We start from the raw sequence: 72,089 nt of genomic DNA, 5'->3' as shown, positions 1-72,089 counted from the left end.
AGCCAAACAAATCTAATTCCAGGCTATATATGTTTGAAGTTTTCTTCAATCATAGGCTTCATGTGTCCTGAAGGAGATGTACTTGTTTTGTACATAAGATTGAGGCTACTCTAATTGAATTAGTGATGATGGTAGATAAAGGACTAAAGCCTAGGCTATGTATGCATAATTTATAGTCTATGCGCCATAGCCAACACGAAAATGGAGCTATGACGACTTTTTAAGGTCTATGATAATAATCCATGAAAAATGATTGTAAAATTACAAAGCCATGAACTTCTTACTTACCGTGTAAGAAAAGTATTTTGCCAGTATATGATTCCACAGATCCTTTTTTTCGAATTGTAAGATACACTAACGGATTTCCCGCACTGCAGATCATCCTTACCAACCATTTGTTTTTTCTATCACATCTACAGACAAGTCGAAATAAAATTCGACAACTGCGAATGACAATTATTGTACGAGGCTTCGGTGCCCAAAGTTCTGGGTTCAAACCCCCCCCCAATCACCAATAGATTTTATCAATGTGATAATGCTGCAACCCACTAGGACTAGCCTGAAGTAATGTGTAAAACAGTTCTAGCGTTCTAGCGTTCTCAAAAAATATACATTATAAAATTACATCTAATAAAATATTTAGGTATATTTTGGTATTTTGTTACAACACCTGTTATTGCAATTTTTGGGTCCTACCTGTAGGGGGGGGGGGGGGCTGAACAAATAATAAAAAATGTATCATCCATGTTGTTGGTGAGATTTTCTTTCCTAACCTTAAATTTGATCAAGTAAAGTGAAAGTGCAAAAAATATTATTACAAGACCATATTTCAACCACCGACAACAATTTGTACACAAGAAGCACAAATTTAAATTACTATTCAGAGATGTTACGTCGCAAAAAAGATATAGAGCATATTTAAACCCCTCAAATGAACCATCCTTTCCAAGAATAAAACAACAACAAAAAAAGCCAATGTAAACAAAACTCGGTCTTAACTGCAGTCTACTCCTAATGGAAATGTGCCTAATTTTAATGAACTTCCTTCCACGTTTGCAGGTGCAGCAAGATTCAGTTGGCCAGATAGTGCAAGCAGTGATAATTCGGTAACTTTAAGTTATCCAGTGAGTATGATAGCTGTAGTTTTGGTTCAATACTGTCTTCAAGTGAAACCTAAAAATTCAAAGAGTGGTGATCTTGAAAGTGGCTCATATAAATCAAATTTGGAGGACACTGATGATGAGATTGAGGACATTTCAGACTCAGGCACGTTTAATGCAAACAGTGATCACAGCGATTTGGAAGATAAAGGCGAAGCTAACACGGGGGACAGTATGCTTTACAAATTTCAGAAATACAATAAAATCCAAACCACTTTCAGCAGTTAAATGCGCCCGTACCTACCCCAGCGGAATCGCCATCAATGTTTGAAGTTTTATTTATAATTTTCCACTTTAGTATGCGGCACAACCTAACAAAATTAGGCATACAATACTTAGTTTAAATGATCAACTGCATATTAGTATGACATGACATTCCGCACAGTAAGTATTTTTTTGCAGACTTTTTTAGTGGAATAAAATATGAACTTCACATGTTTTGTTACAATTTTTCTTCATACTTAGGCCCGAAGTTGGAACAAAACTTACCTACTTGTGATACTTGTTCAAATGAAAAATATTGCTGAAACTGATGAAAATGACGTTTTTTTGTCTCAATAATTATTTTGCATGTAGTCAATTGCCAGTGACAATACGTTACTGTTTATTTCATTCTTTGCGTCAGCAACATCTTCTTGAATTCGGTTTAAGAAAGTTTTGACATCTTGTGTACAATTTTTTTCAGCCACAGCTCCTCGCTTAGCTACGTCATTTAAGTGGGGTGACTTTATTTTAACGCCTAACTCCTCACATGAACACCATGTATCAACCTGAGGTTGACCAAAAGGTTAGAATTTGTATTTAAATAGTTCCAGTATGCTTGATATGAAACCTTTACTTCGAAATTTTCTAACATTCAATTGTTCGCCAAGAAACTTTTTTTCGCTCCCGGAATAATGCGTTATTTTAGTTGGATGTGATCTTGTGTGCTTTTCAATTGCTTGATACACTGATGGATGCGAAGTATTGCTGTGGGCATACTCGGCATTTACATTTGAAACCGGAAATGGAACTTACTCAAACTTTTTAGTGGAGCCCGAGGAGTAACCTCACAATTTGTTGATAAGTTAAGTTACAAATCAGTTCAGTTGTGGTTGAAAGTTCACATATCTCCATAAATGTCTTGGATTTCTGTTCACAGTTAGTGACATTTCCACTAGACAAAACTGATGTTTTCATCTGGAGATACAGTACTATGAAGAAACCCAGTAACGAAAAAATTGAATGATTTAACACAATTAGCTATCATAGTAAAGGATATGACCCATTACATTTTAAATATTTCTATGAGAGGATGATCCACAAAAGGACACGCTATACTTGCTCTCTCTACAACCGACAGAAAAATACTTGTGATAGATGTGTTCTTTTAACAAGTGGAAGTTGTTCTATGGTCCAGACACTTCTATTAACTAAGGGCGAAGTTTATATATGTATTAGTAAAAACATTGTAGTTTCGGATAGGAAAGTCTTTAAAGGTGGTGTCATTTCAGGAGCTGTAGTAAAACACCTATTTTCATGTGATTTTTGTCCCTCTGGTACACAGGATATAAGTTTGCATCATGTAAATAGCATTGAAAAAAATGTATTTACATAAACATTGCTGATAAAAACTACATGTTCCCAAGTATATTTGAAAAAGATTAAGTACAGATCTGTATCCCGCCTCGTTATGTCTAATCAAATGTCAAATAAAGGCTGTTGGTTTTTTATTTAGCATGTTCTGATTTCGTCTGGTGTGTTATGGTGCAAGGTGCAATGCTATCTCCCAGTACGATAATTTTGTGTCCCTAAGTGTATGAAAGCTTATTGTTGGGTAATTAACTGAAAATGTTTTTCATAATATGTTGGTGCAGACAAGCCTTGTATGGTTTTTGCACCTATTATATAATATGCATGTATTCATCATAGTTCAATAAATAAATTGATTGATTGATTGATTGATGTACAGTAATAGTGTCATCAAGAAAAACAAATTTACCTTTTTTGTTTTGGTTTTTATCTGAAAATTGTGATGTATAACTACTTAAATTTAAGTAAAACTTATATAGCTTATATTACTTTATTTTCGAAAATTGTAAACGTTAAAAGTTGCTGCATTTTTTTTATTGTATTCATTTTTTAAATTATAGCTTTTATACTTAGCTATTTAAGTAAATGGGTAACTTTTTGGAGGTATATGTGACATATAATTAAGTTGTTGGACAAATAATTGATGATTTAAGACATTGTAAAATAAGCATCAACAATAATGTGTTATTAGCATTAAAAATGTGTTACTTACTTATAATAAATAAACTTGTTTTTACCAAGAACTTTGTCTGACAGATTTTTTTCTTAGATTAACCTAAAAACCAATTATACATTTTTGGTGCTCTGAGCATTATTACAGAATTTTAATTAGGACAGAGGCCAATTTATATTAAGAGGTCCTAAGTAAACTTACATTTCTTTTTTCTAGCTTATAATAAAAATTAACTGTTCTTACAATACTTGGTAAAAGAATCTTTAATTTTAAATTGACTAACTAAGCATTTTTACTAACAATATACAGTTAGGCAAAATAAAGAACTTTCTGAGTCATATGATCACTAGACACTGATTTGTACTTAAATCATTGCACTCTTAATTGTATCAGTATCTGGGGACCAAGCTTTGCTCGGGGAACTTTATTAGTATTATCAGAGAGTATTCTTTGGTCAATGTCATCCGCCTAAAAATGTTGTTTTACAGTCTAACTTCTATTAAAATAGTAATACTATAAAAGTGCATTTTAAATCCGACAATTTTACAATAAAACAATTGTGTTTATTTTAAAAACCTTGAAATGAGATTGGCGGTCGATTCACACTGTGACGCATAGCGGCACGCTATATTACTTATAGTATCAGCGCTTCGCATGGCAGGGCTGCATGACGAACTCGTCCGCCCACCGCGAGCGAGCGAAGGCTTTCCCCCACCTACATTTCTAATTCTCTTCCTACTTCTTCCCGGCTTGTCAACGGACTGCCACTGAAAATTGGATCATATGCAACCCTTCATATAATGGATAAGTCCTTTGGCTAATTATCTGTGTAGAAATCAAATTGAAATGACATGCTAGTTAGCAAACTAAAGGGGGACACCTGCAAGGGTCGGCCCGTCATTGTTTGTGTACGAATTAATTAATTGCCGGACGAGGCCCTCAGCCTCGACCATTTTCAACATTTAATCCATAACGTAGCAGAAAAAATTCCAGTTAGAAAAAGAACAACTACTTTGCAAAAAAGAACATAAAAGTAGATGGACATAGATAAATAATTTTTAGAAAATTTTCTACGTTTTCCCACGGTACTGTCGTCACGGAACCTACGACAATTCCGGGACAGGATTAAAACGAAATCGTGACGCAGACAAACGTCATTGAGGGTCTTTGGAATAGTACAATGGCGAAACACCTACTATACAAAAAACAATTTGACCATTGAATATGAGTCGTTCGCCGGTGGAAAGTAGTCACGGCTCATAGTAAAAAAAAACGCCATGGTTGGTGCAGCAGTAGGTTGAGGTCTGTCTGTAGTCTCTTAAACTAACACGAGGTTGGTTGAGCTGGTAAAGCAATAGGTTAAGGTATGTCTATATTATCTTAAACTAACACGAGGTTGGTTGAGCTGGTACAGCAATAGGTTGAGGTCTGTCTTGTGTCTATATTATCTTAAACTAACACGAGGTTGGTTGAGCTGGTACAGCAATAGGGTGAGGTCTGTCTGTAGTCTCTTAAACTAACACAAGGTTGGTTGAGCTGGTACAGCAATAGGGTGAGGTCTGTCTGTAGTCTCTTAAACTAACACGAGGTTGGTTGAGCTGGTACAGCAATAGGGTGAGGTCTGTCTGTAGTCTCTTAAACTAACACGAGGTTGGTTGAGCTGGTACAGCAATAGGTTGAGGTCTGTCTTGTGTCTATATTATCTTAAACTAACACGAGGTTGGTTGAGCTGGTACAGCAATAGGGTGAGGTCTGTCTGTAGTCTCTTAAACTAACACAAGGTTGGTTGAGCTGGTACAGCAATAGGGTGAGGTCTGTCTTGTGTCTATATTATCTTAAACTAACACGAGGTTGGTTGAGCTGGTAAAGCAATAGGTTAAGGTATGTCTATATTATCTTAAACTAACACGAGGTTGGTTGAGCTGGTACAGCAATAGGTTGAGGTCTGTCTGTAGTCTCTTAAACTAACACAAGGTTGGTTGAGCTGGTACAGCAATAGGGTGAGGTCTGTCTGTAGTCTCTTAAACTAACACAAGGTTGGTTGAGCTGGTACAGCAATAGGGTGAGGTCTGTCTGTAGTCTCTTAAACTAACACGAGGTTGGTTGAGCTGGTACAGCAATAGGTTGAGGTCTGTCTGTAGTCTCTTAAACTAACACGAGGTTGGTTGAGCTGGTACAGCAATAGGTTGAGGTCTGTCTTGTGTCTATATTATCTTAAACTAACACGGGGTGCGTTGAGCTAGTACAGCAATATATTCAGGTCTGTCTGTAGTCTCATCAACAAAAAATGGCGTGGATTGAGCTGGTGCAGTAATAGGTTGACGTCTGTCTGATGGAGTGAACAAATTATCTTGAAAATCGTTTCTCTCAATAGGATAAATTCTTTCTTACAAAAGTATTTTACTGAAGTTTGAACAGACGCTTCTCCACCAAAAGCAATACCAAAGAGTTAAGCGATTCGTTTGATTGTTACAACATGGCCAAGATGGTTTAATTATCATTTCCTCACATCCTGTTAGTAGAAGGTACTGATCGGTGCCATAAAACTTACATACAGTACATACATAGGCGTTTGTGTCACTGCTTGTGGGCAGTGTTCGGTCGGAATCGAAGTAAGTGGACAGGATTTTTTGCGAATTTCCCCTATAGGGAATAAGCTATTATCGTAGTACTCATGGTAAGACCTGGACCCGGGATCGATGTACTTTTTTTCATTGTGAGGTCCCCAGAGCCCAAAAACACCATCCGTTCAAATTCATATATATATATACTAGCAGAGTACCCGTCCTTCGTACGGGGTTGGCATATAAGTATAAAATGCTTATTGCACAGTTATACTCGAGCTTTGCGTTTGCAATGGGAGAGGACACAGTTTGATAAAATTTGCTTCTTTAAATTTACGGTATACCATAGTCATGGCTAGAGATATACATTAGCCCTGTATATATGTAGCCCTGTACCATAGTATTACACATCTACCTTAGCCATAATGTTCTTCACCACTTTACCTAAACAATCGGGAGAAATAAATTATTAAAAGTTTGCAAAATATCACAAATTATTCATGAAATTAAAAACATAAACTTATCTGTAAATAATCCTATATTGACAGTTCTCATTGAAAATCACAAGTTTTTTGTTGCTGCTTATAGTTAAAATAAGCTGTTGTCATAAATGCAAAAAAAATAATAGTGCTGCACCCTGTTGGTAAATCTTATAACTTTTTAATTCTTTTGCATATCAAAGAACCAACTTTTTTAGTTGAAACAGCTGACTATGTTCTTTCATTTCCTTTAAATATGAATACTCATAAGGTTAACATTGGGAACTGCAGAGCCACTGGGACAGAGCCCGAAAGGATTTTTGAGAAATGAATACGCCTATATGTTAATCGGAAATGTGAGCTATCATCATGCCAAATTTCAGCCCAATCCGTCCAGTCGTTAATGCGTGATTGAACTTCAAACAAACAAACAAACACACACACTTTCACATTTATAATATTAGTAAGATGTGTGTATGCGTCCGTTAGCGCGATAACTCGAGGAAAAATGATCGGATTTTGATGAAATTTAGTATAAGCGTGTAAACCTACATTTATTCGAACGAGTTCGCGAACCAGCATAATCAAACTACGTGAACGGTATTATGGGGTAAAAATTGGTTTTTCCCATTTTTGACCCAAAAAACATAAAATTTTGCAATTTCTTTCCAAACCTTTATGTAGAGCTTAATAAAACAAATAATTTAGTATATTGACGTGTTATTATGCGCCTAATGGTCACAGAGAAAAAAATGTAAATTTAAAATTCCCATGTTATTCTTATGGAGAATAAATAGAGTTATGTATTTTGCTTGTTTTTATACATGCGTTAGGAAAAAGGTTGTATATACCCCCGCCGCAGCAAACCTGCCGACTAAGCGAATTTCCATTTGTCTGAATTGATTTTCAGTTAAATATATTTTATAACATTAGGTTTAACGAGTACCTAGGTTTGCTGCTACAAGGAAACTAATAAAGTGTGTTTTTGAGTAAAATATTGATAGCTTAGTACAAAATAAATAAATTTGCCAAGTTTGATCAAAATATATCCATAAACAAGCAAACTACAACATTTGACAATATTCTCCATAAGAATAACATGGGAATTTTAAATTTACAATTTTTCAAATTTTCTCCGTTACTAATAATCGAACAAAAATACTTTTATATACTAAATTATTTGTTTTTTTAAGCTCTTTAAAAAGGTCTAAAGAGAAATCGGGAAATTTTGTGTTTTGAGGGTCAAAAGTGAGAAAAACCAATTTTTACCCCATAAAACCCCCCGTAAGGCCCCGTTCCCATGGTCCGATCGTGCTGGTTCGCGAACTCATTCAAGTTTATCCCGCTTTACACCTTTAAACCAAATTTCATCAAAATCGGACAAAAATTACTCAAGTTATCGCGTTCACGGACGTATATATATATATATAAGTCTATATATATATATATATATATATATATATATATATACATATATAAAAATTTGAACGAATTGTGTTTTTGGCCTCTGGGGACATCAAAATGAAAAAGTAAATCGGTCCCGGGTCTAGGTCTTACCGTGCCACCTACGGTAATAGCTACTTCCCTATAGGGAAATTCGCTAAAAATGATAAGAAAGAGTTTTAAATACCTGTTTCTCTTATTTACCAGATCAGCAAATTAACAACTTTAAATCATAAAAGCGCTGAAGATTGAATTTATATTTTAAAATACTCAAAAGCAAAATAAACTGACATTTAATAAAATTTTAGTGAACACATGTTTTATTATCAGCTGATCCAATGAATATAGTTGATCGTGCTAGCATGGGTAGTCTTATTCAACTCCTTAAAGTTAAATCTTGTTAAATGAAAAATATCAGTTATTTACAATATTAACAATGGTAAAATGATTGTGAAAAGTATGATTTTTTAAATGTAAAACAAAAGTCAATTACAAAACTAGGTACCGGTAAGCATAGTTCTCTTATTAATATCTAGACAGATAAATAACTAAAATACTTCTTTTTTTATCCTTACGGGAAAAATAATAGCAAACTTGTCAAAATAGCTCAATTTACAATCAATGGCTAGTTGGAATCCTAGGGTCTGCCACTACGCTAAAAGCCTGGTACAGTTTAAAGGGAAGACGGACTTCCCTATCTCCGCAATGTTAATTTTATCTTAACGATTGTCCCATTTTCTCAGGAACTATAACAGATAGGTTAATGAAATTTTTACCAGTTGTTAAATGATATATTTGAACCATACCCAACCATTTGTAAGATTAAGAACTAAAAATTTAATTTTTTACAAACATTTTAGTTTTACGAATTTTTTAAACAAATGTTTAAATGGTTTACCAATGATAAAACTTGTATTTTGTAAAATAAAACAATAAATTTTCTACAGAATGGTTGTTATATATACATGCATAAGTGGTAAAAATTTCAGCAACTTATGTTGTATGGTTCCTGAGATAATGGGACTTTAGTTAAAAAAAATGTATAAGTTCGGTACAGAGCGCTAATGTATCAGATATGCTTTTACAGACAAGAAGTAGGCTATCACAGATTAAATAGAGGTTTTATTTATACAGACCTTTTGAGATAAAACATGAATGTACTCATATGTGAATTGTAGCTAAATTACTTTCAATATTTATTAATTACTGTATTTTCAAAAAGAATATTTAAATTTAATGAAATATAAATTAGTGAAGAAGAAAAACTATATTCAAAAATAATATTCTAAAATTAAATGGTGTCTAGGTAGGAAATATTTCTTTTGTACTGTCCAGTGTCCAGGTGTGAAGTAGCATTGTTGGAAGGAAAGCTAAAGAAAAGGGAGAAAATATGCTTGTGGTGGAAGATATAGAGAGAGATGGATGTGGGAGCCAAGTCTCCAGTGATTTAAATATTCAAAAGTAAAAATTAACATTAACAGAATACATATAAATATTGAATATAAAGAGGCATATTAAGAAAGAAGATAATCACTATTCAACAAAAATTGGTAATATCAACTTTAATTAATACGTCAAAAACTCATCATCAATTTCCAACCACCATCGCACCATTGTGAATTGACTAAATTCAAGTGACTTTCAAATTAAGAACTTATAGCCCAAATTTTTTTTATTCTCATTATTAGCCTATCTCATATTATTTAGCCTACTTTAGTGCTGTATAAATTAAGTTAATTAGCCTATCAGAATTTCATACCCGGCACGAACCAACCCCTAGATTAAGATAATTTTCTCTCCAAATTGTTATGTAGCCTAGCCCATCAAAAACCTAGACCAAAATATAATTTCACTGTCATAGCCCAATTCGATTGTTGTAATAGCTATAGAACCTAAATATATTTTATTGTAACTTTATTGGAATTTTATTATCTATTTTAAGTAAATTCATATTTTGAAATCCATTAATAAAGAGGAGTAGGTTGCAAAATGGCGTCCCAACGAGTGGGCTATTGAAAATTCTGATCTAGGCCTAACCTACGATTAACCTACACAATTTAAGATAGGCCCTAGTAACCAAATTAACACACAACTAACAAACCTTCAAATACACAAATAAAAAATATATACAACAACACAGGGAATAATCATTTATTTAATCAATATGGGTGACGATGACAAAAGGTACAATTTACGACCAAAGCCGAAGTTATCGTGGAAGGCAGCCGAAAATAATTTCCGTTACAATACCGACAGTGAATCAGACCCAGACGATAATTGTGGCGAATTAGCAAATGCTAATAAGCAAGATAATTTTGTGAACACCGTAAACAACATACAATCAAACGACATGAATACACAGCACAACGAAGGACACAATCTACAAGAAAACATTCATACACAAAGCATCACTAGAACAGCAACAGACAACACAGCAGCAGACGCACAAGACAACGCCGCCATGACATCCGCATCGAATTCACACCAGCCAATGGGAACACAGGGAATGGTGGAACGAGAACTGGACACAGCAGAAGGACTTGACATAGAGGAGAAGAAGAACGGCGGAGATGAATCGTCACAACAACAGACAGACAAATCAGCTGATGAGTGACGTCACTATGAAAGCCACCACACTGACATCGAATGAACATACGACTGGAGTCACAGACATCGCATCACTGCCTCTAACAGCTGCGAGTGAAATAAATATGAATGATTCTATTCTTCAATTAATGCGAATGGTTCAACAGAATAATGCATTAATAATTTCACAACACGACACATTAAAATTTGAAATACAATCTGAAATGTCAGAAATAAAATTACAAAATGATAATTTAAAATCAGAAATTCAGCGTGAAATTAAACAGTGCCAGATTTCCCTTGAAGAAAAAATCACCTCTGTTAAAACTAACCAAGAAAACATGCGTAAGGAAATGGATCAGATACAAATAACTCAGATTCAACATTCCAAAGAGATCCTTACAATGAAAGAAACGTTTAAAGCAGAAATATATGAATGTGATACCAAAATACGTGAAAATTTTTTTGAACAAAAATCCGAAATGAAGTCCATGATAATCCAAAATAATTCTCAAACTCTTGAAAAAGTGAATTTGGAAATACAAAAACAAAAATATGATATTCATTCACAGATAAACCAATTCAGGTTGGAACATGAACAACTTATAACAGCAAAATCAAAACAAAATGACCATGAAATACAAAATTCACTGATCGTTATTAAAAATCAAGGTCAAGAAATTTCAGCTATCGAACAGAATCTACATAAACAAAGGGAGGAGATTATTAAAATAAAACAAAATATCACTAAACATGGACAAGTAACATCGTCCCCTCGACATATCTATGTTACATGTAACGGAAACTCCGGAATCGTGTCAGATATGACATTACCAAAATTCAATGGTAGAGGACATAATCCGAAAGAATTCATTGCTAAGCTGCAAAAGTACTATAAAAAGAGTATACTAAGGAAAGATCCAAATATTGACAACATAGAGTTTCTCATCGACCTGATTGAAACCAGCCTTGAAAATCACGCTGCACGTTGGTTCAACCTCGTAAAAGGCGACATTAGAAATTGGGAACAATTCCAACACCTGTTTGAGAACAAATACTGGAGTCGAGACACACAGCGAGGGATAAAACAACGTTTAGAAACTGAAAAATACCGAAACAATGGAAATTTGTCTCGATCAGAGTACTTCGTAGAACGTGTCCTCACACTACAATCATTGACACCACCTCTTGATGAAGAAGAAATAGTGGATTGCTTGTGCGAACATTTTGAAGAACTCATCCAAAATGCAAGACGCGTCCAAAATGTAAAGACCATACAAGAATTCGAAGCTCTATTACTAAGAGAAGACATCAAAGAACAACAGAACCGAAACCAACCAAAACCGACAATTCAAAATAACAATCCACAAAATAGGACCAATGACCATCCGAGGAGAAACGAAAACCACCGAGATTCATACCAAAAGGATTGGAGGGGATCATACCCAAATAGAAATAATTATGACAACAGAGCATATACTCCAAACAACCATTATCCACGTCAAATACCTCAATCCAACGATCGATCCTACGAAAGACATCAAGATCGCAGAGTTAATTATCCACCACCACCAGAAAACCAACACAGATTTAATCCACGTCAACGACAAAGTAATCAAAACGATGGAAAACGATACCCTACACGGGAACAAAATCAAGTTTATCATATGATAGTTGAACAAAACCCGAGTCGACCAAATAATACTGTCACACCACCCAACGATCCTAAAGAACCTTTAAACTGTTAGGCACTGTCGATAATAGTTGCCTACACTCAACATCAGAATCTAAATTAAATGAACAAAGATCTTCAGTGCCAAATATTAACAAAATCGGATTAAGTAGGCAAATTAATAATTATAAACCAAATGACCAAGACGCTCAAACTATATGTAATATCTATTGTGACCGAGAATTCCTACTTACAGAAGAACCAAGTCCTAATGAACAATGCTCATTAAAACAAATTCCAATTCATTATCCAGAAATCAAAATTAAAATTAATAATATTTCTGTAAATGCTTTTATTGATACAGGTTCAAACGTAACGTGTATGTCTGAAAATTGGTATTCTGAGAACCAAATAAACATTGGCCGTCATGAACAATTACCAGTTGTTGGTACAAGTATTAAAACCGCTGTAAATGATAAATCAAAGAAAATATAAAAAAAAAATAATGTTGCCAATCACCATAGATGATCAAATCACGAACATTCAAATGTTGATTGTACCCAACTTAGTCAGATCTATTATATTCGGAATGGACGTGTTAAGCTTATGGAAAACTGTTATGGATTTCAATCAAGAACAAATAATAATAAATATAAATGATTCACAGAAAATATTAAAGTTTGACAAAGTTAGTACAGAAGGGATATTATGTCATATAATAAAAGAAAAGCGTAATAAAATAGCCAACAATCATAACAAATCACATACAACTTATTTTCATCCAGGCGATTTAGTACTCATAAGAAATCATCCTCTTTCAAATTTAGCGCAAGGCGAGACTGCCAAACTATTTGAAGTGTATGAAGGACCATTCAAGATTAGCAGAGTGTTAGGATCATCGACATACTTCATTAGTAGTTTAGAAAACCCAGAAGAATTCGGTCCATACCACATTTCTTCAATCAAGAAGTATTTTCCCCCCATGAACAACGAAAATGTTTAATTCCCTTTCCTGTTCTCTGAAAATCAAGTGCATTAACATTCTTTCAGTGAAAATGACCGTATTGTTTAAAAGACAATTATAGTGCTCAAGATAAACTTTTATAAAAGATGAGAGGACTGTGTGTTCAGTGGTGATAGACTGATAGACAATAGGAAATGGTTATTTCCCACACACTCACACATCACAAATATACAGACACAAAACCACTTAATGTTTTCCACTGTTTCTGTTCTTTACTACTGTTTGTTTGTAATAATAATATAATTAATCATGTTTTGTTGTGTTAACGTTCCATGTTATGTTTTTATCAAGTTATATTTATGTTTTCAATGTTTGTGTTTATTCTAGATAAAAAAAGGTTCTGTTTATGTAAATTAGTTAAGTTGTCATACATTCATTCATTATCTTATCGAAATAATGTTCTGTTGATTCATCACCATACACCATCATTTCTGAGGGGATATTGAGATAAAACATGAATGTACTCATATGTGAATTGTAGCTAAATTACTTTCAATATTTATTTGTTACTGTATTTTCAAAAAGAATATTTAAATTTAATGAAATATAAATTAGTGAAGAAGAAAAACTATATTCAAAAATAATATTCTAAAATTAAATGGTGTCTAGGTAGGAAATATTTCTTTTGTACTGTCCAGTGTCCAGGTGTGAAGTAGCATTGTTGGAAGGAAAGCTAAAGAAAAGGGAGAAAATATGCTTGTGGTGGAAGATATAGAGAGAGATGGATGTGGGAGCCAAGTCTCCAGTGATTTAAATATTCAAAAGTAAAAATTAACATTAACAGAATACATATAAATATTGAATATAAAGAGGCATATTAAGAAAGAAGATAATCACTATTCAACAAAAATTGGTAATATCAACTTTAATTAATACGTCAAAAACTCATCATCAATTTCCAACCACCATCGCACCATTGTGAATTGACTAAATTCAAGTGACTTTCAAATTAAGAACTTATAGCCCAAATTTTTTTTATTCTCATTATTAGCCTATCTCATATTATTTAGCCTACTTTAGTGCTGTATAAATTAAGTTAATTAGCCTATCAGAATTTCATACCCGGCACGAACCAACCCCTAGATTAAGATAATTTTCTCTCCAAATTGTTATGTAGCCTAGCCCATCAAAAACCTAGACCAAAATATAATTTCACTGTCATAGCCCAATTCGATTGTTGTAATAGCTATAGAACCTAAATATATTTTATTGTAACTTTATTGGAATTTTATTATCTATTTTAAGTAAATTCATATTTTGAAATCCATTAATAAAGAGGAGTAGGTTGCAAAATGGCGTCCCAACGAGTGGGCTATTGAAAATTCTGATCTAGGCCTAACCTACGATTAACCTACACAATTTAAGATAGGCCCTAGTAACCAAATTAACACACAACTAACAAACCTTCAAATACACAAATAAAAAATATATACAACAACACAGGGAATAATCATTTATTTAATCAATATGGGTGACGATGACAAAAGGTACAATTTACGACCAAAGCCGAAGTTATCGTGGAAGGCAGCCGAAAATAATTTCCGTTACAATACCGACAGTGAATCAGACCCAGACGATAATTGTGGCGAATTAGCAAATGCTAATAAGCAAGATAATTTTGTGAACACCGTAAACAACATACAATCAAACGACATGAATACACAGCACAACGAAGGACACAATCTACAAGAAAACATTCATACACAAAGCATCACTAGAACAGCAACAGACAACACAGCAGCAGACGCACAAGACAACGCCGCCATGACATCCGCATCGAATTCACACCAGCCAATGGGAACACAGGGAATGGTGGAACGAGAACTGGACACAGCAGAAGGACTTGACATAGAGGAGAAGAAGAACCATTGTGAATTGACTAAATTCAAGTGACTTTCAAATTAAGAACTTATAGCCTACATTTTTTTATTCTCATTATTAGCCTATCTCATATTATTTAGCCTACTTTAGTGCTGTATAAATTAAGTTAATTAGCCTATCAGAATTTCATACCCGGCACGAACCAACCCCTAGATTAAAATAATTTTCTCTCCAAATTGTTATCTAGCCTAGCCCATCAAAAACCTAGACCAAAATATAATTTCACTGTCATAGCCCAATGAGATTGTTGTAATAGCTATAGAACCTAAATATATTTTATTGTAACTTTATTGGAATTTTATTATCTATTTTAAGTAAATTCATATTTTGAAATTCATTAATAAAGAGGAGTAGGTTGCACTTTAAAACATTCCTGCTTCATATTCTGGTTCATTTCTCTTTTCTTCATCCCTTTTCTTCTTTTTTTAAAATCTTGCCCGTTTTCTTTTCTGCTTTACCTCTTCAAGGCACGCGATTTCAGCTTTCCGCTCTCGGTCTTTGTCAACAGATGTCAGGATTTTCAAACAATTCTTGCCTGGTTGCAGTCCAAGATGCTTTATTACTTGATATTTTTTACATGCACAGGAATGACAATATTTTGAGAAAACTTCAGCATCCAAAATTTTGCCTGTATCAATACAGGACACCGTAACTACACCGTTGAGTGAAGAATAGCCCCGCTTCTGCCACGTTCCATCAATACCGACACTGAGATCCGTAGATGTGTTGCCTTCTTCGTCCACATTTAGTTGCACAGCTTCATTTGTAGCAGATATCATGCTATCAGTTGCTACTTCTTTTAGGCTTTGGAGAATTTTACCATTGTAACGTTCAAACTTTTGAGGAGGGCTTGGTAAATCCAATAAACCAAACAAGGTTCGCCCTGCAATCATTCCTTTTCCTATCGCCCGCAACCCATAAACACATCGTAAATTGATATCAAAAAATGTATCTACTTTGGAGGAAGTGTAAAATGACTGCTCTTTATTACAGTTTTCACATAATAGAGATAGGCTACAAGCAAGCCCCTTCCTTTCTGTTGTATTTTCTATCAACTGGAGAGAATTCTCTTTGTGACAAAATTTACAAACACAAAAACTAGATATAGCTTTAGAAATTAGTCCAGTATTTACAATGATATTACCCTCACCAACATCAGTCCAATCTTCATCATTATCAAAAACATCCTCAATCTTTCGTTTAGAAGCTGAATCTTTCTTAGGCCTTCTTTCCTGTGATGGTTGTTGCTCAGCTTCATTAGGCCTAGGAGTCTGAGGAGATGAAACACTAGACACTACATCACTTACAGAACTTACGCAATCACTATTAGTGTACTGGTTTCCACGGAAACGTCTTTTCTTGAATAGTTTCTTTGATTTTGTCATGGCTACAAAATAGTAGGCCTAACTAAAAACAATAGCGTTTACAACTAAATTGTACAACACCAAACTTATAAAAGGTTATAAGCTAAAGCAATAACAACATAACCTGTAAATAATAAACAGCAGACAGTAGACTACAGTCAGCAGCTGAGTAAGCAGAGTAACCAACACAAGAAACAAAATACTGTAGCAGAAATAAAAGCCCAACATATATGACACTGAGTGCGCTTTTTAGTTCGAACATTTCTTTTTGTAAATAACTGCTGCAATATATTACCTTTTTTTTTTTTTTAATAGTTGGTAAATCATATAAGTGTTGTATATGTAAATGATCAGCGTAAACCAACAAATAAAAAGACGCAAAAAACAAAAAAAAAAATGAAAAAAAAAAAATGTTCACGTCTGTCTTCCCAAGAAATAAAGTATTGACTCTTATACAGATAAAGGGTGATCCAGTTAGAGGTTACAATTTAAAAATTAAATTATACGTATTGTAGTTTACTTGCAAGGTATTTTTTTATTCATACACATTTATTAAAGATTGACATTACACATGGAAAATAATATCCGCCAAATGACCGCCACGTGAATCCCTGCAGCCTTCAGCCCTTTTGATGAAATTTTCCACCACTTTCTCGATCATTTGTTGTGGAATTTGATGGATTACTCTGCGAATCTCGTCCTTCAGCTCCAGAATCGAGTTGGGCTTGTTTGCGAAAACCTTCTGCTTCAAATATCCCCAAAGGAAATAGTCCATTGCTGTGAGGTCACATTATCTTGCTGTCCAACGCTGATCACCGAAACGAGACATTAAACGGCCGGGAAACTTTGTGTGCAACAACTGCACTGTTTCTCGTGCTGTATGACAAGTAGTCCCATCTTTTTGAAACCACAAGTCGTTCAACTCGTTATTGACAACCAATTCTTCCAACTGCTGCCAAAAATAATCGCTTATCAACTCCCGATAACGTTCTCCATTGACAGTAACTTCATCGCTATGGTCATTTTCAAAAAAGTAAGGGCCAATCCACAATCCACACCAAACAGTTACCTTTTTTGGATGCATTTATTTTTAGAGTTTCACTAACCTTCTGTTTCGTTTGATCATCGCTTACGCCTTCAAATTGATTTTGTTCGTTTATAAATCTAGGTAAATCAGAGTTTGTTTCAGGATCAGGTTTCTCGTTCGCTTTTCAGGCAGGTTTAGGATAGGTTTTCTATGATCAGAGTTGCTGCCGTCCTAGAATCAAAAATCTAGTTGTAACCAAATTAAAATAGTTTGTAGGCTATATCACCTTACCTTTACCTACTTGATAGGAAACTTATATGTTTAAATTATCTTTACTTAAAATTATGTAACTTAAGCAAACATAATTAACATTAACCTACTAAACTGTATTCGAATGAGGGAGAATACAATTAACTTACCTTTAAAGTAGCTAAGTGAGCCAATAATTTCCCTCTTGATTCAAATATACGTTTCATCTTGATAATATAAACATAACCAGGATTTCATTTTGGAATACATTGTAACATAGCATAAACACCAGCAGAAAGCAAACTGTACACACACAGCTGATTCAACCACTGTTTTGCAATAACAAACCAAGCGACGTACTTGGTCTATCAATGCAAAATAAAGCGTCTCTTGGTCTATTATTGAGATTTTACTCATCTGTTGGTCTATGATTGCAAATTGTAAAATGTAAGATAAAGCAAATGGCGCTTAGGTTTTTCCTTTTTTTAATTCTCCTATTAAGTCCTGTGATAAGTTTTTTTTTATTCTAATAGCTTCAACTTTTATCTACCAGAGTGATCTGAAAGCTCAAAATGTCCACATATGTCGCTTGGTCTACCATTGCATAACTACATCCATTTGAGGTATATTACAACAAAGTCAGTACAAAATGTCTATTCACATTATCTATCTGTTATGGATTGTTTGAGAATTGAATTAGTTAGTGATTTAATTAGTGGACTGTATTGTATTATGACGTTTGAATAAATTGAGCAGTAAAATGACACATCTGAAACTTGAAAGAAAATAATTAATGAAGTCTTATCTAATAGTAAAATTGAAGTATCACTCACGACCGATCCTTTCTTCTCCGCCGCGTGGTCGGCGGCCTGGAGTGTGGAGTGTAGAATTCTCAGGGGCCCCTTGGTCCAGCGAAGATCATCCTGCCGTAGTGGATAAAGTCGTTCACGGACACAAAGATAATCCCGGAGGCGAGACACGATAATTATTGAATTTAAAACCGATCACGGTATAAGAAAGTTCAAGGCACAAACTGGTGCGTGATAAGTGGTAGCGGGCGGGAAAGCAGATTGACATTGACATGAAGAAGAGATAAAAGGAAAAAGGAGTAGGTAATGCTACGTCACCGGCAGGATTGCCAACTAGGAAAAGAGGAATGACTAGCAATGAGTCTGTCCTTATGTATGTATGCCAAAATGGGCTGAACCTAAACTAAACTTGATTTTGTCCTTTTTACTTATTATTTACACAACACTATCTACATATTATTAGGCAAGCATGTTTCTTTAAATCTTTTTTCTCAGCTCGTGTGCATCGCAGGGAAAATCTACTCATACTGTTGGAAAGATATTTTCCTGTAGATGTGCAGAATCCCTTTATAAATTAAAATAAGCTCAAAAATAAGCACAACAAATAAATTTAAAATTTTGAAAAAAAGTTTCATGGATCTTATCGGTTGCCATGCTGGTGACGAAATAACAACGAAATATAAACAGAAAATCAAAACAAATAGAAGAAACTCCAATCACATGTTTTATTTACAGTGTGTGGTGAAAATAGAGAAGTCTGAACATTAAATATTTTAGGTTGAGATTCGACCACTGGACGGACGACCTCTAGTTAGAGGTTAATGAACAATACTAAGCACTTTTTAGCTAATTAAAGTGACTACCATAAAAACCTATTGCTGGCATCTGCCCTTAAGTTTTTCTTTCGTTTTTCTTGTGATATGTGTTAAAATAATGGTTAAAAACAAAAAATTACGTAGTCTAGGTTAGCGCACTCTTTACTAGTGTACATATGTAGCCTGGAATGGACCTCATGTGACCTTGGTTGCATCATGACGCTATTACATAAATTAATAAAAGGTGATAATAATGATGAAAAATGTTATAGTTACAACTGCATACATTTAAACTGTACAACAAAAATAATAATGATAAAAGAAAATGTTAATAATTTTAAGAATAATACAATTGTCATATTTTACAAGATCTTATGTACTTTGATTTGAAAACCAATCATACGCCTGGTGGGGCAGGCTCCTCACGTAGTTGAGAGGGAGGTTCCTGGCGGGGATTTGAGGTTCGAGGGGTGTATTGATGTTGTGGGGGATGGGAAGGAAGGAGATAAGGATTTAAAGCGATTTGATGTGGGGCGTGGATGAAAGAAGGCCTTGATGGTTGTGGATGGGGGACACGACAAACTGGGACATGATTTCGAATGGGGTTGAGTGGGGGAGGAGGCTGATGGATGAAACGTTGATACTGGAGGGTGGTAGGATGTGTAAAGTACTGTCGTGGAGGATATGTTGTGTTTTGGAGCAGTCTCGGGAGTTGTGGTTGGGGTAGCTGTAGTTGTGGTGCTTGTGGTATAATTAATTGTTGTGGAAGTGTAGAGGATTGTTGTGGTGTTGGACGTAATAGATGGTGAGGTGGAGGTGGTGGTTGTTCTAGTGTAGACGGTTCTTGTGGTGGAGGTGTTGGTCTAGGTGGTGGTGTTGGTGTATGTGATGGTGGTGGTGTTGGGGAGTTTGTTGAGTCTCGTGGTAAAGTCCTGTGCCGTCTGGATAGTGTAGGGGATCTGTGCCGTCTGGATAGTGTAGGGGATCTTTCACGTCTGAGTAGGGGAGGGGATCTTTCACGTCTGGTTGGGCTTCTGTCCTATCTTGAGCCCCTCGACACACTCCTCCCTCTGTCACGCCTACCAAATGACCTGAGGCCAGAAGATTCACTTCCTCCGGATACTTCCTCCGGATAATACCAAAGTAACCCTTTATGATCGAAAGGAAATGTGTTATATAGGCCTAATAAACTTAACGGGAAAATCTTGGAGCCAGCAAAACAATGTAGCTATACTGTATTGTTCAGCTTGTGGGCTTCACTCACCTTAATTTGTTAATCCAGGACTCGTCAAATGTAACACAACGAAGACACAAACACACATACACGCACATAAAAATCGTCCTTGGATTAATTAACTCCGACGTTTCGCGGGACCAAGATAACGTCCCGCTTCCTCAGGGAATTAAAACTTTGTTTCTCTCGCGTACACGAGCCGAACGCCTAACCACGACTGCCGGATCAGCTGTTCCAGTAGAGGGGGGGAGGGCAGGGGGGTTGGTAGACGTACTGGTCATTGTAGATAAGCCTTTGACATCCTTGGCCTTGTCTCTCAGCTGTTCTAGTTCTTCTTTAATTATTGGTAAATAAACAGTACTAACATCCACCGATGGTCGTGATAGAGGCTCATCTTCAATAGCCATAAATAGCGACTCTGCCATGTTCCGTTTCCTCCAATCCGGTTCTTTGTATAGAATTTTGCTGGAATCCCATTTTACTGTATGCTTTGTCTCTAATACATGTTCACAGATTTTCGAGCCATACCTATCCTTATTTTTAACCTTTTTAACGTGTTCGTTAATCCTCACCGTCACTGGCCTTGACGTTTGCCCTACATAGTTTCTACCACACGAACAAGGAATTTTATAGATAATATTTTTTGTTTTTTGCTGTTCATTTTCAGGTTTTAGTTTGGTGAGACGGCTACGAATTGTGTCTTTACTTTTGAAAACGTAAAGTTCGAAACGTCGGAGTTAATTAATCCAAGGACGATTTTTATGTGCGTGTATGTGTGTTTGTGTCTTCGTTGTGTTACATTTGACGAGTCCTGGATTAACAAATTAAGGTGAGTGAAGCCCACAAGCTGAACAATACAGTATAATAAACCTCGCCTAAAAACATGTCTTTCAAAAATAGAACAATGTAGCTAGCCTAGAAGTTGAATTTAACTTATAAGTATTGAAAATTGAAACCCTGATATATAAACTCAGTCGAGACAAGGTTTATGCAAGTTAGTCAACCTTATTTAATATAGGCTAGGCTACTAGTAGTAAAGTTTTTAGCATCTGAAGTTATTAGGCCATCTAGTCGTAATGAGCAATTTACAACTCAATCAAACTGTAAAATTGGTGTAAATCCGTTGGCAAATAAATAAAATAAAAAGCTAACTTATAGGCTACTAGAAAACCGCTTAAAGGTTGTATTGTAAATGCCTCAGTTGAATTCTCCTATTCAGAAATAAATTAAGTTAATTGCTAAGACAAGTAATAATAATGTACCTACTTTAATTAGGATAAATCCAGTTAAGAAGCATTCCAAACCATATCTTACCTGTTACATTCGTACCCGCTATCTCCTATCAGCACACCGTTGAACTCGTTCTGCTCGAAACGGGCGTATAGGGATGAGGTTTTGAAAACTCAGGAATCGTGCGTGCTTCCTTTCCACCTGGCGACGATGTTGGTAAACTCTTGCTTAGCGCCTACCGCCGCAAAAACATTGATTGAAAAATAGCCTTTGCGGTTTCGGTACTCCTCCTTGTCGTCAGTTGATGGACACACAATGGCCACAATGTGCCATCAATTGCACTGAGGATGCCAGGGAAACGACCTAATCAATAAAAGGCGTCCTTTGTTTGTTGAGCATATTGGTTCTTTGGAAATATGATGTAGTCTTTCCTCAGTTTATGGCATATTGCCAATGCCACTTTATGCACATAGCGGCATGCCGATGATTCTGAAATATTAGTTAGATCGCCGGCTTCCCGCAAAAGTGTTCCACTTGCAAAAAAGCGCAACGCTACCAACACTTTCTTCCACAAAGGTAACCTAGTTCCCCTTGTGGAAGTGCCTTCCAAAATAGGCCTTATCAATTCAATTAGTTCTTTCACAGAGTTTTTTGAAAATCTATACCTATCCTTGAATTCATCCTCACTTAAGTCAACAAATGGATTGTTTTCCCGCTCACGACGAATTCGTGGCCCACGAAAACGGTAAAAATCATTATAATCGATGTAATCCATAATCACCTTCAACTTAAACATACGGTACAAAAATGGCTTAGGTTAAAAGTGGACGACTAAAATTAATCCTACCCATATGAAGGATTAAAATCTAGCATGTTTTAGTCCGTGGACTAAAGCATAATTTCTTTAGTTCAGAATTAAAAACTAGTTCTTGACTAAGATTAGTCGCTGACTTATAAGTACTCGAATCAGAAAGATATGTTTCTTAGTCCAGCACTAAAATGAGCTTTAGTCTAAGACTAGCGCTAATACCTGACTCAGAAACCCGCCCTAAAAGTTCATTCTCTTTTATGTTTAGGGTCTTGCCCTTTTGTGTAGCAAAGAGATTTGATTGACAGGTAATATGGCTCACCAAATCCTGGTCTAAAAGCTGGAGGAAAACAGCAGTAGGATTTCGGCATTATTCAACATGTCCTTTCCAGTATCTTTTAGGTTCTGACCGTAAACCGCAACCTACCTCGCCAAAGACTGGCCGCACTGGTGATTACCCTGCAAGGAGTGGGGGTAACCAGGCAAGGCATACGATGCCCACCGTCCCTTTTCGGGCGCCATTTATGTGACGTAATCTTCCTGGCGGGCGACAAGTGGAAAATTACGCCACCGATAAGAAAACGAGATCCCAGGATTCGCCCTAGTCTGGTCGCGGGGAGTTTCCCAGGAGTCGATAGTGATTCAGATAGCCTAAATTTGATAGCCCTGGTTGTCAGAGCTCGAGACGAACTTTGCGGGTTACCCAAACACCCAACTCGAAATCACCACTCTAACCTAGGGCTCGTGGGGAAATTAATAATTGTGACTTGACTCTGTGGGCAAATATCTAAATGACACACTACTAGCTAACTTAACGAGACAACAAGTAAGCTAAGTAGTCACCCCGCTTACCTACAGAGTTAAGTGGTCAACCTGCAACAAACAAGGTTAGTACAAGATAGGCCTAACCAAGCCTAACTCCCACAGAGTCCAATTTATTAAACAAGGAAACAAGTTGGCTTAAGTTGTCCAAGTGAGACACGAAACTATAAAAAAATGAAACTAAAAATAAAACTGCTCCTTGAGCTGAAAACGAAAAACTAAAACTTTAACTTCCTCACGTGTTCAACTTGAACCAACTTTGACAGAAATTGTCCAGCAGAAACCTGTCTGCTGGAACAAACTTTGGGACGTTTGGGGAACTTTAAAAAGGGTTTTAAGAATTAAAAAATAAAGTCCCAAGACGGATTAAGAAACGTTAAACGAAAATATATTCCACCAACTGCAATACTTTACCAAATTAGTTGGTTAAAAATGTATGACTAGATCGGAGAGTCAGGCCTAGCCTACGAACTTCGACAAAGTTCTGCCGAAACACAACTGACGGAGAAGTATTCGAAAGAAAACCTAAGTTGTTTAAGTTTATTACACAACTTACCAAACGAAGTAATAATACTGTAAAACTTTTTTTTCGCGCACTCGATGCACCACGAAACTTACTGTAACTTTAAAACGACGAAGTAGTTGAACGAAAAACTCATCAAATCGAAGACGAAAGAACGAATGCCTTAAAGCCGGGAATACGAAAAACAATCCTTATTCTTCTCCCTTCACCTTCGTCTCAGATTCGAGGCGAAGGTTAAAACGCTCCCTGATTGGTCAGCACAAACAGAGTCAGCTGAGTCCCGTGCTGGCGAAGGCAGGCGCATGACAGCTTCAACATGCTGACAGCCGCGTACCACTCAAAAGGTGGCTCCGCTGCTCTTCTTTTCTCCCGTAGCCTGCCCTCAGACGCAGTCAACAACCAAACAACCAAACTTATACCAACGTCGTCTGCGATCTTGGAATTTGAGGTTAGTTACGATGTCAGTTTAGAGTCGCGACTAGGGCACAACAACAGCTTACATTCAGCTGTTTAAGTTTCGTGGTTTAGCCGTTATTTTACCCCCTACACATTTGACCCGTTACAAATTGTCGTTGAATAATCTCTCTTCTTCCATTTGTAATCAGGAACATCTTTTTCCTTTTAAGAACAGTCCTCTTTTTGGCCTTTTGTTCCTGCCTTCATTACTTTAAGTTTGACTTTATTACTCACATCAACTTTCTTTACACATCTAACTTTTTTTGTAGATTTGTTTTTAGTTTTATCAGTGGCAATAGACCTATCTTCACTAGTTACACTGGTCTCAACAGTTAAATTTTAACAACATTTTGGAGTTTCAGCTAAAATAGGTTCAACAGGGCCTTTATCATGAACAATCTCATTTTCTAGACTTAGGCCTGCCTTAACAATTTCTGTGTTGAATATTTCATCAAAGTTGTTAATAGTTTCGGTTTCATCACTGATTATTGCTACAGTTTCTACAAGCTCATTAGGCTCTAATAGTATGCATGGGCTGATTGTACTTGGCTCGACAAACGATTTCTCATTACTAATACTAGGACTTAAAAGGAGTAGTAGAGACATCAATAAATCCTAAATCTACTTTACTATTTACATTAGGGACAACATTTCTGAGCGAAATATCTGGTTCTTTTGAATCTAAACAATACTTTTCTCCTAACCCCACTTCGTCACCACTTTTATCATCACCACTCAAATCCGAATTTTTAAAGTTTTCAGGTAGATCTTCCAATAACAACTCGTCTATTTCTTGTAACTTTAGTTTTCTATCCATACTGACGGAACCATAAACATAAAATCACCAAAAACGCACCACAAAACAAGTGTGAACTGTTACTTGGACAAAACAGCAGTAAACAGTAAACCCTCTCATATCCGGACTAATGTGGCGCCGGCCGATCCGGATAACAATAAATCCGGATATGAGAGACACATTTTTTAGATGAGAAAACAGACTGATACTGTACAACAACTACGGTACTCAATTTTAGTAAGCCTTAAATGCGGAAACGTTTGTTTATTAAATAAAACAACGGTATTTTGGTTTTAATAACACTTTAATACAACATCAAAACTCAAAACATATTACGTAATACAGTACAGTACAGTGAAAGAAATGAAATGAAACTAAGAAAAACACTTTAATACAACATCAAAACTAAAAAAAATATTACGTAATACAGTACATTACAGTGAACGAAATGAAATGAAACTAAGAAAAAGACCAGTACTGTAACGAACAAAAATGCAGGGCTACAGAGTAAAATAAAAAAAACCTTTCACCTTTCACCTTTAAATTCTGAACAAAATGGTACAAATTCCATTTCTGTAAAAATAACGGAAAAATCGGATTTTCCCAAAAATGGCCCGAACGATTTTGATAAAGATAGAAGAAGTATGTTAGAGTCCTTTAAATTCTGAACAAAATTGTACAAATTCCATTTCCGTATATTTACTATATATTTAATTATATAATTACCGTATATTTAATTATAAAACAATTTATATTTGTTGCCAATAAACCACGAATACTAGAAAAATCCCGGAAAAATCGGATTTTCCCAAAAATGGCCCGAACGATTTTGATAAAGATAGAAGAAGTATGTTAGAGTCCTTTAAATTCTGAACAAAATTGTACGAATTCCATTTCCGTATATTTACTATATATTTAATTATATAATTACCGTATATTTAATTATATAACAATTTATATTTGTTGCCAATAAACCACGAATACTAGAAAAATCCCGGTATGTATCATAAACATAAACAAATGACGTTGTTGGCCCGAATCCTATACTAATAGCATTGAAAATATGTTTTGGCAGTTCTATTTAAGCAATGTTAAATTATGTTTATTTTCGAGCCAAAACCGTCATTTGTTTTTATGATCCTATTATGTACTTTGCCTAATTTAATACAATTAAATTGTGCACATAATGTTGACTGTGCAGTGTATATTTATTACTGAATGACTTCACATAAACATAAATAAAAACAACAACAAATAATTAACTGATCAGCTGGATTAAATAGGGACAGTCTTTGGAAATATGTATCAACTCTCCCACAGTGTACAGGCTAGAGACTACTCAAGTCCTAAACGGAAATGGAGCTTTGGAACTATCATTGGAAGAGAAGGTACCCTCTTATACCAAGTCAAAATGGAAGACGGAACTGTGTGGAGGAGGCATATCGATCAGCTTCTAAAATGTGAAATTTAGGCGGGGAGAGTTGATACATATTTCCAAAGACTGTCCCTATTTAATCCAGCTGATCAGTTAATTATTTGTTGTTAATAGTACCAAGGACTTTGGGACTTTTTGTGACATCAGTGAATCAGCTGTAAGTTCTACTGGAATGTGCGGAAGCACCTTCGCAAAAGCGGCATCAGCAATAATACTGGAATTACGCGGGAGGAAGATCTTGTTGACGTGGCACGTTAGGGATCATTAGAAGAGCGTTTAAGCTATCGATATAATCATGTGAATTTGGTGCATTATAGACCCTAGTGCATGTTCGGATGATACAGTCATACTGACGAGCAAGTTTCTTGACGTTCTGATACCTTCGACCACAGAGGGAATAGTAAGCTCGGAAAAAGTTCCTCTTTCTAGGGTGGAACACAATGGTATGCTCTGGATGTATGTCTTCAATACGATTGGTTAGAATTAGAATGCCTTTTTTAGATATCTTATCCAGTATGTAAGGTTTCCTGAGCTGTGTGGGTAGTTCGTCACTCTAGATTATTGCACGTTGTTCAGCCTTCGCCAATTGGCGGAATCTAGACTCCTCGTGACTTGGAGGGTAATAAACAACGGCTCCTGGTTGGTAGTCATTTTGATTGGGAGGATCAGGGGCAGCCATTATGCGGCGCACGTCATTGATGGAGTAACGGTTTTGTTTCCCTACCTCGAAGGGATTTACGATCTGCCAGGCAGAGGTTCAAGCCAGTCGTTGGCTTCGAGGTCATCGGGGTCACGATTTCTAATGTATTCTTGAGGGAAGTGGTAAACAGTATTTTCCCACCTCCGCTGGGGTCTTTCTGGTGTGCCCTCACCACCATAGGGTTGCTGACCAGCGAGGAAACCATCCCACATCTTTTCCTGTACAGAGTCAGTACTGAAGGAAATCTCGCACTCATCAGGATTGAACAGCTTAATGCTGTAACTAAGACCGTTACTCAGTTTCAGTTCGTTACGCATCTCGTAAACGGTGCGATCCGTGCGGAAGATGGGTGGATACATTGGATCATTCACAGGGTCATCCTCATGCTCAGCTAGATGTATCTGAGGTTGCTGGTGTGGAGGGGGGGGGGGATTGTCACCTGGCTGACTATCCCTGTCCGTATGGGAATCGGAATGAGCATCGTCTTCCACGGCACTGTTTGCTCTGATTACTGACATTGCGTTTTCTAGGGTTTGTTCGAAATTTCTACGCAAGTCTTCGGGTAGGCCGGAATTCTCTTGGGGCATCAGCGTTGAGGTGTTGTACATTAACTGAGCTTAATAAATTGTTATACGTTGGCCTACGGAAATTATACGGTAGAGTTAAGATGTGCACGTACCTGAAGTATAACGTAGACTGCGTTGTCGTCCTCATCGTCTTGTCTCCAGGGTTTGAACTTTGTACTGTGGACCTTTGATTTCTATGCTATTGTTCTTAACCATTGTAGTTGTCTACTTTACAACATCTCCCTCCGACTTATAAAAGAAAACTTATTCTTCTCAAAAAAATTAAAACTTGTTAGGTTACTTCACCTTATAAAAACATTTCCCTTCCAATATAAAACAAAAACACAAAACACATCTTCCTGGAAGGGAACTCTTTTTTTCTTCTTATAGATTCATTTTATCAGGCGCTCTTCGAGTCCTTTGGGACCGCCTGATAGCTTCTGTGTCTTCCCCTTGTTGAGGTTTTCCATCATTGAAATTTTGATTTAGTGATTTTCTTGGACTACCTAAATTTGCTTGAGGTTTAGGTGGCGATATAGTTGTTGAAGGTCTAAGTGGTGATTTGATTGATTGTCGATGTTTAGGTGAATGTTTTTGAGGAGATCTAGGCTCTGTAGGTTCTGTTGTTTGTCTGATTTCTGGTTCTTTTATTTCAGGCAAAAGCCACTCTTCATGTTCCTCTTCTTTTGTTAGATTCTTCCTTGGGTGATCAGCGTGAACAAATCTTGTGCGGTTTCCTTCCTTAATCAAATAGGTTACAGGGCTTATACATTTGATTACTTTTGCGGGTAACCAGTTCACTTTTTCCTTCCTCACCGAGCGAACAAAGACGTTTTCACCTACTTCAAACATTCGTGTTGAGCCTCTACGGTTATCAGCACTGTTCTTGATTACTTCTTGTTTCCGATTCATATCTGCTGACAAGTTAGGCTTCAGAAGACTCAATGGTGTTCTTGGTTTCATTTTTAAAAACATTTCTGAAGGTGTGCATCCAGTAATAGAATGAGGAGTGTTTCTGTAGGTAAAGAGAAAATTGTCTATTTTGTGTTGGATGGATCGATTAGGTTGATTTTTCTGATCGTGTAGAAGTTGTTTTAAAAAGGTTTCCTTGACGGTTTGTACCATCCCTTCAGCTAACCCATTCGAAGCAGGGTGGTATGGAGGGGTGAGAACATGGTGAATTCCATTTGTTGTCAAGAATTCCTTAAACTCACTTGAAGTGAACTGCGGGCCTCCATCAGTTACAATTGTTTGAGGTAACCCATAGGCTGCAAAACATGTTCTCAAACGTTCTATAGTCTTCAAGGATGTAGTGTTGGACGACATATAAAACAGTTCAACCCATTTAGTACGACTATCTACTAAAATAAGAAAATCCTTGCCTTCAAAGTTTGCAAAATCAAGATGTAGTCGTTGCCAATTTTGACTAGGCCATGTCCACGGTTGAAGAGGTACAACTGGTACTGATTTCCTGGTTGATTGACAAATATTGCATTCTGCAACATATCTTTGAATATCCTTATCCATACCCTGCGACCAAACGTAGCTACAAGCTAACGATTTCATCCGTGATTCACCGGGATGCTCTGAATGTAGTAGATTAAGAATTTCCTTTCTGTGAGTCGGGGGTATGACCACTCGAGTTCCCCACAATAAGCAATTTAATTCTACTGATAATTGATGTGTTTTGTCAGTAAACGGTTGCAACTCCTCACTAACATGATTAGGCCACCCATGTAAGGTGTAATCCATCGCTTTTGACAAGATTGGGTCAAATTTTGATGCTAGGCCTATCTCCTTATGTGTTATAGGCAAACTGTAAGATGTAGAAAAGAAATTGATTTCTTCAGGTTCCTTCTGGTCGTAATTGCATGGCAGTCGGGACAAGGCATCTGCATTTGATATCTCCGAGCCTTTCCGATAGATAAGTTCGTATTGGTACGCTGCCAAGATAAGTGCCCAACGCTGTACTCTCGCAGCTGATAGAGTTGGTATGGATTTGTTAGGTCCTAATATAAAAATTAGAGCTTTGTGGTCAGTCACGAGCCTGAACTTACGACCATACAAGAAAACATGGAACCGTTTCACAGCAAAAACTATTGCTAAAGCTTCTCGCTCGATTTGAGCATATTTGCGTTCACTTTGGGACAACGTCCGAGACGCAAAGGCTATGGGCCTTTCCGAGCCATCTGGCAAAACATGAGCCATCACCGCACCTACACCATATTGTGAGCTATCACAAGTTACTAAAATATCCAACTTTGGATCAAATGGCATCAATACATTGTTTTGTAGAAGCAACCTTCGGCTTTTCTCAAACGCTTCCTCACATTTGTCATTCCACTTCCATTGAACTCCGTTATTTAACAACTGGTGAAGGGGGTACAGCAAGGTAGACAGGTTTGGCAAAAATTTGCCGTAATAATTCAATAATCCTAAGTACGAACGCAACTGCGTGACATCATTAGGCCTTGGAGCCTCTACAATCGCTCTACTCAATTCTGGACTCGGATGGATCCCTGTACCATCCAGAAGATGCCCCAGGAATACAATACTCTTTTGGAAGAACTTACTTTTGGTCTCGTTTATTTTCACACCATATTCACTCAACCTAGTTAGAACCTTATGAACTAAAACTACCATTTCTTCTGGTGAGTGACTTATTAATAGAATATCATCAAGATAGCAATAGGCATTTTGAATCCCTGACATGATTTTGTCCATTACAGACTGGAATATAGATCCCGCACTAGAAATCCCGTATGGCAGCCGCTTGTAGCGAAACAACCCTCTGAGAGTATTTATAGTCAAAAGGGCTTGTGAGGATTCTTTTATTTTAACCTGGTTGTAGGCAGAAGCCAAATCAAGCTTACAAAAATATTTAGCGTCACCGATTTGAGCAAATATTTCATCTGGGTTCGGTAAGGGGTAATGATCTGTTCTGATACACTGATTTAGCGTTATCTTAAAATTTCCACAAATTCTGACAGATTTGTCTGCTTTCGGAACAACTACAATGGGAGTAGCCCAATCCGTTTTTGTCACCGGATATATTACATCATTTCGTACCAAATTATCTAATTCCTTGTCTACTGCAGGACGTAACGAGAAAGGTACATTATGTGGTTTGCAAAACACAGGAGTAGTATTTTCTTTGAGCACCAACTCCACCTCTACATTTTTAATTTCTCCAAAAGCAGCGTCAAAAACACCTGCGTATTGCTTCTTTAATTCCTCTACGCTAGGCTTAACAAAATTCAGAACAGTCTTACCGTTCAGTTCGTTGACGACAGAGTCATCTTTGCATTCCTTCATTACTTTACTCCAATCCAGCTTCATTGCTTCTAGCCAATTTCTTCCCATTAAAATTGGTTGGTCGGTCGAAGTACTTTCAATCACTACCATCGGAAGGACCATTTTTTTCCCATTGGAAATATTTACATCTGCCTGAAACTCGCCAAGGACATTAATTTTCTCACCTGTGTATGTCTTCAAACATATTTTGCTTTTTGAGAGCAGTGGGACAGAATCCTTAAATTTCTCAAAATAAACAGAGTCCGGTAACACGCTAACAACAGCGCCTGTGTCGATCACCATCTGTAAAGGTACATTATTTACACACATTTCAGCAACAAATTTATTAGGCCTACTTTTATCATTTGAGTATGCAATTGTATACAATTCTAATTGATATTCATCTTCTTGATTGATGTTTGCCTGTTGAACATGTGAGCAACTCTCCTGGTCGCCCTCTTCATCGCAGAAATTCACCCTGGAGCTAGGCCTATTTTTACCATGGCCTACATTTAGCCTATTTTTGTTCTGGAAACAAACAACAGCAAGATGTCCTTTACGTTTACATAAATTACATGTATAACCTCTATACGGACAATTCCTTAGATCATGTTCTTTTCCGCACCTGTAGCATACCCTTGAACTAACATTTTTGTCAGAAAAACCTTTCTTAAAACTAGGTTTAGAATTCTGTACAAATTTCTTAGGTTTAAAATTACTCTTCACAAAACTAATCTCACCAGACTGCTTCGTACCATCAATGTGAAAGAACCTAGTATTCTGCTCCGCATTCTCGACCAACAAGGCCGCTTCAATCGCCTTATCAAAAGTAAGCGATTCACCCTCTGCTAAAAGTTTGCTCTGAATGTGCGTAGACCTCAGCCCACATAAAAACCTATCTCGGAGAGCTTGCTCCAAAAATGTCTCGAATTTACAAGTTGCAGCTAGCTTCTTTAGTTGGACAGCATACTCAGAAATGCCCTCATTTTCCCTTTGGTTTCTTTTATTAAACAAAAACCTTTCATAAGTAATGCTTTTCTTAGGAGCATAGTGAGACTTCAAAACTTTAAGCAGATCAGAATAATCTTTATCTTTAGGTGCATCTGGGACCAAAAGGTTTTTTAATGTAGCATACATTTTAGGCCCCATAAGTGATATAAAATAGCCCTTTTTATCAGCATCCTTTACAGCATTTACAGTGAAGAAATTTTCTAATCGTTCAGAAAAATTTTCAAACGACTCAACGTCTGGGTCAAATTCAGACAACTTACCGATAATCGGTTTGCCAGCGGTAGCCATAGCCTGCGATAATATTCACAATTTAGCATTTAAAACTGTACAGTTGAAAATCTTTACTGTAAAACACTTTTTTACTAGCATATTTCAACATTAGAATAACTTTTCACAACTCTCCACATGTGCTTTTCCACTTCCTTTTCAAACATGAAAATCGACAAACTCAGACTTGAAAAGTGCAAACTATGACTCATAGGAATTTTCCCCGCTTCTCCTTCAAAACCCTTGTTCCATTTCAACTCCACTATCCCTTTTAGTTCACTAGTGAAGCGAACAATCGTCTGCAACTGGAACCAACTGGGATACTTATTACTGAAACAATACTAGCTACTCAGTTGTACGTTACCGCTCCTGCAACTGCTCCTAGATAACAGTTCTTCTCTCCAAACTAGAGCGTGTGTTATTGAAATAACTGCTACTTGAAAAGCCGTTATTTACTCGTAACCACTTGAAGCGCAACTACTCCTCTCCGGCACTTTATTTGTAACAGTTCTTGAACCCTGTTCCTTCTTCCACTACTTCGACTTGGACGAACTTCTAATGAAATGAAACTTCCAAAATGGCGGAACCAAACTTGAGACAATTTAAATATATTGAAAAATCGCACTAAAAATATTAACAGGAAAAACTTCTTTACATTTTAACATTTACACACGAACTGAACAATTTAAAACCTCGTCGCCAGATTTGTTGTACATTAACTGAGCTTAATAAATTGTTATACGTTGGCCTACGGAAATTATACGGTAGAGTTAAGATGTGCACGTACCTGAAGTATAACGTAGACTGCGTTGTCGTCCTCATCGTCTTGTCTCCAGGGTTTGAACTTTGTACTGTGGACCTTTGATTTCTATGCTATTGTTCTTAACCATTGTAGTTGTCTACTTTACAACAGAGGTAGCACTTGTAGTAGCGATTTCAACTTCACCGCCAATGGAGAGGTCGACTCTATCCATAACTACATTAGCTGCATCGGAAGAAGCTTCGACTACGGCTGTTCTGCTACGTGTTAATCTTTTAAAGAAATGTTGTTCTTCCTCAATTTCTATGTACTTTGACTAATTTAATACAATTAAATTGTGCACATAATGTTGACTGTGTAGTGTATATTTATTACTGAATTACTTCACATAAACATATATAAAAACAACAACAAATAATTAACTGATCAGCTGGATTAAATAGGGACAGTCTTTGGAAATATGTATCAGATCCATACCGGTATTTTTCTAGTAATCGTGCAATAAACTATTAAAAACTAAATCTTCTAACCCCACAAGTCAAATTAAGTTATAAGTGCTTTCCAGGAAAAAAAGGAAATTTTGTGTCCACGGCAAAGCTGGTTATTTGTTTTCAGTTAGTTAACTGTATCCAAGAGTAATGTGTCTAAAATAAACTAGCATACCTGGTCTAGTGGGGGATCACGGGGGGGAGTTGCTTCAATGCTCGAGGTTCTGGGTTCAAAGCCCGCAAATCACTAATAGATTTTATCTATGTGATAATGCTGCAACCCACTAGAACTAGCCTGTGAAGTAATCTGTAAAAGAGTTCCAGCGTAGAACTAGCGTCCTAAGAAATATGCATGATAAGATTATATCTAATAAAATTAGGTATATTTCGTTATTTTGGTACTACACCTGTTATTGCATTTTTTGGGTCGGACCTGTAGTGTGGGCCGGGGCCTGAACAAATAATAAAAACATGTATCACTGAACCACCGTCTTCACTAGACTTGTCTAATTAAAACTGCTGCCGTGCTATGTTCTGTTGTTTTGTGTTTAAATGCCCCCTGTCGTTTTGTCTTTTGTGTTAAATTTGATGATTTTGACGCGAAGCTCCAACAATGTTTCATTGCAAAAAAACATCTCAGATTTGAATAATAATTTAAGTAAGACACAATTTTGGAGAACTAAAGGAAGGAAGCCTAAAAAAATTAAACATAGGCTAAATTTAAAGTAAAACTTTCTTTATTTTAAAAATTACTCCAGCGAAGTAAGATAGTGATTTACTTTTACATGACCACTTTTACAGCCTGATTGGGTAATCTATTTCTTGTGCGCTTCTTTTGATCAGTTATAATCTATTTAGGCTACATGACTTAATGATCCACTGTTATTCGCAATTATTTATCGATGGTTTCAAGTCTTTCACCAAAGATTTACTCTATATATGTTTTTGCTCCTTCTTCTTCCATCCCAAAACTAGTTCTTGTAAAATTAGCTTTATATAGCACAAATGCTGAAATTAAATCTAAAAAAAGAAACAAAATTTCGTCGACAATAGCGATCAGTGTCATCGGACTTAAACTAGACACGAAAAACAAGCTTCAAAATTTACATGGATGGGAATTCTACTTCTTGGTTAGTCCATTATTTTATTTACTTGTCTTAAGAATCAAGAATGTCGATTCATCATAAGCACTATGTACAACCTTCAACCATAGACCAACTAACAAAAACTTATGTTTCATCTATGAAATAGGTAATAGGAAATGCAATGATCAATAAATGAAAGACATTACAATCTAGTTGTAGTAATAAAATAATAATATAAACGTACACAATGCTGTCCATACTTCCTGTAGAGATCGCTCATCTTTTGGCTTTGATAAACAAAGCGGAGGTTTTTTCTTTTTGACCATTCATTCTGTTGCGATTCACCATGAAATGAAGGGTCATCTTTAGTGTAGGGCCTGAAGTGAACATTGTGTTTTGTTTTGTCATTTACTTTTTTCGCGTTTTCCTGGTCGATCTTTCAAATTCATTTTCGTTCTGGTAATGATTTCCCTCACGGAGATCTTGTCAGGGTAAAATCGTCTCCTAGTTTTATCAAATTCCTTAAGCTCGTTTTCTACATAGCTCTGAACTAACTTCAATACAACTAGCGGGTTTCTTTCCCCTCTCTGAACTAGATTAGACATTGTCTCTCTAACTTTTGCATCAATAGGTTCCACAACAGATGATGCAGTACCTGACAAATGATTTTTTGGTCTTCTTCTGATGGTTGATTGAAATAAAATCCTTCTTCACCAGTGTTATTGTCTTAAGCAATTAGTTCCCGTATCTTTGTAGATATGAGATCTTTCCTGTGGTTTGAAGGATGTTCCGATAACTGAAAAATACCATGAAAATAGCATAAGAAATAATGAGCTATATATAATTAATTATTAGGTTTAATCGTCAATAATTAAATCTATAATTGATTTATTGAATTTGACAAATTTACTATGATAAATTTTTCCATAACTTTCTGGTTAAAGACAGAGTTCGCTTTTATGTGACAGAAGAGTTTTGGCTAACTGCTTGACCCTTGGAGGTCATATAATAAGGAAACAATAGATTCCCGAGCGCCTCTTAAGCCCTGCGTCACTCTATGGCACTACTTGACACAAGTTTACTTAATCGTCCAGATGCTTCCAGTTTTTTCTTCTGCGAATTTAGCCTATTGAAAATGGTTTTTTCTACCAATTTATTTCTTGTAAACTTGTAATTTAGGTAGACTTATCTGAGTGTAGCCTAATAAAGCTCTGTATCTGTGTTTTGAAAGGTGTTCTTTACTCATCACATCTTGCAAAAGTAGACCTACAGCTTAAAACTATATTGTAAATATAAAAAAAAACATTTGCATACCTTGAATTCTGTAAATCGCACAATTCTGCTGACAGTTATAGAAGCAGGACAGTCAAGTTTCTTTGTCATCTGTGTTTTGTTGTATCTCTTTGTGAAATTATGATCATTATCCCTGAAAAAATCCATTGGGTTAAATCGGCTTTCGTCACACTGAATCAGTAGGTATTTAATATTGAAATACTGTGTATGGGGGCTTAATAGACGATCATAAGTAGTCTACCAAACCTTTAGTTTATCAAATTTATTGTTAAAACATAACCAAACAATGTGCATTAGGCCTAGACCTAATAAGTTACTAAATTTCCAGGGAAATTGTAAAATATACTCCCCTGGCTGGATTAGTATGCTTGTATTAAAATACTTATCAACTGCGTGCTATTATTTTTTATTATTTATTCTATTGGTATTTCCGGGTATTTATTTATTGCAGACCTTGCAACTTTATCTATAACTCCTGTAACAATGACAATGTATTGACTTTTTGCTTATATTATCAAGAAAATAAAGTATAAAAATGGGTCCTACCAATGTTAAAATATGTCACCATTGCATAAAATTGTCGTTAAGCGTTTATTTAAACGAGGAAAATCGTCGACGATTTGTTTAAGTTCAATGTTGCCAATTTATTAAGCGGTGAAGCTCATTTTACTAGTTTGATAACACGCATTATAAAATATTAAACTATATTTACCTTTTCCTTTGTATATGTGAGGTCCATGAAACGTTTTAAACTCGTCGTTCAGTTTTGGGCTTGCGACAGCCAAGTTGATGATGGATTTGTTAGTCCTCCATATGAAAAATGCGACAGCCATAAAATGCTATTTATTGCTGGTTTTCAAATTTTTCTGGTTGAGTTTATCTTTCATGTTAGGATGTTTATCTTTATATGTTCTTGCCACCCATCCAGATAAATATGTCAATGCATCGTCGGTGAATACTTCAGCAAGTTCATCATCATCATAAGAAAAACTTATTTCAGCACCTTGCTCCTAATTTTCAAGGTTTTTTTAATGGGATTATCTTGATTGTTTGTATTCATTTCGATTCCAGTTACTCTTAAGACTTTGCTGACGATTGTTTCAGTGCTGTCATCTTCAATGTTTGTGTTTGTGCGAGCTTGAAGTACCTCCTGGGTTTTCCCCAAGATAATCATTCGAAGCCTATGATTTGCCTTAAGGGGGGAAAGATGGTCATTTAAACCACCTCGTGTTCTTATTTTTGTGAAAAAAGGGTTTCCAGACAATCCTGGTTAAGTCTGTGAGTCAGCAAGTATTTAGTTTCATACTTTTCTTGGAAATCTGTGAGAAGTGCTCGCAGAGACATCGTGGATATTACACAGCCCTTTTGGAACAGCTGTATCGTTTTATTCCACAGCATCATATAGTTTTCATTAACTGATCCATTATTGTCAAAATGACCAAAAAAAGGTTAGGTTGGGTTAGGTTAGGTTAGGTTAAGCTAGTTAGATTAGGTTGTCTAACCTAACCTAACTTAACCTAACCCAACCTAACCTAACCTAACCAAACTTAACCTAACCTAACCTAACCTAACCTAACTTAACCTAACCTAACCTAACCTAACCCAACCTAACCTAATATAATCAAGGGTATAAAGAATATATATTCACTTACATTAAATGGCAGCGGCAAAAAATCTGTGGGTGCGGTAGGCTGGAGAATACCTTTTCTTGAAAATATACTCTGCCAAGTATCCGCGAAAATGCTTGGACGATCGTCCGTATTTTGGTACTATTCCACGGATGTCACGCCAAGAACGCTCAATATTGTTAGAATGCGCACCAGTAGCCGGGTCAACAAAGTTTTTGCTATGGTTGACGGTTAAGTACGTAAATCGGCTAGACTGTTGGCGCGCGTATAATACGCGCGCCAACAGTCTGTTATTATAAGAACCTGGTCGGACGTTGGCCAACACTAGTCTTACGGTCTGGTACCGGAATAAAGAATCCCTCGTTCGTACCTCGCGTTACTCCACCGAGCACCCACTGTCCTTTCACTATCCTGCCTCGGTTATATTTACGCTTGCCAAACTTGGCCTCGTCGATCTCGACTACACAACCCGGACCGCCGATCTTTGATCTGTTTTTTTTTTATTGTGACGGATCAATACTTTTCTGTAAAAACTAAACCAATCTACTACTGTATTTGGTCCTAAATTTAAACTGCTCTCCAAAAAGCTTTGACGAGGTGGATTGTGATTTAAAAGGTAAATTATCATCCGCCACAACTTTACCAAATCGATCTTTGATGAGTGTAGGAGTTTTGCCAACGGGTATCAGGTAGAAAGGGTCCCCATCCGCGAATTCCTCATACTGCGGAGTTTTGCCAACGGTTGGGGGTTGGCGCGAGAGGGGGATGGAAGAGAGAGAGATTACACGTGACCGTGAGGGTGGCTTCCGCTAGGGGTGGACAAACCAGGCAGGATGCTGACTGTGTTCAAAGGAATGCAGTTATGCACCTCTGACTGAGAAAGGAAATGTATTGAATTTTTGAGCCAGGAAGCACTCTTGACACACTGTTTCTTGTGGAAAGGACGTGTGATTGTTAAGTGTATCCGCCTTTTCCGTAAAATGAAAACGTACATATTCCGTAATAACATCTTCCAGGATACGCTATTTAAAATATGTATATGTTTTAATATTTACATACATTTAACTGGGGATTCAAATGGTTAGATTCAGAAAACTAATATAATAGTTGGTACAACCATAGTAGCTGCTGTACTAATTTTGGCCTTGGCCGCATTGCGTAAAATGGTACTTTCCTGTTAAAGGGAACATTCATTATTATCGATGATTTCTTTCCGATACATCGATATTCTATTTTTGATCCGATAATGAACGAGATGTCAGCTGACAACTACGATAAGTAAATATTGTTCAGTATCAACAAACAATTTAAAAATCTATATATTAATTTGAAACTGTTTTTCTTTGTGACAGCTAATTTGAGAGAACGGCTGGGCGTAGAAACTCGGTAGGGGTCTCTAAAGAAAGGTCTTGGTCTGTAGATGAGCCATCAAAAGAGAAATGTGGTAAATTCCCTTGGGGCTCTGCCCCAGTGGCCTTTAAATTCCCATCCCATGTTATTCTTATGGAGGAAAAACGGGGTTTTGTCACTGCTAATTTCAGAGAACGGCTGGGCGTAGAAACTTGGTAGGGGTCTCTAAAGAAAGGTCTTAGTCTGTAGATGAGCCATCAAAAGAGAAACAAGGTAAATTCCCTTGGGGCTCTGCCCCAGAGGCCTTTAAAGTCCCCTCTTTAGATTTGTTTACATCACGACCATATGCATACATTTACACTACTTTTGAATGAAACAGCTGTTAATATTTAAATTGTGATTTACTAAATTTGTCAAAATGAAGTATTTGCAATGGGTTTTGATTATTTCTAGAAAACACTAAAAAACAAAGTCAGCTTTTGAAAAAAGATAAGATATTTACAAATAATTTTAATTATATCTAACTGTTGTGTACATCTTTAGTATTTCTATAATCTTTGAGTTGACTCTTATAAAGTCATCGGAAATTATTTTAAAATAACGCCTGTAATGCTTTGCAATTGCTCGAATTCGAGCAACAGGTACACTAGTATTATATTGAAATGAAAATGTTCTAAACTAACCTTACCTAACCAACCAAACTTGCTGTAAAATTTCCAAATTCCGTTTCATATTACTCACATGCCTTTTCTGTTATCAAACGACATTTTAAATGATACAGCAAACCCAGCAAGTTTGGTTAGTTATATTAGGTTAGTTTAAAACAGTTTTACTTATTTATGTTTTGCCTAAACAAGATCAGATGACAATTTGTAATTTAAATGTGTTTGAAGATATTAAAACAGAAGGTATGGATCGTAAAGGAAAACAAAATTATCGATATTTCGAAAGAAATCAGATCGATAATAATGAATGTTCCCTTTAAGAGGAAAGTACCCGTAAGATATTTTAAAATAAACATTTAACAGTGGCCACATTAATTAATTATTTTGCATTAGCAGTTACAGTAAATACAGTTAATAGTAAATACGGTTGGTTTACATAACCGTAACAGAATGCAATCATTTAACGTTGAATGCAAACTTCATTAGTGACGTTTTTTATATTTTCTAAGTCACGTGCGAGACAACTGCTAACTTCAGTAGATAGAGGTTTCCAGATTGTGTGTAACTGTTAATTGTTATGTGTGGATATTATACAGGGTGTATAAAAACTCCCTGGAAAAATGTTGTCCACTTGTATTTTATGTTAATAAAAAACATGGGTCTAAAATGGCTAATTTTCTGCATGTCGGTTTGTTTGTTATTTTTATTTAATCCCACTTAACTTTTAAACTATTATTGGAATCAACTTTAAAGTCGATCAATGTATGAATACTAACAGGATCTTACTTTTTGTTGACTACCACATGTATACGTTCAAGCAATTCAAAATGGCAGTCATTGAGAAATTTAAAATCGGAAACAGCATAGTTTTACAAAACATCAACTCTTTACCCTTGTAATATTTGTTTAACTTACACAGTATATGTTCCGTACCTATTTATAATTCTTAATTTTTAATACCAACAAATATTTAATAGTACATTTCTTATAAGCAACATTGTTGTAACCATCTAAGTTCTATATATAAATACATAGGCAAGCATGTTTCTTTAAAACCTTTTTTCTTAGCTCGTGTGCATCGCAGAGAAAATCTACTCATACTGTTAGAAAGATATTTTCCTGTAGATGTGCAGAATGCCTTTAAAGATTCAAAAAGACTAAAAAATAAACACGAAAAATGAATTTGAAATAAAAAAAAAATTAACATGGGCTTTATGGGTTGCCATGCTAACGGCTTTTGCAAAAGTAGTCAGGGCAGCGCTTGGGCCAAAATTTGACCTTGAGAAGATCTAGGTGTACTCTCAGTTGACCACGTGCAGTAGGTGTTTTGTGGATAAAAAGTGTTGGCCTGACCGGGTTTCGAACCCCGGTCTTTTTGTTGGTAGTTGTGTGCGTTAGCTGGTTGAGCTACAGCAATGTTATGGGTATGGAGTTTTATATCGGTAAATGACATCTTACCTTGTATCTTATATATATACAGGGTGTGTTGGAGGTTTGATTTTAATATGGTTCACGGGTTCGAATCTAACCTATGTTAGAGGTTCACGGGTTCGAATCTAACTAATGGTAACTGAGGTTTACTGGTTCAATCCTAACATATGCCAAATATGTTGGAGGTTCACGGGTTCGAATCTAACCAACCACTAATGCTATTATAGTGGGAGAATCCTAACGCACAGCTGTTTATTTCAGCTGATCATGTGACTTAGTTTAGAGGTTTACGGGTTCAATCCTAACCTATCATTTCTGGTTATTTAATCCTAACCCTATGCTAGAGGTTCACAGGTTTGAATCTAACCAACCACTAATGGTAACTGAGGTCTATGGGTTCAATCCTATCCTAGAAGGTCTGGAAAAAAACACATTATATAGTGTATAATGCTTAAACCTTACTGTTGATCATAATGGTAAATGTTGGAGGTTATTTTATATAGTGTATAGTGCTTAAACTTTACCGTTGAGCATGTTATGTTGATTTTATAATTTGTATCTCTGTAACTTACATATACAGGGTGTGTAAATATTGGTTGGAGGTTCACGGGTTCGAATCTAACCAATCACAAAACATGTTATTAGAGGTTCAATGCCGGATGTAATCTAACCACAGCTGTTTATTTCAGCTGATTACTTGGTTTAGAGGTTTATGGGTTCAATCCTAGTAGGTCTGGAAAAAAAAACACTTTATATAGTGTATAACGCTTAAGCGGAGCTTTACCGTTGATCATAATTGGTAATTGTTGAATGTTATATTATATAGTGTATAATAAATGTGAAATAAACAGATGTTAAAAACAAAAAAGATGTTGTTAAACAAAAAAGAAGATTACAACAATTCAATAATTTTCAAACTTATAAACCACCTAGAAGATCAATGTGGCAACAGCGCAGAGACTTGGCAACGTCGCAGTCCAAGAAGAGAAAGCTCTAACATTGTAAACTCACCCCTATTCTCTGACCGAACCTCCCTACAAATACCTCTTCAAGCTAGTTGTTAGTTAAATAGTGATATATGTAGTGCTTCTGGTTGCGTATGCGTTTGCGCGCTAGGTTTTTTGACTTTACCGTAAATCGTCATCCGACCGAAAATGTAAATATTTGTAAATAGTGTTTGTGTTAAATAGTCTAATGTGATAAACTGTGTTTTTGATGATGCTACATATGTAGCGAAATGTACATCGAGCAAGATATCTACACATTTCAAGAATCTGGCAATCACAAGGTAAACTAGTTTGTTAAAAACAGCTGAAAGAGGGTTAAACTTTACTATTGAGTATAAAAAATGGTTTTTGTAAAGGCTGTCAAATAGTAAATGAGTTATTCTGGGTTGTTTTTTTTGTATAGTGAGAGGTTCACAGATTCGATTCCTAGCTGGTTATATGAATTTATATATATATGTAACTACAAGTGAAATAGGTTTATACTAGAGTGCTAGTGTTGATGCAGTAATGAATGTATAAATATATAAGATTTACTATAATGGATTATAACCATGTATTACTTGTACTATATACATCTTTTAAATGTTTTACTCTAAGCTGTTAGAGCTAACAAACTTTTTATCATGTAGCAGTGATTCTTACTATCTCGGTTGATTACGTGACCTCAAACCAACGCTTTGTTAATTAGTACCAACTGATTATATGACATTGGATTGTCCTCTACAGTTGTGTAGTTCATTATGTCTTCTGTGGTACAGCTTCTATTATGGGTAAGTATTAGAAGTAACTATTTATTAAAACTAATACTATTTTGAAATTTGTATTATAATACAAATGTATTAACAATACAGGGTTTTTGAGGTTAAATAAAAACAGTAGATTTTACTCAGAGAAATATATATTTAGCCTATCGGCTATAAATTTTCTGCAAAAGGGACATCTATATACCCTGTGCGCGCAATTAGGGCACAGGGTATGCCCACATGGTTGTAAAGCAACTGTGGGGGCATTCTCTAGGCAAATTTGACACGTTACCAAATTAATTGGGGGATTTGATGGTCGTGGAACTCGTTCTGATATCATAGTGTCTATTTGGCCGGTAGTCTGCCTCAATACACCTTCTAACGTGTTACGGAGGTCCTCCCATAGAGCTGATATAACTGCTGGCTGTAGTCCACAAGCATTTGAATAACCCTCTAATGTATTTCCGGCTAAGCTAGCTACAGCTAGGAGTTCGGTTCGTAGCGTAGCAATCCTACCAGCTGCAGCTGCAGGTAGGGTAAATTCCGGGTTATTCACAGCCTGAAAGATATTATACAAGAATTAATGTTTTTATCTATTTATATAAAATAGTATAAACCATAAATCAGCTGGTTAGTAAAATTTATTACAGTAGTATATAATAAATCTCTCAAGTTTGAGGTAAACAATAGTTAAATTTTGTGTGGAAAGTTTAGTGTAAACATATTAATTTATTTATACTTAATTTCTCTTTAAAGGATACCTACCCTTTGAAGTAACCTCCTGCGAAAGGTTTCAAGGCGAGCGCTCTGCCGGCAGCTGCGACATTCACGTGTTTCAGGTATAGTTGAAGTAGAATTCTGAAAATAGAAACATATATATTAAGCTGATTTTTATTTACTTCAATATATAGTTGATTTATCATCAAGGTAATATTATATTTGGATCACTCATTTACTAGTTAATCTGTATCATATAAAACTGGGGTAGCTTTCTCTTCTAATTTAAATTTATTGTTGAAGGAATAAAAATAACTGAATAAACCTCTGTTATAAAAACATATACTACAGATTTATATAAACATTTGTAGATTTAATAATGTAGTTTTTAACTAATATTCTTTCTATAGATTTGTATAGGTGAAATATTTGTTTAAGTACTATATCAAGTCCCAATAAGTGGAAAATAATATGGTTTTATAAACCAGGTGTAGCCCACTGCTGGAATTTAAAACTTATTAGAACTAAAAATATATGTGTTGAAGTAACTTTGTGATTAGTTAACTAATGCAACTCTATTTAAGTGTAACAGTTTATTAGATTAATAGCTATAAAGATTAATAAGTTTGATAAATGTGGTGTTTTATTTTTAAATCTTTAAAAAAGAGATAAATAATAACAGAAAAAATCTAATAGCTGTAATTGTATCTCAACACTTTTATTTGTTGTATATATAAGAAATTTATCATTAGTAACTAAAGCAAGCTTAGGAAGCTAATATGTTTAGTAGAGTTAAAACCATTGAAGTAATTACTTAACTATATCAGCAAAAATAAAAAGTATGTTGAGTTGAATGATTTGATTTTGAGTTTGTTCTTACAGGCTATCAGTATTACACTTATATGTCTTGTAATGTTAAAATACTTATTACAGGTTGTATATGTTGGGGAGATTGTGATGGACCGGCTAATTCATCAGCTGTTGGCCGCTGTCTAGCAACACCAGCTGGGGTATTCACTGTTGAAGGTGTCTGGGATATAGCTGAAGTTGAAGGTATTGTAGTCCAGTAAATCTGTCAGAAAATATGGGGTTGCTGTGCAAAAGGTCGGGTAGTTCTGATTTTTGGATATGTTGTTAGTATTGGGACCATAGCATAAAATCCAAGTTATCCACCTCGAGATACTGCCGCTCGCCGCGGGGCGCGCCACTTGTTATCGAAATATTTAAAATATGGCAATTCTTATTGTTTTTCACTTAATCTCTCGAACCGTTGATTTTACCGAAACTTTTATATTATTACATTAAAGAAGAATAAATTTGTGACAGTTTAAGCCCAACAGCAAGTATGTAGCGTAAATAATGGTCAAAATACAGACCATCAAAATAAATAAATTTTCCAAAGACGTATAGAAATTGTGTTTTTTACCATATTTCCACAATATAGTTGTTTGAAGCAAACACCGTATTGATTTAGAGAGTATAGCAGTTTATTTGCTATTAATAGAAAATAAATGAAAGTATGAATAAAAATAACCCCACCTCAGCAAACCTGCAGACTAAGCTAATTTCTATTTGCTTGATTTGATCTTCACAAACCTATTTAAATAACATTAGGTTTAACTGGTACCTAGGTTTGCTGCTACAGGGAGGGTAATATAGTATATAAAATAATAATAGTATGATAAGAAACAAATAAATTTACCCAATTTTATAAAAATGTGTCTATAAATAAGGAAAAAACAATAATTAAATCTTCGCTATTGGAATAACTTGAGGTTTTTTAATTTACATTTTTTTAATTTTCTCCATAACCAATAAATGATTTGTTTTTAAGCTCTACGAAATTCTTTAATGATACAATTGTAAAATTGTATGTTTTGAGGGTTAAAAATTACAAAAAATATTCTTACTGGCAAAATACCTATAAGGCAACCGTTCCTATGGCCTTATCATGCCGATCATGCTTTGCGAACTCGTTTTAATAAATAAATGTACGTTATACATGATTCAATGATTTATTTAGGCCATTAAGCAAAAGCAATAGGCTTAGTCACTTACAATACAAAGTAAATGATAAATAGTCCATCTCTTGATTCACTAATAAAAGTAATGTTTGTACCTAATTTCACTAAATCGGATGATTTTTGGGAATCATCGTGCTAACGAACGATAATAACTTTTTTGGATACAGTTTATGAAAATCTTTAGTTTTTTTTTTATACAGGGTCTCCTAAAAACTCACCTAGTTTGAACATTTATTTATTTATTGTACTAGATACAAACTACTGTTCAACGACTGATACCATAGAGAAGGCTATGCTGATACATTAAATGAAAGATAATAAAATAAAAGTTATTTTAAGACTATCACACCTCATTATGCGACCCATTTTTAGCTCTGCAGACATGCAAGCTATTTTTACTCATTTTTATCATTAATATTTTATTATTTGTATTATAATTTATTACCAAAACTATGTTCAAGGTAAAATAGGTGTACGCTACTTATTGCCAACGTACGAAACTAAAAATTTAAAGTATACTCTACACAGCACGAAATGATTATTACTCATCCATTTAAACAATAGTATCGTGAGGTATGTTTAAAACTATAGTCTTTTTCGGACACCCGGTATAGGCCTATATACATATATATATTTATATATGTTATAACAATTTGAACCAACAGTATTTTTGGCCTCTAGGAATACCAAAATGAAAAAGTAAATCGGACCCGGGTCTAGGTCTTACAATGTAATAGCGTATTCCCTATAAGGGAAATTCGCTAATAATCAGCATATCATTTTTATTGAATGGTGTGTGTTGAGGAAACCACTATTTAATCTTTTCATCAATTTCGTTGTCTCGAGAAATGCGAGAATGGTGCACGTCAACATGTTGCTCACTGTTAATGTTCAACTGACGTCATGTTTTATAATATTTCTCAACTCCTACAGATTTGATGAGGACGGCTCATCCCAAGCGCCCATCAAGTTACAACATTTTGTCTGTTATCCCTCGTCCTCGAGTCAATCCTTCATTGTCTTTATGAGGGCCTGTTCGATAGGCTAATCAGATCAAATTCCACACCAGAACTTGTCTGCACGTCTTGTAGTAAAATTTCCGATCTTTGTGAATTTTGTGTGTTCTTCAATATCAATCTTGTATTTCAATTCATATTCAGCATGTCCTGTATAGATGGGCGCACTTGGCGTGGAAAGATTACCCGCTGCATGGAAGATCTGTAGAGTGATTGTAATTGGAAGATCTTATTCGCCTGATCTTTCAGCCTTAATAAACTGTTAACTATGTTAAACTGTTTTATTTTGTTTTTATGTGAAAGTATTGTACCCAAAGCTTAGCTTAAACGTTTATGTATAAACATTTGACAGCTTTGGGAAGAGTAGTTTTGCCGTTGAAGGTATATTTTGAAGGTCAGTTTTTCAGCATGTAAACCTACATTTATTAAAACGAGTTCGCGAAGTATTATCAGGCCATGGGAACGGTTGCTTTATAGGGTTTTTTGTTAAGAACGGGGTTTTCGTATTTTAGACCCTCAAAACATACAATTTTACAATGTATCTCTAAACCATTTTGTAGAGCTTAAAAACAAATCATTTAGTACATTAAAATGTTTTTTTTACAGTTATAGGTTATCGAGAAAATTAAAAAATTGTAAATTAAAAAACCTCAAGTTATTCCAATAGCGAAGATTTAATTATTGTTTTTTCCTTATTTATAGACACATTTTTATAAAATTGGGTAAATTTATTTGTTTCTTATCATACTATTATTATTTTATATACTATATTACCCTCCCTGTAGCAGCAAACCTAGGTACCAGTTAAACCTAATGTTATTTAAATAGGTTTGTGAAGATCAAATCAAGCAAATGGAAATTCGCTTAGTCTGCAGGTTTGCTGAGGTGGGGGTATTTTTATTCATACTTTCATTTATTTTCTATTAATAGCAAATAAACTGGCATACTCTCTAAATCAATACGGTGTTTGCTTCAAACAACTATATTCTGGAAATATTGAAAAAACTACATTTTTTATACGTCTTTGGAAAATTTATTTATTTTGATGGTCTGTATTTTGACCATTATTTACGCTACATACTTTCTGTTGGGCTTAAACTGTCACAAATTTATTCTTCTTTAATGTAATAATATAAAAGTTTCGGTAAAATCAACGGTTCGAGAGATTAAGTGAAAAACAATAAGAATTGCCATATTTTAAATATTTCGAAAACAAGTGGCGCGCCCCGCGGCGAGCGGCAGTATCTCGAGGTGGATAACTTGGATTTTATGTTATGGTCCCAATACTAACAACATATCCAAAAATCAGAACTACCCGACCTTTTGCATACCAAAATGTCTAATTTTACTGGACTATTGTAGGTCTAACGATATTAGTTATATCGGAAGATGGCTATTGAAAACAAAATAAGTATTAGTAATAGCTTAGGTAGTAATTACTTGATTACATCAGTAAAAATAAAAAAAATGTCGAGTTAATTAAATTGATTTTGTTAAAATACTATAATAATTTGTACTTGTTTCTACATGTATGTTTTATTAAACAGAACCTTACTGTTGAGCATAAAAGAATATTAAATATGTAGTAGTATTGGATGTTTATAATAAATGTGGAGCAAACGATAATTTATCTATCTGATGTTAAAAACAGCTAAAAGAGGGCTTAACTTTATCATTAAAAGCTACTAAATATAGTAGCTTTGACTTGAAGGTGGTTGATAATTATTTAACTTCTTTGGTAATTATCTAACCACATTAGTAAAATAAAAAGTATGTTGAGTTGAATGATTTGATTTTGAGTTTGTTCTTACAGGCTATTAGTATTACACTTATATGTCTTGTAATGTTAAAATACTTACTACAGGTTGTACTCGTCTGGAAGGTTGGGATGGTCCAGCTAATTCATCAGCTGTTGCTGTCTGCTGTCTAGCAACACCAGCTAGGGTATTCACTGTTGAAGGTGTCTGGGATATAGCTGAAGTTGAAGGTATTGTAGGTCTAACGATATTACCTATATCGGAAGATGGCTATTGAAAACAAAATAAGTATTAGTAATAGCCTAGGTAGTAATTACTTGATTACATCAGTAAAAAAAAAATGTCGAGTTAATTAAATTGATTTTGTTAAAATACTATAATAATTTGTACTTGTTTCTACATGTATGTTTTATTAAACAGAACCTTACTGTTGAGCATAAAAGAATATTAAATATGTAGTAGTATTGGATGTTTATAATAAATGTGGAACAAACGATAATTTATCTATCTGATGTTAAAAACAGCTAAAAGAGGGCTTAACTTTATCATTAAAAGCTACTAAATATAGTAGGTTTGACTTGAAGGTGGTTGATAATTATCTAACTTCTTTGGTAATTATCTAACTACATCAGTAAAATAAAAAAATGTCGAGTTAATTAAATTGATTTTGAGTTTGTTCTTACAGGCTATTAGTATTACACTTATATGTCTTGTAATGTTAAAATACTTACTACAGGTTGTACTCGTCTGGAAGGTTGGGATGGTCCAGCTAATTCAGCAGTCATTGCTCGCCGCATTGCAACATTAGCTCGTGTATTAGACGACGACCTATCTACAGATAGCCAAATTCCATCGGTTGAGGATGCCTGGGCTACAGCTGAAGTTAAAGGTATTGAATGAGGTGTAATAGGAGGTACTACTAATGAGGGTCTAACAACAGAAACTATTGTTGGTGAGAGCTGTTGAAAATAAAATTAGTATTAGTAATAGGCGGGGTGTTATTAAAATAATATTAAATTGTTTAGGTAATGCTACCTACATGTTCTGATGAAAACATTCGTAGAAAACTTGAAGGTTCCAGTATTATCATATTTGTAATTTCTTCATGTGGAAATCCAGAAATAGGGATTGAAGCTGAAGGGATGTTTGTTAGGTCCCTCTCATAAAACACACCATCTCTCTGAAACAAATAGTTTAAAATGTAAATAGGTATAAGATTCTCTTAAACTATAAAAATCTTTTTGTCTCTATATAACTCACCATAAGAATTCGTAGAACACAGGTAACATCATTAATCCTTGAAGTTATATAATAATCCTCAACTAACAGCTCCTGCAAAGCTGTTGTATAAAGCTCGCTTACACACCTCTCAGCATAATCTTGGTCTACTTGCCGGAAGTTGGTGGGTATAGCAAGTCTAGCTATAACTTCTTCCTGAAACACAATCTTAGCTAAATAATGATATACAGTATAAACATATATAATATAAATTATATTTTAATATTGTTTTAAAAATATTTAAAATGTATTTTACCGAAAAAATGTGAAGAACTATCCCTTTTGTGTGTACGAACCAAAGGCCAAAGTTATTTGATCTGTTAATCTGAAACATAAAATGGTTATAATATAATCCTAGTAAATATTTGTTGTATTGTTTTTGCTTGTATATTTTTGGACTTTTTAAATACTTCTTTTAAAATATTTCTTACTGAGTCTCCACGGGGTAAAAGCACTCGTTCTGTATTTAGCCGCCTACGTCTAGTGGGTGGTGGTGAAGAACTCTCAGATATCTGTAAAAATAAAGCTTATTAAAAATAGAATAATAATAACTAACTGTTAGTTTAACTATTATTGAAATCAACTCATCTGTTGGTTGCTAGACTTTTTTTAAAATTACAACCTTAAACTAAAATTAAAGTTTTAATATTTTTTATCATAAAACTCTGTTACATACCTAGGATTATTTAATATCTAAGATATGTATTATATAAGGAAAACTATAACTTACATTATTTATAGCTCTTCTTTGTTCATTTTGTCTACTCTGTAAATAGAAGAAAATAATATTATTACCCTATTTGAACTAGTAATATTATATAACTCTAAAAGAATTTTTTGTCAAAACATTTTGTTGGTTAGGAATATCTGTGTAGTCTAAATATATACACCTGTGTGTTTAATCATGCTTAACATTATATGTTGTAGCTTTCTGAAATTATAAGGCTCTCTTATAAATAAAAATTAAATCACAAACTATGATCAAGTATATATATAGTATAGTTGAGATAAATAGAACTTGTTTGAAATGTAGAACTTTGTGATTGGTTTGTAATAGAAAAAAAGCTATTAAAATAAGTAGAATTTAAAATCTTGTTTAACAAACTCTAACTAATTCTAATCTATAAATATACTTACAGCCGATCTTAGAATATCACGATCATCTTGAAAGAAGGAATCTCTTGAACTCTGACTTGGTGGAACTACAGATCCAGGGCTTGAAGGTGGTGAATCTATGATGCTTGAATTTGGGCTTGATGGTGAACTAGCTGGTGAGTTGTTTTGTATAGGAGTTACTAAATAGTTATAGATGTGATCATTTATGTGTATCCAGTTTGTATTAGCTGTAAAACGCCTTGTTGTTGTTTGCCAAGCCCAAATAGGGTTGTCTTGAAGTGTATACATTCTGATCAATTGCCAATTATATCCATCAATGTTTTCATGTATGATAACTATACAATTAGAGGGACCTGCTCCTTGTATTTGTATTTCATGTATTAGTTGTTGCGCCGTTTGCTAAAAAAACAAATAATTAAATTATATAGCTGATTAAAATATAAACAATAATCTAGAAACTTTTAAAACAGCTAGAGCAGAGCCTAAGAGTATAAGACTAGTTTGCAACATATTATTTATATAGATTATAAATATGTTTGTTGCTTAAATTATAAATACTAATAACTTTTAAAGAGTTAACTTAATCACCTCACTATAGTCATCAAAACTAAAAACAAATTCTTAAAGCTCTTGTGTAATTGATTACTGTGTAAAATCTGTCTAAATAAAAGGTTTAGTAAAATATATTTGATTTAGAGTAAAGTTTAAGATATGAGAGGTGACAAAAATACTTAATCTTGATATATTGTAAAAATCTAATTATATATATTCAAGTTATATAGCTTACCCAGGTAATTGGATAAAAGTTGCTTAATACATGTGGCGGGGAGCGAGGCGGTAAAAGTGGGTTAGCTTCTAAAATGAGAAGATGGCCAAGATCGTTTTGAAAAAAACTATCTGTCTCCATAGCAACAAATGGCTGAAAACATAAGTAGAATTAAAAACCTAATAAGTTGAATTAAACACTTAGATAAGTAGAAGTTTATCTATATAAAGCTTCTACTTACAACAAGAACAGAAGATTCAGCCTCTCTTAACATATCTCTTAAGTGTGAGTTAAGGACAATCCTTTTTGATATAGGTGCTTGCCGAACATTAGGTCTTGCAAGCAGTTGACGTTCTTCATTAAGAGTTATAGATGCACCATTTCTCTATAAAAAACATATTATGATTAATAAAAAATACTTTTTAAAAGAGACACATTATATAAATAAAATTAGAGTTTTGTCTGTATATCGGATAAAATTATAAACTTTTTATCTTTTGGTTTTTTGATTTCTGATAACTAGGAAAAAGACTTTGAAATAGTGTTGTATATAGGTGGGAAATTATATTTTTAAATAAGCATTTTTAGTCAAGATTTAGTATATAATTGATAGATAAAACCGATAGTAAAAATAAAAGTAGGCCTTTTATGTTTTATTTGTCACCACTGGTGGTTTAATTTTGTTAAAGTGCATCTCATGTGATAGGATATATTAGGGTTAACTAGTAGATACAGATAATTAATCCTTTTATTGATTATTATATTGGTTTAAAACAAACAACATAAATTAAGTTATATATAATAGTTAGCATATCTAAAAATACATAAACCAACTGTTTTATAAGGTTTTAACTAAATACTATAAAAGTTTTATATTACACAGCTAGTGATTATATATTTTTAAATAAAACCTACCATTAATCGAAGTAAAGTCCAGACAAGATTAGGATATTCTTGTGATGACTCTATGATATGGACTCCAGTTTGTTCGGGAGGGTTACTTATCGACCACATATCTCGAATCCTATTTTGAGCATATTCCTAAAAAACCATACATATATAGATTAAAAATAAAGAATTAGACAAACTACTTCTACTACTATTAGAGGTACTTAAACTACATAGAGACCTACATACCTCAGAAATTGTCCAGAAGCCCGTAGGTATAGGTGGTATTAGGTCTAGATTATCATAGTCTAATGTGACAAAGGAAAGGACATCCCCATGCACATTAATGAAGTAATGTTCCAAGTCAGCATTGTAGGGATATTGATCCAAAAAGGTCTCCAAACCACCACCCCACTGTAATAACAAATATATATTTATACAAAAGTTATGAATTAACTATCAAATTAAACTATAATTTAGCTCACAGCCCTAATTAACATATAGGCAAAATTTTATGAATATTTAAAGTCAGCTGTTGGTAAAAGTTGGTTCTATGATATACATTAAAATTACCAATAGGGTGCAGTCTATTATATTTATAAAAACAGCTTCAGCATAGACAAAAATATACAATGAGAACTAGTAAAATTGTTTACAGTTAGGTTTTTAAATTTGTGATATCTTTTTAGGTTAAATAATAAAACATTATAGTAAATGTGTATACAACAAATATAAATAAAGATGAATAATAGTTTACTTACAGTTTCCAAAATTGATCGTTCTCTTTCATCTCTTGTATCTCCTTCTATTGTTGCCCTATCTTATAAAAACATATTCATTGATAAAAAAACACTAACAAAGAGCTTTTCCTAATTAAAAATAAATAATTATTTTATAATAAATATATTAAAAAACACAAAGCTACTTTTAATTATTTATCTAAAGTTGTATAATTATATAGTACTACTTACTTGACCATTTGGGGGCAGATTTTCATCAACTGCTTCAGAGCTGATTAGTAGTCTCAATACAAGTAGTATGAAGAATAATAACACCATATTAGCTATGATGAAAACTAACATAACAATAATCCATATAGCAGCTACAGCTTATATATATATGATTGGAGGGAGGGAACATCTGAGTTAACCACATTTTCCACCTCCTTCCTAAGACAGTATTATCTGTTACTATTTCCCCTCCTCTCCAAAGCAATATTATCTGTTACTATCATCATTTTCTAACAAGATGCCTAATGGTGTGTGCTGGAGCTGTCGCCGCTACGTCTTTTGTTGCTCTATTGAAGAACACTGGGGAGAATGGCTTCCCCTTTGTTGCCAGTACGTATCTTTAAACTTAATTTATAAAATTTATTTCTCAAGGGTTTTTAACTTTATGCTGATTCTAATACTCTTTTAAATGATTTATAGATGCAGCGATATGACAGCAGAGGAGATCCTAACTGTCCATTATGGACAGTTTAGGGAATATGTGGCAGAATGCAGCCACGAACTGGAAGAGGAGGAAGAAGAGGAGGAAGAAGAAATAGAAGAAGATGAAGGGATCGAGGCCGATTTAGAAGAAAATTGGTAAATTTATTAAATATATTTTCACTTAGGTGACACAGGTTTAAGTTTATAGTAGGATCATTATTTTATATAACCATATAAAAACACATATAATGTCTAAAGTTTAAATATCACAAATATTTTTAGGTATCCACTTTTATTTTAGGGTCCACTAAATCCCTACACATATATTTTTACATAAAAACATACACTTAACTAATTAACCCGCCCCCGACTAAGTTATTTGTCCAGTTAAAACTAAGCAAATTTTAACTTATATTTTTACTAAAAATATTTATCTCTAATTTAAATATCATTAAATTTAACAAACGCTTAGGGTTGCTACAGCAGAGAGTAGTAAAAGTATTTTTAACTTTAATTGTATAAAATGATATAAGCAAACTATAACAGTTTACAATTTTCTCCATAAAAATAACATAGAAGTAACTATTTGGCACACAATAATGTTTTAATCTACTAAATTATTTTTAGGTTAAAAACCTGTTTTACTTTATAAAACTCTTGGTTCAGCTATGTTGGTAGCCTCTAGGGTTATCAAAATAAAATTGGTTCTAGGTCTTATTATAATATATTAGCTTATTTCCTATATAGAAATTTTGCTAAAACCAAAATTTTTATACAACTTTTACTAATTTAAATGATAAAAACTTATTAACAATTAAACTAAGTATTTTAAAACACAATTGTTATACAAATTGTCAAACAGCTACAATAGTTTTAACAATAACTTTCCTTAAAGATGTTTTTTTACATAATAATAAATATAGACTATAATAGGGATCAAGATATATATCATTTTACTTTATTTATATTGAAACTATAATTATAATATCCTACTAAAAAATCAATTTCTTATCTATATTATAAATTTAAAGGTTTGTGTGATTATATATATTACTCTTAAACAACTAAATAGATTAAGCTAAAGTTTAACACAATAATATATAGCCTCAAATATATACATATTTTATGAGTATTTAAAGTTAGCTGTTAAATCTATACATTAAAAATTATAAAATTCTCTACTAAGGTATAAGGTATTTATCTTTGTATTTATAAAAACAGCTTCAGCAAAGACAAAAATATATAATATAAACAATAAGTAGGATTGTTAACAATTAGATTTTCAAAATTGTGATATCTTTTTAGGTTAAATAGTAATATTCCAACTAAATTACAAATTAACTTTTGTCCTTCATTAATGCATAACTTGAGTATAACTGCAATACACCTTATATGCTAACCCAAAATAGGTTTTTTGTTAGTAAAATAAATCACCGAGATTTGCTTATAAATATTTTATACAATAGTATTATATTTTTAATTCCCCAATAAATTCTCTATAATTTATATATCTCAAGATTTTTTTGTAAAGATTACACAAAATCATATTCGACATTGGTTTTACCACAGATAATAGACCGGATAAAACATGATAATAATTGGCCATTTTTATAATTCTTATCTGACCCTATGCCACTAAAGATATCAAAGTCCGTTACAAGAAACCATACATCCTGTTGTACTATCCTCATCGTTATCGAGTACACTTATCACAGCGGATGTGTGTTTTTATTTAGATAACCCTTTCCGCCTGACAAATAATTTATATCTAGTATAGTTTTTCCTTATAAAAATTATATATACACATCTTTTAGCTTTATATTGGATAGGGTTTGAGACTATCCCCTCATTAAGTGAGGCCAAGTTAAACGTTATACAACCTATCCAGTTTATAATATTATATACCAGTTTATAATATTATATAATATTATATTGGTTGATGTTGCAAAACGTCCTCTCCTTTATTTATAAAGCTTTTTTTTTGTCAAGTCTATAGATTTAGTTATATAACCCTACCAAAGTTAACATTCAAAGTTTGCGGGCGGTTTAGTTGGCCTCGCCAGTGACTTTCACTCATGGTTTGCGGGCGGTTTAGTTGGCCTCGCCAGTGACCAATAACATTCACACAAATACAAAGAGGGGCACAGGTTCTATCCAATCTGAACCCCTCAGTGTACACACATTCACACAAGTACAAGGCATAGCACAGGTTCTTCTAAATCTGAACTACTCAATGTACACACACTCACACCTTAGTCAGGTTACATAAGTATATATCTATAGACTTGTTTTTTTTACTAGGAGAGTTATGTACAGTGAAAATTACAATTACATTTACAAAGTTATTTACATTTACAATTTACAATACAATTTACATAGCTCTTTGAACTTTTCTGTATCCAAAAGGTAAAGTATCATATTGACCTTCATACCTCCTTTTAGGACCAGTTATTTTAAACACTTTGCTCTCAGCGATGGTGACGATGTCTCTGTCTCTAGTCCTTCTGATTCTACTTTCTTCGATTTCTATAGACTGTTTTGCCTCACTTAGAACCATCTCTTTTAATTTTTCAAAATTTACAACTTTTGATGTTTTAAAGTTAAGGGTGAGGCCCTTGATTTTACATATTGGGATCAATTTTTGTTGATTGGTTGACCAGACAAGGTACGCGTAAGTTTTAGGCCCCCCAGAGACAAACTCAGTAATGTATGAGCCGTGTCCATACTCTACTAATTCGTCAGTCATTTCACCGAGGTAATCTCCTGTAGACACCCTATAAAGACCGTTTCCATATATGTAAACAGCACTGTCAGTATCATAATATAATACTTGAGCTCCTAGGGCCTCAAGGTGTTCATAGAGCTTGAGTCTTGCCTGCGAGGTAGTGTAGGCCGCAATACAAACGTTTATGTTACCAAGAGGTTCACCTACCTCTGTTAAATATTCCCATGAAACTACAACAACCTCATCATTAACAATCTGAATTCTGTTTACTTTAATTTCGGGGCTAGAGAGCATTTGAAATAATGTTTTCGAGTCTCTAACAATAGTAGCCTTAGTTTGATTTTCCCTCTGTCCAAATTTTCCCCAAAAACTGTTTAGCATTAATTTTGCCAAAGATCTCAAACCTCCATTCTTAACAATCTTTTCTTTCTCCAACTTAATTCCCTCGTGTCCCAAATACTCTGCAATATACTTATTTTTGTCCTCCTCAGTCTTACACCATTCCGGATAGCCCGAAGCTTCCTGTTTCATCTTAAGAAATTTATTGATAAAATCGGTGAACAAACCCCCATTTTCATAAGTCGCTACCTGATACTCCCACAACTCATACATATCCAATACAATATACCCTTTCTCTACTGCCTTTCTGATTTCATCCATTGTCCATGTCCCAACTAATGCCCTATTATCACTGTCATGATTACACTCTCCCTGATACATCATTTCCCCACACGTTCTACACAACACAAACATCAATTTATCATTCATTTTTGTAGGGAGTACAGGGTGGTAGAGATCACGAGGCGGCAATACTTTACATTTTAACAAACCCTCTACACCCATACCTCTTTCACGACACTCCCTGTCTCCTACATAGATGGTTGGGTGGCCTATGGGGTACTTCCCATACTTACAAACATAAGGGTATAGGGAACAAACATCAACATACTGTATAGTTTCCCCCTCAACACATTTGTGATACGATTTTGCGTTACCCGTCCTACCTCCAAAAAAAGCCTGCCTTGGATCAAGTGGGAGATTGTTTAAGATAGGCAAACTATCCAGATATTTAAGCTGCTGATCTTTTTTTTGTTTACGAAATTCGCATTCCCACATCTCTACTAGTGCGTGTTCTGTAAACTTTGCATTTTTAGCCTTGGTTCGCTCATAGCGAAGATGTAGGCTATCAGAAGGATCCTCTTTTAAAGGAGCGTGACGGTTGTAAGGAAAACATTTAACACATCCGTGGAAATAACAACCATTAAATTCTTAGATGTTCCTGCCATCAAAACCATCTACTTTCATTCCATTGACTTTGACTTCTTTACCTCGACCTGCGTGGTCAATCCTAATCCCGTTGGTTTCCTCGACCCAAGAAAGCCATTGGAGCGCTATATTTGATTGATTGTCTACTAATCGATAGCCGTTCTTAGGGATAAGTCCGATAGTATTGGGTTTCAGGAAATTACGGCGGAAAGCTAGATTACAAGCACTCGCAATGGTAACAGCCTCGAGAAACGGGTCAACATTACACTCTTTTAGAAAAATTGAACGAAACTTTAGACAGGCTTGGGCTAAGATATCAACATCTGAAATACAATAGGCTAGGATCTCATTTTTAAAGTTGAACTCATAGTTACTAATGACCTGGTCGCTGTACCATTTTTCAAAGTCATTGTAAGATTTCTCAAACATAGATTCGGGACAGTAGTACTTTTTGTCCGGCATAGGGCCTACATAGTCTTGATTTGCCAGAGTATTGAACAGGTGGGGAAAGTAGCCTTTCTTTTTCTCTGGAGGTAGGTCAAAGGCTTTAGGCAGAGCAGACAGAGCCATAGGGAAGTAGCTAAGGGAGTCAACAAACCTCACATTATCAATTTCCATTAGAATGATTTTAGTTCCCCGCATTACAAGTTCCGGTGTGAATTTTGTTTCTTCCAACAAGTACTTTAACAAAAATTGAAAGTCAAATCCCTGCCCATTGTGTGCAATTACACAGATTTTTTTAAACTGTTTCCTCACTGACATGACATAGTTCATAAACTGATTGATAGGGTCAGAGTCAAACACTCGTGTACGATTTTTACATGCTATACAGAATTTCCCCTCAATACACTGATAACAAAATTGCTGGGACACACACAAGTTTACTTTATGCACTTTACTTTCAGGGTCAGAGGGCAGAGGCTCATCCTGGCGGGTTTCCAAGTCAAAGAAAATAAAAGCATAATCTTTAGATTTAGGTTTACCCTCATCAGGTTTCATATAACATTTATGGTTAGGATCTTTAAATGCTCCACAAGGTTTACAAAATACTTCCCCACACTTATGTGGGGTTGATCGTCCCTTAAGCAAAACTAGTTTCCCACAATCGAGACATTTCTTTACATGTTTACACCTATCAACCTGATGCGCAATGAAACAGCGTTGGTTTTTATAAGTTAGATTGCATTTAGGACACAAGATTCCCCCATACTCCTCTACACAAGGAGGTGAGATGGTTTGACAACAAGGACAAATGTTTGAACATCTGTGGGCTCCTTTATGATCATACGGGACATGACAACCATCACAGAAATAGTTACATACAAAAGCAGCAGTCAGGCTAGTAATTACATTGTAATGTCCATTATGAAACAACAAGTTAATTTTGAACTTGGGGTTCTCTACATTTCCCTCAAAATACACATCCCGACCTTTAGCGTTGTAGTTGTACACAGTGATTTTATAGTCTTTAAGCAGATGTTGGATTTTTTCAAGTTCAGAAATACCTGCACCACCCTCAGGCATTACAACTCTAGCTCTACGTACAAGTTCTCGAGCCCTAATTGTCTGTCTTTTTCCAGCATCTTGTCTCACAGCTTTGTATTCAGGATCTTTAGTTATATTAGCTATAGCCACTACAATAGCACGAGGAAGACACAAATTGTCTTTATTGTTAATTACAACAACCCCTCTCCTAGCTTTACATTCTTCATCAAATGTATTATACAAGCCTGGTCTTTTGCGGCACCCTGAACCTACAGGTAGATTAACTCGGGTACATTCAACTTGAAACGTGTCTGTGGACTTGATTGATTCAGCGTTACTTTGGACAATTCCCCCAAAGATTTGCCACAAGACATCCTCGTTTACTTCATTTGCTGGTCGAAAAGCAACAAACCCTGGCTCTTTACTTTTTAGGTTAAGTGAACGCAGAGTGAATCCCAATTGGTCGCCCTCCTGACAAACTTCTTTCATTTCATTTACAATTTGACCAAACCCTTGTCTTAGCCAGTCAATCTCACTAGTTTCTGGTGGGGGGTTAGAAAACTTAAAAACAGTATTAATTCCATGAATGCGAAATCTCTTTACATAATTTTCATGTTTATCTAGAATATTTACAGGGACAATTACTTCAACAGAATCTTCTACAACATTTACAGGTTCATTATTATCAACAGATTCATTGGAATCTACTGGAGCAGAGTTACTTACATCCGTCATCTTGAAGCACTGGGAGCAAAGTGATGCAATAATGGCAGGGTTGCGATAAGGGTTTATATAGGGACAAGAATGACCACAAATGTGGTTATCAAAGGTGACGTGGTACACAAGAGGAAGTGATAGCTGTTGTTTTAGATGATGCAATACCGCAAAAGTGGTTATCAAAGGTGGTTATCCGGTTGTGATTTGGTACACAGGAAATGATAGTTGCTATTTTAGATGATGCAATACCACACAGGATGTCGACATTATATTTAATATTATATACTATATAATTATTATATACTAATTATGTTTATTATTTGTTTCAGATGGCTGCCCCTCTCCTCCTCCTCTACTAACGTTAAGTATTAAGTTATAGGATTATATACATGATATAAATAGAAATAATATAAGTTTGTATATATAAATAAATTCATATTTAGCTTTCACAGTTGTTTTCATTATTCTTTCAACTAAATATCCAACAAGTTTTAAAATTACATAATCTAATAGGGGGAGGCAATGGAAAAATTGGCAGGAAAGCATATAAGACAGAAGTGAGGTTATGTTACAAGAGCACCTAACCTGTAGTTGGCTATACACTAGTGCTGTAACCTAGTAGAGAATTTGTAAACTAATACCTCAACTTAGAGTAACATACTGTTAGTAATAAATTATTAAGTAAAAAGTGAGGTTATGTTACCTATACAAAGTCACATAAGTGGCTAACAGTAGTTGGTAGCACTAGTGCTGCAACCTAGTAGAGAATTTATAAACTAATACCTCAACTCAGAGTAACATACTGTTAGTAATAAATTATTAAGTAAAAAGTGAGGTTATGTTACATATACAAAGTCACATAAGTGGCTAACAGTAGTTGGTAGCACTAGTATTGCAACCTAGTAGAGAATTTATAAACTAATACCATCAACTCAGAGTAATCTGTCATGATGAATCTTATATTAAGTTAATCATTATTATAATAATACCATCAACACTAGCACTCCAGTAGTAATAGGTAAAAAGTGAGGTTATGTTACATATACAAGAAATCAAACCTTCAGAACTCATATACAAACAGTTAACTATACAAAAAAACACCCCAACCAGGAACGATTGGTGATTGGTAAGGATTAAACCTCTAAAACACCCACTACAATACAACACTATACAAAAAACAACCTAAGTAACTCGTTTAGCATAGATTAGATGTAAGTTTGACATATGATATTTAATAGCCATTACAAAGACCATTTTTATACTCAGTGGTAAACTTAAGCCTTCTTTCAGCTGTTTTTATATTTATTATACACTATATAAAATAACCTCCAATACTACTACACATTTAACATTCTTTTATGATCAACGGTAAAATTCCACTTAAGCCCTCTTTCAGCTGATTTATATTTATTATACACTATAAAATAACCTCCAACATTTACCATTATGATCAACAGTAAGGTTTAAGCATTATACACTATATAATGTGTTTTTTTTCCAGACCTACTAGGATAGGATTGAACCCATAAACCTCTATCATAGGTTAGATTCGAACCCATGAACCTCTAAACTAGATGATCAGCTGAAATAAACAGTTGTGGTTGGTTAGAATTGAACCCATAGACCTCTAAAACAAATCACGTGATCAGCTAAAATAAACAGCTGTGTGTTAGGTTTGAACCCATAGACCTCTAAATGATAGGTTAGGATTGAACCCGTAAACCTCTAAACTAAGTCACATGATCAGCTGAAATAAACAGCTGTGCGTTAGGATTCTCCCACTATAATAGCATTAGTGGTTGGTTAGATTCGAACCCGTGAACCATATTAAAATCAAACCTCCAACACACCCTGTATATATATAAGATACAAGGTAAGATGTCATTTACCGATATAAAACTCCATACCCATAACATTGCTGTAGCTCAACCAGCTAACGCATACAACTACCAACAAAAAGACCGGGGTTCGAAACCCGGTCAGGCCAACACTTTTTATCCACAAAACACCTACTGCACATGGTCAGCTGAGAGTACACCTAGATCATCTCAAGGTCAAATTTTGGCCCAAGCGCTGCTTTGACTACTTGCAAACTTACAGTTTGGGGTGAAAAATAGAGAAGTCTGTTCAGTGCAATTGGATTTTTTAGCTAGAAGTGGTTAAGCTGTGGTGGAATATTTTTGAAGATGAACCTTTTTAGTGCGATCATGTGTTCATACGTGTCAAATTTTGAGGTTAAATCAAAACAAACAAACTGGCATACATAATACTCAATTGCCAATCGTTAAATGTACTTACTTTACTTTAATAAAATCACTTGGTCATTAGAGAATATTTACAGTGAAATAAAAACGTTATTCCTAATACCAAATCAACTTATGAATAAATTGTTATTTAATTATGGTCTTCAAATTAAGTGATGGTTGATTTAAAAAGTAAATAATTTAACATGAGCAAATATTAAAATATTGAATCTTCTTGCAAAATTAATGTCGATCATTATATTAATAGAATAATGTAGTTGCTGTGACTGGGATACACATGATAAACTGTTGGGATAATTTACGTTTCGTTTGGCTACCTTTTAAGGGTTTCAAGTTAGGGGTCAACAGAATTATATACTCTCGAGATGACGAGATAAGCCTTTATACTTTTAATACTTTACAATGAAATTATAGCCTAACGTTTTGAGCTTTGACACAGTTAAATTATAATTAACAGCTAAATTGTATTGCTAATAATTCACTTATGGATTCTGATAAGTTTACCAGGTATCAAACAGTGAAACGTTATACGATAGGCCGAGGTATAGCAAGATTTGAGTTTGGTTTATAAAACACAGGAGCCTAAACAAACAATGAATCTATTCTAATGAATCATACAATGACATAGGTAATACTAAATTAATTAATTTGATCTTAAATGAACATTATTTCGTAAGTAATACAACTTTGTCCCTAATTGACAACATGCCAGTTGGTTTGTTTTGATTTAACCTTAAAATTGACATGTGAACATTTAACACATGATCACACTCCCTACAGCCAAAAAGGTTCATCTTCAAAGATATTCCAACGTACCTCAACCGTTTCTAGCTAAAAAATCTAACTGTAGGCCTACACATTTTTGATCGAGTTTCGACCACTGGACGACCTCTAGAATGGTTTATTTCGTTACTAGTGTAGAAAATGGAGTTTTCCTGGTTTTCCTATAATTGGCCTATTTTCTGTAAAAAAGTGTACATCAGTGACTTTTACCGTGTACGCGAATTTATCTGGACATTGCGTCAATTCGTTTCCGTACTTTAAGAAAGAAAATATTGTTACAAGATTTGAATTTGAATGATTAACGATTGATTGAATTTGACTCTCAACGATCGCAAAATCGGCGTCGTCAGAAGACATCAAAGCAACATTTCATCATTCATCATCCTCCAGATCGCACTACAATCCTCCTACACTCATCCGCCATTCTTATTCTGGTTTAAATACCAAAAATTAGAAGTCCCTTTCTCAAATAATAATATAGTGAAAATATCTCAATAAATTTTGGTACAGTACAAGTTATAACACATAAGTTGTATTATAAACTTTGCAATTCGCTGAGTACGAAGGTTTTTGTGACGCAACGGCGGTAATATTTATTTGCAAACATATTTTTAAGTAATATTTAATTCTTAATTACTAACAGATAATTCTTTTATCAATAAAAATAATTCAGCAGTACAAACTTATTAAATGTGATTTCTTTTAGGCCTAATTCTCTAAGTTTTCGCTAGTAGGATAGGATTTCTGCTACGAGGACCTTCTAAGTGGGATTTGTAAGCGAATATTGGATAAATCTCAACTAAACGAAGCCATATATATATTTTTATTTCATTTGATTTGATACACAAAATGTTATCAATATATGGGAAAACGCGAGATATAACTGCAAGCCTTAAATAATTATATAAATAATAAAAGCGTTATCTCAGCATGAAAACAGGATTTTAGACACAGCTCTTGTCAAATATAGCAACGTCTTAGAGCTAATTTATTTGTTTAGGTGAACTTAATGGTGCAAATATAAATTGAATTATTTTTATTATTTAAGGCGAAGAGTTTAAGAACATTTTTGGTGCATCTAATAAATAAGACGGTTAAAGACACGTGTATACTACTATGCTTGAGTATGCTACTATAAAGTTGAAAATTACTGTATAAGAAAACATTAATTTACAAGGATAAATACTCAACTCATTAGGGGACATATGTACGTTTTCCTGTTATGAGAAAGATGGATGCTCTTTAATAATCACTCGAAGAATCGATGTGTCATGAGTGCTCCTGGCTCAAAAATCTTATACATTTCCTCCCAATGCGACTGCATTCCTATGAACGCAGTGATCACCCTGGTCGTCAACCCCAAGCGTAGACAACCCTGACAATCGCTCTCTCTCCCTCCCTCACACTCTCTTTCTCCCGCCCCCACCGTTGGCAAATCTCCGCACCAAGAGGTGGCCGACGGCATCCCCCCATCTACCTGACACCCGTTGGCAAAACTCCGGTTCCCATCTTTGATCCATCCAAAAAAGAGCCGACTTTTGCGCTCCTCTTCCAGTTGCACTGTTTCTTCTTCTTTTTCTGAATTGAAACAATTCGGTTGCAGCGAAACTCTAGTTTTTCTCTGTCAAGGGATAATATTGCACCGCACCGCCTGCACTCTGTCTGTCCTTTTACAACTTTGTGATCCACTAGGAGGTCAACAATTTGATCTCTGTTAAACGCGGCAACTTCCCAAAAGTTCGTCTCACATATAACACAAGCTAAATTGACTGCCATAACACCACGAACATCACCAAATAACCTCTAACTCGCTCCCACAGACAGCAACACCTACTGACTGAAGCAAACATGTGAGATAGCGCATCCTCGGGATGCCGTTGAACTTCCGGCCAACTTCCGGCCGCGCTTTTTCGGCCGTACCTCCGTTAATATTAATCGGATCTTGAAGTTTTTTGCATATTCTTGTTCAGTTCGCTTTACCGGTTAATTTGAGTATTCACATGACCCTATTCCGCATAATTTTTGTTCTCTTCCGGTTGCTTTTCCGAAAAAAATGACAATCATTTTTTAATTCAGGACGTAATTTAGCATAGAAATAGTGAAAAAAAAATTTAGCGACACGTCCGTGATCGATATAATTACCAAAAACTTGTGTCCTGTCTAAAACTTATAAACTGAACCATTGTCCACTGAGCTGAGAAAAACTATCTCCTGTAAACGATCTACTAACAATCGGTTTCTTTTTTTTAGGACATAAATATTCCCAGCTTTTGAAAAGAGTCTCTCTGCGGGAACTGATGTTGCTGGGGCAAAAACGTATTTCCTCGCCAACTGGTATATCCTCGGGTATGCTGTTTTAAGGGTTTCAAGATGGCTCAGTGGCTCCGTCTTTAGTGACACGTCAGGCTGATTCAGATACTGCTTCACCTCCGTCGGTATTCATTCCTGATCATCACTAGCTTGGGTGGATCGAGCAGCATCTTGTTTATGGATGTTTCAGTTATCTTCTTCTTCGTCTTTTGGTGTATTAGAATTGGAGTCAACTTCTGAGCTTGAGCTCTCTTCATGGGATTTTATGGTTCTCATAATTCTCCCCACTTTAGCTATGGCTTTAGATGCTGCGATGAGATTTCGGAAATGCATTTTCTTAAACCTAGGATATAGCAGAGTTGCAATGGCTGGCATCTTAATTTCTTCATGGGGTTTTAATCGGTTTTGCAGTTGTTGAAGAAGTAGTTTTTTTCAAGTTCGAAGCTATCTCTGTTATGTTTTACTGTAAGAGCGGTAGAGGGACTACATTTTCCCACATTCTCTTGCCCCTCTCTTTCCTTCACGTTACTTCCATTACTACCTTTATTTAAATTCATTGTTAAGCCCCTGAGCTGTGGATATTATTGTAAGAATATATTACTTACGTCAATCAGCTCATTGAGTCGTGAGTTTTACCTCAGTACATGTTTCGACACATTGTCATCATCAGCTGAGTTAGTACTTGTGAAGGTTTTATTCACCAGATGGCTTCGTCATGTTGAATAAATTAACACGTAACATGTAACACGGATACGACACGACACATATACATTTATAACACGTAAAAACTTGAAGACATGCAGGCCTGCTTGAACAAAACATACGGTCACGCCGCGGGTCGGGGACAGACTCAAACACACGGGGACAGACTCGGGGACATTGAGTCTGTCCCCGACCCGCGGCGTGACCGTATGTTTTGTTCAAGCAGGCCTGCATGTCTTCAAGTTTTTACGTGTTATAAATGTATATGTGTCGTGTCGTATCCGTGTTACATGTTACGTGTTAATTTATTCAACATGACGAAGCCATCTGGTGAATAAAACCTTCACAAGTACTAACTCAGCTGATGATGACAATGTGTCGAAACATGTACTGAGGTGAAACTCACGACTCAATGAGCTGATTGACGTAAGTAGTATATTCTTACAATTCCATTACTACCGTCGTACAAGGTTATATTTATCTACCTGAATAGCTTGGACTATTTTTTATAAAATCAGTCACATGGGTCTGTACAAAGTTTGGCCCTTCCAGTGGTGTTTTCTTTCTGATTTTCTGACTAGGCTTAGCTGGTGCTGATACTGACTCGGGATTGTCTGGATCACTGACAATTCCTTCCGCTTCCTTCACTGACAATTTCACTTCAACTTCATACGTTAGAACCTCGCTAATCCGACTTTTTTTCTGTTCCGACCCAATCTACCTAGATCCGAAATTGGATGGATAGTTAGTTAGTTAACAATCGTTTATGAAAATTGAAAGTTTTATACGTGGCGTCACGGAGCCCCGGGATTCTTCCCGCGGTATGCGTAACGACACCACGAAACAATAACAATGCGATAACTTCGCCGTATTTACTGTCACGGTGATTCATGAGGCAATGATGGATTAATAAAAATAGACCAGCGGAACCTATTCTTAGAACCAATCACCATGGTTACTAGAATGTTACTAGCCATTTTTAGCTTGGTGAACTGCACGTGCACCTGTTATTCATACAGTAGTCCATCTAGTTCTACTAAAAATTCAAATACATTTGCCTGGACTATCTACACTTCAACGTTGGGCTTCTCAGTTTGAAATTAACCAGGGATTGATGGAGTCAGTTTTTCAATATCTCCGGGTTGCTGCATCAATTCTACAAGGACATGAACGTGTAGTCGCATTAGAATTTGATGAAATCAAAGTAAGAAGGGTAATGTAGTACGACAAAAAAAAACTATAGAGTCATTGGGCCACATTCAAACATGCAAGTGATATCTGCACGTGGCTTAATTTCAAAGTGGAAACAACCACTTCACTTGCACAACTGAATATTCCCACTTTATTAATAAAAAAAATCCTCTTCAACAAATAAATCATTACTCTTTTATTATTTTTATTTTAGTTAATAATTCAATTTATTTCGCTAGATAAAAAAGCCTTTTCATTAATCCAACAGGAAGATTTAAAATAGTAGGTGAAAAATAAACGTAGGATACTATGTTATGAACATTTAGTGGATATTACAAAAATTTTGTTCGATTATACTGACAAGTATTTACTCAACTTAACTTATCTTTTTGTACCAAAAAAGTTCCAAATTGTCCTTTTATTTGTTTTTATTTGGACGTACTCCGTTTGTTCCACAGTTCCTTGCTGTACGACTATACCTCTACTTAATTTGACTCACAACTTAGAATTTATCTCTCGTATTAGTTCTTCAAAAGCATATGCGTTGCTTGTAAGACAGAACACATACTTTTGAAAACTGGGATCCAAAATTGTTGCTTTAACATAATTTTCATTGCTGTTGGACTCTTAGGGCGTAATTCGTTTTCATACGGATTCAGATAAACAAGATTTTAACTGCTCCCCAGTTGGTGTTTTTGGGTTCACCTTTTCACGGCTCTCTGGCAACCTCTCATCAAGGGAATTAAAAAAGACAAAGGGAAGTACCGTTACCCAGATATTTACTCTATGAGCTCATGAAGATGCTCATGGGGATCACTAATATCTGCATCAGATAGATTGAGCTTATGTGCAGCACACCCTTAGTGTTGAAGACCAACCCTCCTTACAACACCGACTATCACACTGGCATTATCTGAAACAATAGTGAAGACGTTGTCTTCTATTTTTCACTCTTTTGACAGGAAGGGAAGCTTTTCAATATTTAACAATGCAATGGAGCTTTGCAGTGCTTCTTCTAGCTCTTTGTTAGCCTGCTTAGTATGTAATGCGTGGTGTTCCATCTAGTGGCAACGTCCTGTAATACCTTTTTTGCAGTTTTACAACATATTTTGTTTTGGTATTTGAAAATCCTGACAATTGTTTTGAACTTACCAATAGTGTTTTTTTTTACCAATGGTTTTTTTTATCAATGCCTTTTCTATAATTAAACTAAGAGAAATGGGCTTAGCAGGCCAGTGCTCCCATTTCAGTCTGTTGCCAATTGCTGCTACGTTATTCGAAGTATTATCAGTCACGACAACTCAGACTATCAGTTATTTGATATCTATGAATCTGTAACTTATTTTATGACATCTGCCAGGTTTTCAGCAGTGTGATTTAAACTCATGCATACCAAAAGAATTTAGAATGAATTCGTGTGTTAACAATTTAACCGTGGATGTCCTTGTATCTACTGTGACGGAAATTTTCTATATCTTTCTTTATATCGGTAATTTTATGTTTGCATTTTTCGTATCTCGCCGAGAGTAAGATTTTGGTTACGACAAGGGATTAAGTGAATATATAAATCTTTTAAACTCGATATCTTCAACAAACCTGAAAGCCTGGAAATCGGAGGGAAATTTTTTTTATGAACTATCTGCGATAATCTATTCTTCATTATATCAATTTTTGTGGGCAATACATTTGACATTTTGGACTAGGGCAAAGTACAGCCTGATCTTCTCGACCTTGGAAGAGGTGGTGTGGATTTAACAAATGTTATCATCAACAACAACTGTACCTAATGTATTTTGTGACGACGTTTCTCCCGATGTCCCTGCAACTGCATACATCTCCTGATTTGGCGTTACTGTTTCCAAATTAACAGTCACATGTTTCCTTTGAATGTGTCTCTTCATGTTGGCCACTGTTAAACAGTACTTCATTACATGACCGCATACATCGACACATTTTATTGCTTCCATGAGTTACGGTGAAAGGAGTCAACAAGGAATCAGATTTAAGTGTTTTCGCCATTTTTTGGGATTCCAATGATTATAATGATTGTAATTACAATGATTTGGGACGAAACCAACACGGACCCAGATAGAGGCACCAGAAGACTAAATTACTGAAATTCACTGCACGTATGTATGCACTGTAGAAGGTACGGTCTTTTTTAGCTCTCCTGGCATTGAAAAGTTTTATTCAAAACTTCAAATGGCGCAGAAAATGACCATTTGGCTTCACATGTGGACACAGGCAGTGATGCCCACACACATAGCAAGTGCCTGATGTTTGGATAAGTTATCGTCACATAAGCATAGACTAAGCAACACGTATGTTTCATCTATGACATGGGTCTATCACTGTCATAAGTTGATTTGGCCGGTTTTTTTTCTTGAACTCCACCTCTGACACTACATGGAGGATTCAGCATTAGCTAAATCTTGTGATTCTCTGTTTCCATAATAAACTTGTAAGTTTTCAAAAAAGGTGAGGTCTTGAAGGCTGCATGGAAGAGTTACTTCAATTGAAGACAAGAACTTGTGGTTTTGACTAAATCTTTTCCTAATGTTAACAAGTATGTCTATATCTGGAATACAAACTGCTCGTCTGTAGTAATTCTCTGGAGAGCTATGGGGATGGTTGTCTCGTTTATATTGACTTTTAGTTTTACTTGGTACTTCTATTTCACACCCAGGAACTAACTCAAAAATAAATTTGGACCTTTTAAAATCTGCTGAAACTCATCTTCATCTTCATAATCAGTTCTAAGTTTCTTCAGTCTTTTCACAGTGTTGTCACAATATTTTACTGCTGGAGATCTTAATATACAAGCTCTTTGCAGGTAAAGAGAAAGTGGTAAGGTCAGACCAAACATGTGTTCATATACTAAAATAGGAATAATAAAGTTCCCTTTCCCCATTGCAGTTAAAAGCGTTGAAGCGGTTACAGAAAAAGTTCGATTCAATTTTGACAACTTTCCAAGGCTGGGAACTATTGCTGGAATCATTTCGACAAAAGAATTAACTGAATCTTGCCGCTAAACAAACCTTGTTTCACATAGTTTTAGAAGACTTGACTTCTGGACAACATGTTTTGACATTTTTTCTCAAAATGGCTCCTGCTTTTATTCCCGATGATTGAGAATCACATTGTGGCATTGATATTTGATGATAACTTTTCTTGAATTATCTGGCCACGAATACCAATGACTTCATTTTGGATCAGGGCCGGATCTAGGAACCGCGAAACCCCGCAATGTGGGGGTCCCAAACCCTTAGGGAGCCCAAAGAGCTCGTAAAAATTAAAATTATTTTAATGCATATAAACATAATTGAATAGGACGGCAAGTTTAGTTTTGACAAACAAATATTGTCAACATCGAAGCTAAAGTTAGAATTATTAAGTAAATTTACACTTGTGATTTTACTCGTCGACAACTCGGGACCTCGCCCTAGCTAGACGGTTCAATCTCGCCACTTTCAGTCAGTCCTTACTCAGTCAGCTCAGTCCAGCTGCAGTGCGAGCTTCACAGATCCACTACAGTCCGATCGGACCGAGCGACGTGGACGACGAAGTGTCAACAAGCACTAGCACTCACTCTCACATCAGTTGAGCTGAACAATAAGTCATAAGTCTGTTGTACAGGAGGGACTTACTTGTACTAATATTTGTAGCGTTATCTAATGACCTACCTAAATCTGCGTCTATAGTTCATAGTTTTCTTAATCTAGTTGTGTAATGTAATATTATTTAGACGAACTTCCCACGCAAGGATTCAGTCCAGAAAACAGCTGTTTGCCGCCAGCTTATTCAAATGGGGTTTCATTGCGTAATACTGTTCTGCAATGAGTTTTACCGGACACCAATCAGCTGATTATACTGTATTTGCGTATGTAGCAATAATTGGTTATAAGAAAAAACATAACCTCTCTTAGAGGTTATGACTAGTGATTTGTAGTCCTTTAGTTGGTGGAAATATATAAGGATTCGTACGGATTAAGTAGTATGGCGTAAAATATCGTACGTAACTCGTCCAAAATGTGTTTACCGGACTCGTATGGTAATCCCGTACTCGACTTCGTCTCGCACGGGAACGACCACACTCGTCCGGTAAACACTTACTTTCAGGAGTAGTAACGTAATATACTATTGTGGTTGGATGTTAGATGTCTTGTGTGTGGTTTTGATTTTACATTGTCAAGAGTTGGAAAGAAGCGAGGATAAACAGGTTATGCATGTGATACTTATCAGATAAAGATGGAGTCGAACACATTAAGTAGTACGAGTGGTGCTGCTAAATGGTGAAAAAGACGTTTGGAAAATGAAAGTATTAACAAATCCAATAATAAAATCACGTTGTTTTTGCGTCCACAAAATCGAAATGAGCCAGAAGAAGAAACCCAACAAATTACACTGAATCAAACTAATCAAACTTCCAAAGTTGGTGAGTGCCGTACCATATTAAACTACCTAACTACCGTACCTCACTTCACCTGGATGTTGGTCAAGGTAGCCTATACGTATAGGCTATATTGACGAGCTGCATAGACCTACTGCTTTATAAAATCAAAATTCAATACTGTATGTTCTTCCGTTGTTCTAGCATGAATTGCCCATTGCCCCATACAAGTCACTTTCACACTAACTTGACTAGTCTATATACATGCATAGTGATGTAGGGCCAGGGCCACTTTGCTCAAATAAGTTTAATCCAATAGTTCGTTTTAAATTGTAACAAGGTTTAACTTAT

General features: G+C 35.1%; 2 protein-coding genes and 2 long non-coding RNA genes across 4 annotated transcripts; 2 read left to right on the top strand and 2 right to left on the bottom strand.

Annotated features, from left to right (window-relative positions):
- Nucleotides 1-17,574: 17,574 nt before the first annotated feature.
- LOC128984272 (uncharacterized) lies at nt 17,575-23,112 on the bottom strand. Its single transcript, XM_054403576.1, has 4 exons — nt 23,018-23,112; nt 19,722-20,286; nt 18,528-18,617; nt 17,575-17,676 (listed from the first exon to the last, which is right to left on the bottom strand). The coding sequence occupies exons 1-4, from the start codon at nt 23,110-23,112 to the stop codon at nt 17,575-17,577; spliced, it is 852 nt and encodes a 283-aa protein (XP_054259551.1).
- Nucleotides 23,113-28,272: 5,160 nt separating this feature from the next.
- Nucleotides 28,273-31,293, bottom strand: LOC128984271 (uncharacterized protein K02A2.6-like). Its single transcript, XM_054403575.1, has one exon. It carries the CDS (start codon nt 31,291-31,293, stop codon nt 28,273-28,275), a length of 3,021 nt encoding a protein of 1,006 aa, XP_054259550.1.
- Nucleotides 31,294-42,691: 11,398 nt separating this feature from the next.
- Nucleotides 42,692-44,638, top strand: LOC128985531 (uncharacterized). The gene is made up of 3 exons (XR_008490039.1): nt 42,692-42,937; nt 43,667-43,749; nt 44,561-44,638. It is a non-coding gene; the product is annotated as an uncharacterized LOC128985531 (long non-coding RNA).
- A 6,076-nt stretch (nt 44,639-50,714) lies between these two features.
- LOC128988051 (uncharacterized) lies at nt 50,715-60,490 on the top strand. The gene is made up of 3 exons (XR_008490326.1): nt 50,715-50,973; nt 53,903-54,061; nt 60,428-60,490. It is a non-coding gene; the product is annotated as an uncharacterized LOC128988051 (long non-coding RNA).
- The last annotated feature ends 11,599 nt before the right edge of the window (nt 60,491-72,089 follow it).

This window comes from Macrosteles quadrilineatus, unplaced genomic scaffold (assembly GCF_028750875.1).
Source record: "Macrosteles quadrilineatus isolate MER2022 unplaced genomic scaffold, UCM_ALF_1.0 Scaffold_2__2_contigs__length_208266976, whole genome shotgun sequence".
Classification (NCBI taxonomy): domain Eukaryota; kingdom Metazoa; phylum Arthropoda; class Insecta; order Hemiptera; family Cicadellidae; genus Macrosteles; species Macrosteles quadrilineatus.
The sequence above is the reverse complement of the archived record's forward strand: the minus strand, read 5'-3'. Positions and strand labels throughout refer to the sequence as shown.

Bases quoted from the DNA above. Each gene is read 5' to 3' on its own strand.
- LOC128984271 (XM_054403575.1), bottom strand. From the start codon at position 31,293: ATGGTAGTGATTGAAAGTACTTCGACCGACCAACCAATTTTAATGGGA.
- LOC128984272 (XM_054403576.1), bottom strand. From the start codon at position 23,112: ATGGCGCCCGAAAAGGGACGGTGGGCATCGTATGCCTTGCCTGGTTAC. The intron at 20,287-23,017 runs GTAGGTTGCGGT...TACACTATCCAG, and splicing joins TGCGGCCAGTCTTTGGCGAG to ACGGCACAGATCCCCTACAC. The intron at 17,677-18,527 runs GTGAGTGATACT...TTTTGATTCTAG, and splicing joins CGGAGAAGAAAGGATCGGTC to GACGGCAGCAACTCTGATCA.